This window comes from Elephas maximus, chromosome 9, assembly GCF_024166365.1.
Source record: "Elephas maximus indicus isolate mEleMax1 chromosome 9, mEleMax1 primary haplotype, whole genome shotgun sequence".
Taxonomy (NCBI): domain Eukaryota; kingdom Metazoa; phylum Chordata; class Mammalia; order Proboscidea; family Elephantidae; genus Elephas; species Elephas maximus.
In genome coordinates this window covers 118,269,795-118,341,883 of record NC_064827.1, presented here as the reverse complement: position 1 = coordinate 118,341,883, position 72,089 = coordinate 118,269,795, and the positions used below count along the sequence as shown (strand labels likewise).

At 43.5% G+C, this 72,089-nt stretch overlaps 1 long non-coding RNA gene across 2 annotated transcripts; it reads right to left on the bottom strand.

The window, feature by feature from the left end:
• Nucleotides 1-46,169: 46,169 nt before the first annotated feature.
• On the bottom strand, nucleotides 46,170-58,847 carry LOC126083131 (uncharacterized). 2 transcript variants are annotated; one of them, XR_007518724.1, is made up of 4 exons: nucleotides 58,153-58,847; nucleotides 54,314-55,728; nucleotides 52,049-52,241; nucleotides 46,170-47,011 (listed from the first exon to the last, which is right to left on the bottom strand). It is a non-coding gene; the product is annotated as an uncharacterized LOC126083131 (long non-coding RNA). The 2 variants fall into 2 exon arrangements; XR_007518725.1 differs by lacking the exon at nucleotides 46,170-47,011 and having other exon boundaries at nucleotides 51,551-52,241.
• Nucleotides 58,848-72,089: the final 13,242 nt, after the last annotated feature.

Genomic DNA, 72,089 nt, shown 5'->3' with positions numbered 1-72,089 from the left:
ACAGTCTTCAGTCATTCTTCCTGGCCCAAACTTGTTCTGTCCCAACTCAAAAGAAAAGAGGACCAGGCCTCTAAAAAGCTTCCAGAAGACATCAGTTGCTCAACTCATCCAACTTGAGAAGTTTTGGCAGCATCTAGGGGATGTCACAGCCCACCCTACTTCTCATAACACCCAGGAGTGCATATTCTCTGGTGATATATTTACCCAGGCCACAGCAAAGTACAAAATAATGATTTACACCTGCAGCACCTACCAGACACCAAACATGTATTAGACACTGAAGCACAAGTTTTTCCCTCCAACGGTGTCCAATCTATGAAGCTAAATGTCTAAGATGTTCTGATAAAGGGACAGTGGTGGTTCCGTGATATAATTCTCACCTTCCATGCAGAAGACCCAGGTTTAATTCCTGGCCAGTGCACCTCATATGCAACCACCCCCATCTGTATGTGGAGGCTCGTGTGTTGTTACAATGCTAAACAGGTTTCAGCAGAGCTTTCAGACTAAGACTAGGATGAAAAGTGATCTGCATCCTGCTACTTTTATTTAAAAGAAGACCAAACCCATTGCCATCGAGTCAATTCCTACTCATAGCGACCCAATGAAAACTGTATGGATCTCAACAGGATATTGTTCGATATAGTGCTGGAAGATGAGCCCCTAGGTTGGATGGCACTCAAAATATACAGTGGCCACAACACTGAGCTCAAACCTATCAACAGTCATAAAGATGATACAATGCTGGGCAATGATTCAGTTGTACATAAGGTCACCATGAATCAGAGCTGACTTGATAGCAACTCACAACAACCTGGAAGCAAGCTTTTGTTCTATTACACTGACTTTTTGAAGGATCTTGGTCAGTTGCCTAGAAGAATGTCCCATATTCTGGATGTTTGATTATTTTCTTAAGATGCCATTTGATTTGTTCCTTTCCTGTGTTCTTATTTTTATTGTGGTAAAAATATACTCATCAAAACATTCACCAATTCACCAATTTCTACACATAAAATTCAGTGTTCCCTGTATTTCTTGTACACTGACAGTTAATCTGGAGTCTCAATTAGACTTGGATTGAACATTTTTTCAAGACATCTTCACAGATGATGTATCCTTTCTGTGCACCTGCATTCTATGCACCACTTCAAGGGACATAGAATGCCAAGCTGCCCCACCGTTAGTGATGCTAAGCTTGATCATGTGGACAAGGTCATGACCCCAAGATCTCTTCCCCATGTAGGAGCGTCCCCTTTGTAAGTTATAAGCCATCGTATGATTCTTTGGCACCAAGAACCTATATGATCCCCTCACATTCACCAGATAGTTCTAGCACCCACAGATGACCCTAATCAGATTTATACTTAGAGCATTCTGTAGTGTGGGGAGGGCACCAAGACTGGAGAAAGGAGGTGAGCTTGGCAGCCACCACTGTCTTCTCCATGAGACATGACGTTGACCCAGGCTGGGGTGGGGATGGGGTGGGGGGTTGGGGCTGGATATCAAAGAGGTAGAAATGACAAAATCTGGCAAGTGGTCGGATGTGGAGGACTCAGTGGAGATAGAAGAACCTAGGTTTGGGTGTTGGTAATTTGATGATGCCAAGTTAGAGAACACAGGAGGAGAAACGGGATGGCAAGAACAACATGGGAACTCAGACTCAGGCGTGCAGTGTTTGAGTCCTCTGTGGGGAAACTATGAGTCCCTGGATGGTTGTCTTAGTTATCTAGTGCTGCTATAACAGAAATACCACAAATAGATGGCTTTAACAAAGAGAAACGTATTTTCTCACAGTCTAATTTTTTTTTTTTTTAGTAGGCTGGAAGTCCAAATTCAGGGTGTCAGCTCCAGGGGAAGGCTTTCTCTCTCTGTCGGCCTTCTTGTCAATCTTCCCTTGGACTAGGAGCTTCTCTTCAGAGGGACCCTGGGTCCAAAGAGAATGTGCTGTGCTCCTGGCACTGCTTTCTTGGTGGTATGAGGTCCCCCACTCTCTGCTTGCTCCTCTTTCCTTTTATCTCTTGTAAGATAAAAGGTGGTATAGGTCACACCCCAGGGAAACTCCCTTTACATTGGATCAGGGATGTAACCTGAGCAACAGCGTTGCATCCCACCCTAATCTTCTTTAACCACAGGCAAAGATTATGATTTATAACACATAAGAAAATCACAAAATGGTGGACAACCACACAATACTGGGAATCATGGCCTAACCAAGTTGACACATATTTTACGGGGACACAATTCAAGCCATGACGGTGGTGAAAATGGTTAACGTACTCAGTTGCTAACCAAAAGGTTGGAGATACAGGTCCACCCACAGGTACCTTGGAAGAAAGCCTTGGTGATCTACTTCAAAAATATTCCCCTTCAAAAATCCTGTGGAGCACAGTTCTACTCTGACACACATGGGGTTGCCATGAGTCAGAAACGACTCATCAGCAACTTTTTTTTTTAATCAGCATGTTGAAAAATACCGCTGTAATATGTAACCCATCCACGTCCCCAAATCTTTTACTTGAGGACTTTTTTCATGTGCAGATAAATCAGCAAAAACAGAGCTGGCTGGGTCAGAATGGGGCAAGAGGAGAGAGGGGAAGGAAGTGTGTCACCATGAGGGCCCACCATGGGGGTGGAAACAGCAACATGGGAACAGCAACCCCAAGGTGTCCGTCTAAGTCCAGATGTTATGGGTTGGATTGTGTCCCCCCCAAAGATACGTTGAATCCTAACTCCTGTTACTATAAATGTGACTTCGGAAATGGGGTCTTCATTTGAAGATGTTACCAGTTAGGTTCACGTGAGGTAATACCGTTGTAGGGTGAATTCTAATCCCATCTGAGTGATGTTTTATACTGGAGAACGTTCCATGTGCGTTGGAAAAGAATGTATACTTTGCACCTGTTGGCTGGGGTGTTCTATATATGTCTATGAGGTCCAGTTAGCTGACTGTGCTCTTTAGATCTACTGTATCTTTGTTGAATTTCTTTCTAGATGTTCTGTCCTTTACGGAGAGAGGTGTGTTGAAGTCCCCTACTATTATTATGGAACTGTCAATTATTCTTTTCAGTGCTGTTAGAGCTTTGAGTGATGTTTTATAAAGAGGAGAACAGGTAAAGAGAAACACAGTACAAAATGAGAAGACACCATGTAAAGATGCCAAGAAACAGCAATGGTTGCTGGGAGTTTCCAGGAGCTAGAAGAGGGGTATGGAACAATTGCTCTGCCAGAGCCCTTGAAAGAAATCAACATGGCTGAGACCCTGATTTGAACTTATCTCCTCCAGAACTGTGAGACAATAAATTTCTATGCTTATAAGCCACCCATTTTGTCTTATTTTGTTATGGCAGCCCTAGGAGACTATGACCAGGTGACCACTGAAACAACCAGGCTGCCTATTTCACACTCATGAGTGTCTGTGAAGTGTGCCTGAGCTCTCCATGGGAACGGCACACTTTCCTGCATCCCCAGACCCCCCCCCCACCCTGAAAGCCTGTCCTAACCCTAAATCCTGGGGAGCAAGGGCCCCACCCATCTGCAAGAACCCTCTTCCATCTACAGGTTGGTGGCCTCTCGCCCAGGCACCAGCTCAGAGCACAGAGAGGACAACAGTTTTGGTCAAATCTTATTATATCAAAAATAAATGCAAACAAAGTAAAAGAACACGTTTGCTACCCAACCCCAGGCAAAAGAGCCTTCTGGGCAGACATAATACAGTTACAAGAAACGTAACCGCTACGTTCAGGACAGAGAAGATCTGTGTTTCCAGATTTATTTCAAAAAGCTCAACAGTGATCTATAAGATGGTGCTGGTAAGGAGCAGCATGTAAACTTTGATGTCGGCATGGTCTTTAAGAGATCGTGTGCATTATACACACACATATATACACGCTGAGGGAAATGAGAACCAGCAATTTGGGAACCTACTTCAGAAATCTTTCTAGCAGGTATGTAATTGCTCATCAGGTAAGAGATGAATCATTAAGGATCAGAAACAATCACTTAAAATTTTCGTTTATACTTTCTCAGATTCTGCCGTGGTAAATGTGTTCTCACAGTTTGCATGTGAACGCATTCACGGAGCATCCGGGATACGTGCGTGTAAAATATGAAAGATCTGCTTATCTGCTTTCTTTTGTTTTCCTTTTTTAAATATTTAGGTTTGTTCAAGAGGGAGCAATTAATTCAACTAAGGGGAATTAGGGAGGGCTTTGGTCACGATTTTTTTTGGTCACGGGGGAGGGGGCATGTAAGTTGGGATGAGAAGACACATCTTCAGATGAGGGAAGTGTTAGAGGCTTCAAGTAAATATGAGAAAGTCGGAAGGTTCCAGGCACCTTTGGGGACATTGAAGAGTGCAGGGGGTGACAGAGTAGTATCCCAGGCAGTGCCTACTGGGAAGGGGGAAGGCAGGATAAGCCGGAATACCGAGGGACTGGAGCACCATTCTGAAATGATGTCTCAGTCTGTGGGCAGAAAAGAGCAGTCAGGGGGCTTTCCAGATGGGGGTAGCATGATCCAGTATGGTATAAGACAGTTCGATGGTGGCTCTAAGGTGGGAGGACAACTGAAGGTGGTGCTGAGGAGGCTTGTCGAACAGTCTAGGCCAGAGAGAAGGGTCCCCCTTGCCCCAGGGATTAGAGTTCCCATCACGTGGGACCACGTGGCGACCCCTGCTGGCTGCTACTGCTCACCCCAGTGGGAAGGCCTCAGCCCTCTAAAAACTACCCCTCATAGATCCCCCATACAACAGTATAGGGCACCTGATTAACAGAGAGGTGGATCAGGAAAAAGCAGAACACCCACCACAGTAAACGTGATGCCAGCATGGCCGGAATGGCTGCTACATCTGAGAGTAACAGTCACATAGTATTCCTATTTCCCGTATCCAAATATAAAAACCATTAAGGAAAGGAAGCAGGTGGAGAAGACAGGTGGTCTCTCCGCCAGATCATGTGAACTGAGATTATTCTCTCCATCCTGGAAGAATAGCACTTAAGAGAAAATAAGCCTTTGTATTTTGATTCTAGTTACTCATAGTAAGTGAAATCTATTGCATACCTATAAAACTTCGTTTTCAAAATAAATGGTGTTTCTTGGTTTACCAAAGTGTAACCCCATATCTTCCTCTCCCTCTGTGGGAGCAGGTCTCCAAAGATGGCCCCAATGAGCTCACCTCCTTGTTACCTTTTGCAGCCCCCCAAACTGTATCTAGGTGGAGCATGTGACCTGCCTGCTTTAACTCATAGAATGTAGTAGGGCAACGCTGTCCCCATTCCTGACCTAACTCTTAAGAAAATCTGGAAGTTCCCACCTTAGGGCTTTTGGATATCCTGAGTGACCATGTAAGACAGAGACTGGCAAACTATGGCCCTCAAGCCAAATCTGGCCCACTGCCTGTTTTTATAAATAAAGTTTTATTGGAACATGGCCATGCCCATTTATTTACACATTGCCCATGGCTGTTTTTACACTACAACAGCAGAATTGAGTAGTTTGAAAATGACCGTGTGGTCCACGGGTCCTAGAATATTTACTATCTGACCCTCTACAGAAAAGTTTGCCGACCCTGGTATAAGAGGACTTTCTCCTTGCTGGAGAGACACTGCAGAGGCCCTGAAACCACAAGGAAAAAGCAAGAGGCCTGCTGCCTTGGTTACTACCATGGCCCATCCTGCCACTCAACTGCCAACACATGAGCAATCCCAAGGAAAACAAGCAGAAGAACCATCCAGCTGATCCCAGGCAACACACTGCACTGGGATAATAAAATTGATGTAAGGCACTAAGTTTTGGGTGATTCATTACACGCCACTAAAAAACTGGAACCTAACCCCAACTCCCCCAAACAAAAAAGAGAAAATTCTCGGATTGTGACTGTGAGGATGGGACAAGAAGACAAAAAACCATGGCTGAATTAGTTCCCGAAGCTGTCCAATAGCAAGATATAACTGATTTCAGTTTTTCTGGAGAAATACCATAACTCATCACAAAACCAGCAATTAAACCACAAGACTTCTGCTTCCTACCCCTTGTACGTCACCTCCACTCTCTGCAAACTGTTTGACCACATTTTAGTTGGTGGGTTTTTACCTTTTAAATGAATCTATTCATTATGCATAAATAAGTACCAAAGGCTCCCACAGGACAGGAGCTTCTCATCCTTCTTAATACAAAATGTCTACCTACAGGTCGTTTACACGCAATGTCTTCTTGCACTGAATTCTAGAAAGGCTTTTTTTTTTTTGAAAAAACAAGGCTGTCATTTCAAAATATCTCAAGCTTTAAAGACACAAGGAGAGTTATGAATCCAACGCATGGAATTAATGGTTTTGCTCATCATAAATTCATCAGTTATATTTATTTTGCAGTGAAAGCAAAAATCAGAACACGTTCTGTTTGTCACTTTTTCTCGACCGCATCTGGAGAGAAAGTTCTTCTCTTCACAGTCAATATTGCTGCTTATGAAGACAAGTGGCAAAGTAATGGTGTACGGTGCAAGGACCTCTCTTGCAGATGTCAGAGTTGTTTGGGGCTGCCTGCCAATCAAGCAGGGGAAATTGGAGGTTCAGTGGTGGAAATCTCGCCTTCTGTGTGGGGACTCAGGCTTGATTCCAGGCCAATGCACCTCACGTTCAGCCACCACCTGCCTGTCGGTGGAGGTTTGTATGTTGCTGTGATGCTGAATAGGTTTCAGCAGAGCTTCCAGACTAAGACAGACCAGGAAGAAAGGTCTGGTGATCACTTCCAAAAATCAACCAATGAAAACCTATGGATCACAGTGGTCTCATCCACCAACTGATCATGGAATGACACGTGCCCGTTGTGCGTGGGGCACCATGAGTTGGGGGCCAACTCAATGACAACTAACAATGACAACAAACAATTGAGTAGGTCTCTTTCCCCAGAGTGGGTGTGATAGGCAGAATGGCTCCCAAGCATGTCCATGACCATGTCCTGGAACCTGTGAATATGTTATATTACATGGCAGAGGGACTTTGTAGAAGTAATTAAAATTAAAGATTTCAAAATAGATTATCCTGGATTATTGGATTTTTGGTTGGAGTGGGCCCAATCTAATCATATGAGCCCTTAAAAGCATAGAACTTTCTCCAGCTGAAGGCAAGGAGAGATACAGCAGAGGGGAAGGACTCAATCCACCTCGTTGGTTTGAAAGTGGAGCCAACATGATGAGAACACAGGTGCCGTAAGGAACAGAAAGAGGATCCTGGCCGAGAGCAGCAATAGGAGCCCCAATAGCAAGGGTTTGGGCTCGGAGGACTTCAGGAGCCCTTCCCAGCTGTGCTAACCAGAATTGCAAGGCTTGTTCAGCTCTGTTGCTGAGAAGTGAAGCCTCTCCACCCATCTCTCTACCTATCATCCAGCTAAAGAAAAGTTGCACTGTTTGTCTTAGTCACGCAATGTTGCTGTAACACAGACACCACAGATGGATAGCCTTAAAGAACAGAAATCTATTTTCTCATAGTTTTGGAGGCCAAAAGTCCAAATCATGGTGCTGGTCATGTTCAATCCTTCCTTTTCAGTAGCCCTAGGCATTCCTTGATTCTTTGGCCTAGAGACAATCCTCACATTGCATCTGTCTACCCCCCGTGTGCCTGTCTCTGTACCTAATCTGCTCTTTTAATAACTCAGAAGTGATTAGATTTAGAACCCACCATACTCAGATATGACCTAATTAACATAACAAAGAAAACCCTATTTCCAAACAGGATCACTTCCACAGGTAGAGGCGTTATAACACATATTTTGAGGGGAAGGGAGACACTCAATTTAGTCTACAACGTTTGTTCATAAACATTTTCCTGTCCTTCCAAGTCAATGCAACCTACTGTGATTCTGAAAGCACCGCTGCTTCTGGTTTTCACACATCTGTCTCTAAGGGATGAATTGGTTCCTTGGGGGAAAAAAAAAAAAAAACCATGCTAGCCCTCCCTTTCCCCACACACACAAAAAAAAACACACCCACCCATAAATCAGGCATGGGAGTGGTGCCCTGCCCAGGTTCACCTGCACCAAGGTTTCCCCAGTCTAAGAACTTTTCATCATACACTGAGTGTAAAACTCAGGAGATTCACTGCTTAGTCAGTGGGGTAGGGGCTGTGACATCATCAGAGGAAATCTGCGCGTTTGTATAGACTGGGCAGAAAGTGCAGGTCCACATGGTCCAGGGGTGCTGTTGCCTGGCAACCAACAGTGACTTCAAATAACTCAGGTTTTGTAAGGTGTTCTCCAGCCACACAAAGGGGCACCAAGTGCCCACCACGCTTCTTCACCTGATGTTTTTCATCTTCCACTCACTGCCTCCCCAAATACCACTACTGTCCCTTATTGCCCCCTTTCAGTCCTCCATCACACTGCTCCCATCCTTGGCAGCACTCCTAGTGTGTCTCCTCCCTCTCTGTCTCTCTCTCTCTTCTCCCCCTTTGAGTCCCAAGAGCCCTGGCACCAGTTAGACCAGTTTGCCTCTGTGGGAGACAAATCAAAAGAAGACATGTCATGACACAAGCAAGGAGTCCAGGAAGGCAAAAGACTGGGGAAACACACTGCTGAATAATGCTAACCCGTCTCAGGTTGGAAAACTCTTGACGGTGAGTTTTCTGTTCCTCTAACTTCCAAGCTCACCACCCATCTGTCAGTTTATTGTACTGTGGTGGCTTGTTTGTTGCTATGATGCTGGAAGCTATGCCACTAGTATTTTAAATACCAGCAGAGTTACCCATGATGGAGAAGTTTCAGCAGAGCTTCCAGGCTAAGGCAGGCTAGGAAGAAAGCCTGGTGATCTACTTCCAAAAATCAGCCAATGAAAAGCCTATGGATCACATACACTATTGTCCAGTAGAGTGCTGGAAGATGAGCCCATGGGGTTGGAAGGCACTCAAAATGCAGTGGCCACAACAATGGGCTCAAGCATATCAACAATCATGAAAATGTCATGGGACCAGGCAATATTTCATTCTGTTCTACATAGGATCACCGTGAGTTGGAGCCTACTCAATGGCAACTGACAGCTAAACAAACTTGCATGCACCAAGAGCTCCCCTTGGCAGTTCTGTTTCCTGAACTATGGAACGTCTATGAACGTTTACCTACGGCCTCTCCCATGCCTGCAACCGAGCTTCATACTTCAAGTACATTGTTTCTAATCCTTACAATGGCCTGGCAAGAAGTTCCTCGGTCTATCCACTTTTCAGAGGAGGAAACTTAGGTCGGGAAGGTTGGGGGTACCAAGTCAGTTATTTCCTGGAGGGCACACAGCTGATGCATGACGTTAATGATGTTAATGATGGATTTCATTGATTTGAAAATCTATTATTTAATACTTACCAACCAACAAGTTGCCATCCAGTAGATTCCAACTTATGGTGACTCCATGTGTGTCAAAGTTAGAACTGTGCTCCATACAGTTTTTTTTTTTCCTTATTGTGCTTTAAGTGAAAGTTTACAGTTCAAGCCAGTTTCTCATACAGAAACTTATAAACACATGGTTATGCGACCCTAGTTGCTCTCGCTTCAATGTGGCAACACACTCCTCCTCTCCACCCTGTATTTCCTGTGTCTATTCAACCAGTTCCTGTCCCCCTCTGCCTTCTCATCTCACCTCCAGACAGAAACTGCCCACGTAGTCTCATGTGTCTACTTGAGCTAAGAAGCACACTCCTCATTAGTATCATTTTATGTCTTATACTCCAGTCTAATATTTGTCTGAAGAGTTGGCTTCAAGAATGGTTTTAGTTTTGGGATATTAGAGACTCCAGAGGCCATGACCTCTGGGGTCCCTCCAGCCTCAGTCAGACCATCAAGTCTGGTCTTTTTACCAGAATTTGAGGTCTGCATCCCACTTTTCTCCTGCTCCATCAGGGATTCTCTGTTGTGTTCCCTGTCAGGGTGGTCATTGGTGGTAGCCAGGCACCATCTAGTTCTTCCAGTCTCTTCTCTTCTCTTGGGCTCATATTTCCCTTGTATCTTTGATATATGTTCTTAATTCTCCTTTGATCCAGGTGGGCTGAGACCCATTGATGCATCCTAGGGGCTGCTTGCTAGCTTTTAAGACCCCAGACGCCATTCACCAAAGTGAAATGCAGAGTGTTTTCTTAATATACTTTGTTATGGCAGTTGACCTAGATGTCCCCTGAAACTTTGGTGTCCAGAACCCCACCCCTGCTACTCTGTCCCTCAGAGTGTTTGGTTGTATTCAGGAAACTTCTTACCTTTTGGATTACTCCAGTTGTGTTGACTTCCCCTGTATTGTGTGTCGTTCTTCCTCTCACCTGAAATAATTCTTGTCTATATCTAATTAGTGAATACCTCTCTTCCTTCCCTCGCTCCCAACCCCCATAACCATTGAAGAATGTTTTCTTCTGTATTTAAACCTTTTCTTGAGTTCTTATAATAGTGGTCTCATACAATATTTGTCCTTTTGCAACTAATTTTGCTCAGCATAATGCCTTCCAGATTCTTCCATGTTATGAGATGTTTCACGGATTCCTTGTTGTTCTTTATCATTGAGTAGTATTCTATTACGTGACTATACAATAATTTGTTTATCCATTCATCTGTTGATGGGCACCTTGGTTGTTTTCATCTTTTTCCTGTTGTAAACAGTGCTGCAATGAACATGGGTGTGCATGTATGTATTCGTGTGAAGGCACTTATTTCTCTAGGACATATTTCAAAGAGTGGGATTGCTGGATCATATGGTTGGTCTATTTCTAGCTTTCTACAGAAGCCCCAAATTAATTTCCAAAGTGGTTGTAGTACCATTTTACATTCCCATCAGCAGTGTATAAGTGTTCCAGTCTCTCTGCAACCTCTCCAACATTTATTGTTTTGTGTTTTTTTTTTTAATTAATGCCAGCCTTGTTGGGGTGAGATGGAATCTCATTGTAGTTTTGGTTTGCATTTCTCTAATGACTGATAGATTGTGAGCATTTCCTCATGTATCTGTTAGCTGACTGAATGTCTTCTTTGGTGAAGTGTCTGTTCATATCCTTTGCCAATTTTTTAATTGGGTTATTTGTCTTCTTGTTGTTGAGGTTTTGCAGTATCTTGTAGATTTTAGAGATTAGACACTGACAGGATTTGTCGTAGCCAAAATATTTTCCCATTCTCTAGGTTGTCTTTTTACTCTTTTTGTGAAGTCTTTGGATGAGCATAAGTGTTTGATTCTTAGGAGCTCCCAGTTATCTAGTTTCTCTTTTGGTGTTTGTGCATTGTTAGTAACGTTTTGTATCCTGTTTATGCCATGTATTAGGGCTCCTAGCATTGTCCCTATTTTTTCTTCCATGATCTTTATTGTTTTAGACTTCATATTTTGAGTTAGCTTTTGTGCATGATGTGAGGTATGGGTCTCATTTCATTTTTTTGCAGATGGATATCCAGTTATGCCAGCACCATTTGTTAAAGAAACAGTCTTTTCCCCATTTAACAGACTTTGGGCGTTTATCAAATATCAGCTGCTCATAGGTGGATGAATTTACTTCTGGATTCTCATAGGTGGATGCATTCTGTTCCATTGGTCTATGTATCTGTTGTTGTACCAGAACCAGGCTGTTTTGACAACTGCAGCAGGTAGTGTGAGGACTCCCACTTTATTCCTCTTTTTCAGTAATGCTTTATTTATCCAGGGCCTCTTTCCCTTTCATACGAAGTTGGTGATTTGTTTCTCCAACTCATTAAAAAACGCCATTGGAATTTGGATTGGGATTGCATTGTACCTGTAGATCCCTTTGGGTAGAATAGACAGTTTCACAATGTCGAGTCTTCCTATCCATGAGCAATGTATGTTTTGTACTTATTTAGGTCTCTTTTGATTTCTTGCAGTAGTGTCTTACAGTTTTCTTTGTATAGGTCTTTTACATCTCTGGTTAGATTTATTCCCAATTATTTTATCTTCTTGGGGTCTATTGTAAATGGTATTGATTTGGTGACTTCCTCTACGAAGTTCTCTTTGTTGATGTATAGGAATCCAACTTATTTTTGTATAATTATCTCGTATTCTGGTACTTTGCTGAAATCTTCTGCTACTTTCAGTAGTTTTCTTGTGGATTCTTTAGGGTTTTCTGGGTATAAGATCATGTTACCTGCAAACAGAGACATTTTTACTTCTTTCTTACCAACCTGGGTGCCATTTATTTCTTTATGTAGCCTAATTGCTCTGGCTAGAACCTCCAACACAATGTGGAATAAGAGTGGTGATGAAGGGCATCCTTGTCTGGTTCCCGATCTCAAGGGGAATGCTTTCAGACTCTCCATTTAGGATGATGTTGGCTGTTGGCTTTGTATAAATGCCCTTTATTATGTTGAGGAATTTTCCCTCTATTCCTATTTTGCTGAGAGTTTTTATCATGAATGGGTGTTGAACTTTCTCAAATGCCTTTTCTGCATCAATTGATAAAATCATGTGGTTCTTGTCTTTTGTTTTATTTATGTGATAGATTACACCGATTGTTTTTCTCATGTCGAACCACCTGTGCATACCTGGTGCGAATCCCACTTGGTGATGGTGAATTGTTTTTTTGATATGTTGTTGAATTCTATTGGCTAGAGTTTTGTTGAGGATTTTGCATCTAAGTTCATGAGGGATATTGGTCTGTAATTTTCTTTTTTTGTGGTGTCCTTACCCAGTTTTGGTGTCAGGGTTATGCTGGCTTCATAGAATGAGTTTGGGAGTATTCCACCCTTTTCTATGCTCTGAAATACCTTTAGTAGTGGTGGTGTTAACTCTTCCCTGAAATTTATGTAGAATTCTCCAGTGAAGCCATCAGGGCCAGGGCTTTTTGTTGTTGTTGTTGCAAGTTTTTAAATTACCTTTTCAATATCTCCTTTTGTTACAAGTTTACTTAGTTGTTCTACCTCTGTTTGTGTTAGTTTAGGTAGGTAGTGTGTTTCTAGAAATTTGTGCGTTTTCTCTAGGTTTTCAAATTTGTTAGAGTACAATTTTTTCATTGTATTCTATTACAATTCTTTTAATTTCAGTTGGATCTGTTGTGATATTGCCCATATCATTTCTTATTTGGGTTATTTGCTTCCTCTCCTGTTTTTCTTTTGTCAGTTTGGCCAGTGGTTTATTGATTTTATTGATCTTTTCAAAGAACCAGCTGTTGGTCTTGTTAAGTCTTTCAATTGTTCTTCTGTTCTCTATTTCCTTTAATTCTGCTCTAATTTTATTCTAGTGCCTGAGGGTTTCATTTGCTGTTCTCTTTCTATTTGTTCGAGTTCTCAGGTCAATTCTTTGATTTTGTCCCTTTCTTCTTTGTGGATGTATGCATTTATTGCTATAGATTGACCTCTGAGCACTGTTTTTGCTCCATCCCAAAGGTTCTGGTATGATATGTTTTCATTCTCATTTGATTCTATGAATTTCTTTATTCTGTGCTTCATTTCTTCTATAACCCAGTAGTTTTTGAGCAAGGTGTTGTTCAGTTTCCATATATTTGATTTTTTTTTCTTTGTTTTTCTGTTATTGATTTCTACTCTTTTGGCTTTATGGTCAGAAAAGATGCTTTGTAATATTTCTGAGTTTCAGATTCTTTTAAGGCTTGTTTTATGGCCTAATATGTGGTCTATTCTGCAGAATATTCCATGTGCACTAGAAAAGAAAGTATACTTGGATCCTGCTGGGTGGAGTGTTCTGTATATGTCTATGAGGTTAAGTTGATCAGTTGTGGCATTTAGATCTTCTGTGTCTTTATTGAGTTTCTTTCTCGATGTTCTGTGCTTCAGTAAAAGTGGTGAGTTGAAGTCTCCTATTATTGTGGAACTGTCTATCTCTCTTTTCAATGCTGTTAGAGTTTGTCTTATGTATTTTGGAGCCCTGTTGTTAGGTGTGTAAATATTTATTATGTTCATGTCTTCCTGGTGTATTGACCCTTTAGTTGTTATATAGTGTCCTTCCTTATTCTTTGTGGTAAATTTTAAAGTGAACAAATTAATATTGCCACTCCTGCTCTTTATTCATTGTTGTTTGCTGATATATTTTTTTCCATCCTTTGAGTTTTAGTTTCTTCATGTCTTTAGATCTAAAGTGTTTATCTTGTAGGCAGCATATAGATGGATCATGTTTTTTAATCCATTCTGCCACTCTTTGTCTCTTCATTGGTGCATTTAGTCCGTTTGCATTCAGCGTAATTATTGATAAGTATGAGTTTAGTGCTCTCATTTTGATGCCTTTTTGTATGTGTGTATTGTTGACAGTTTCTTTCTACCACTTAATTTTCTGTGCTGAGTCGTTTTTCTTTATGTATTTTCTTTTCCTCTTTTTCATTGCTGTTGATTTTGTATTTGCTAAGTCTTTGCGCTTTTCATGATTTTTATTACGATGTGTAGGATTGTTAGTTTTCTCTGTGGTTACCTTAATATTTACCCCTGTATTTCTAAGTTTAAACCAATCTTTTATTTCTTTATATCACCTTGACTTCCTTTCCATATGAAAGATCTATGACTACATTTTTTAATCCCTCTTTTTTGTTTTAATGTTGTCATCTTTTACATAACGATGTCTCTGTTTCCCTATTTGGAGCATGTTACCTTTGATTTATTTTTGTGATTTCCCTCTGTGGGTTGATACCTGGTTGCTCTGTCCTGTGTTCTAGTTTTGGTTTGTTATCTGATGTTATTGACTTTCTAACTGTAATTTTAGTTTGGTTTTTGCCAATTCCCTAAACTTCTTTTTGTCCAGAAATGTCCTAATTTCACCATAATATTTAAGAGACAGTTTTCCTACACATATAATTCTTGGCTGGCAATTTTTTTCCTTCAAGGCTTTATATATGTCATCCCATTGCCTTCTTGCCTGCATGTTTTCTGCTGAGTAGTCCAACCTTAGTCTTATTGACTCTCTTTTGTAGGTGACTTTTTGTTTATCCCTAGCTGCCCTTAAAATTCTCTCTTTATCTTTGGTTTTGGCAAGTTTGATTATAATATATCTTGGTGACTTTCTTTTTGGACCTACCTTGTGTGGGTTTTGATAAGCATCTTGGACAGATATCTTCTCATGTTTCACAATATCAGGGAAGATTTCTGCCAACAAATCTTCAGCAATTCTGTCTGTATTTTCTGTTATCCTCCCTGTTCTGGCACTCCAATCACTTGAATGTTATTCCTCTTGATAGAGTCCCACATAATTCTTAAGGTTTCTTCAATTTTTTGAATTCTTTTATCTGATTTTTCCTCAATATATTGGTGCCAAGTGCTTTATCTTCAATCTCACTAATTCTCACTTCCATTGCCTCAATTCTGCTCTTACGACTTTCTATTGAATTGTCTAATTCTGAAATTTTATTGTTAATCTTCTGAGTTTCTGTTTGTTGTCTTTTTATGGATTCTTGAAGCCTATTAAATTTGTCATTATGCTCTTGTCTAATCTGCTTAAGTTCCTCTAATGCTTTGTCTGTGCATTCCTTGGCTTTTTCTGTATTTTGCCTGATCTCCTTCTTGATCTCTTGAAGAGTTCTATGTATCAATCTTTTGTAATTCCAGGAAGTTGCCTTCATCCAGAAGATTTCTTGGTTCTTTGTTTTGGGAGCTTGCTGAAGCCATTGTGGTCAGCCTCTTTATGTAATTTGATATTGACTGTTGTCTCAGAGCCATCAATAAGTTATTGTATTTATTTGTTTAATGTTTGCTCACTGTGTCCTAGCTTGTTTTGTTTTGTTTCGATATGCCCAAATAGGCTGCTCGAGTGTGCTAGTTTGATTATTGGTGCCTTTGAAGCTCTAAGGCCCTGTCACCAGGTGGTTAGAGCTGATACTAGATATGTGAACCCAGAAATCCATTCACTTTTCTGGTATGAATTCAGCTCAGGTGTCCAGATATTCAACAAGTGTGACTAGACGAGCAGGGGTGATTGGTTTAGGCACAGGTATCTGGGTGCAGTAGGGGGTCAAGTGCTGAGCAAAGCAGGGGGCTGAGAACCACCCCTGAGGGTCTGTGATGAAAGCATGTCCTTGTTCCCTACAATGCATAGGAGAGTGGGTTTTGCATCCAGACTATGGGCGCCCGATGCTGTTGGCTGTAAGGACTGGGAGGCACCATTTATTCTTGGACACCTGTCGTGGGTGGCTAGGTATCATGGGTGGAGCCACCAGTCCTCAGACCCGTGATGTGGGTAGGTAATGACCCTACTTAATAATCAGAGCAGTGTCAAGTGACACAAACTTGCCTCTCCACCATGTAGCTGAATCAGTTGAAGTTAGACTTTAGGTTTATACCCTGTTGTACTGTGCTAATGAGGGCCTACATTGTTGAAATGGGCCCACACAGGTCTATCCGGGAGTGAAAGATATTCAAAGTTCGTGGGCTCTTTGTGCCTGTGCCTAGGCAAAGGAGCTGTTTCTGCCCTGAATTCTCAGCTTAGGGGAGCCAGCAGATTATTTTTCCCTGTTTGTTCATTTATTCCTTCTTAAAGGCTGGGAGAATGGCTCAGAGAAAGTGCAGGGTCCTTCTACCTGCCCATGGGATGCAGCTGGCTGGGACCTAGTGCAGACTGGAAAGGGAGTAGGTAAGTGGGTAAGAGGTTTTTTCTGAAGGGGTGTTTTTAATCGCGGTAGGTTAAATGCAGGTACTTATCATTTGCCTCTGATTGTGGGTTGCTTCTTGCTTATTATGGAGGGTTGAGCAGGCTCTCCACCGTTCAGCCTCCCCAATGCAGAAAACGTGTCCCGAATGCCTCTGCTTGCCTCACCATGCTCGCAGCAGTGGTGCAATTGGCCTGCAGGGTGCGGGTTCCTGCTGGGTCAGTTCTGGCAAGTTCTCGCTGTTTCTGAACCATTTCTCCCTCCCTCTGCTGCTAAGTCCAATTCCTCAACTTTGCCTTTGATGTTCAGAGGTCCAAGTTTATCATATATAATCGATCAACTTGTTTTTTCATGTCTTTGTTGTAAGAAGGACCACCGGAAGTGTCTGACTACTCCGTTATCTTGGCCCCGCCCTCCCTAGTGTTTTCAATGGCTGGTTTTTTGGAAGTAAATCACAAGGCCTTTCTTCTAAAGTGTGACTGGGTGAACTTGAACCTCCAACCTTTGGGTTAGCATCTGAGCACATTAACTGTTTGCGCCAGTCAGAGTCTCCTTATTTAAAGTTGCTGCTTAAGCTGCTTATGTACAACAAAAAACCTCATGGGATTTTATTTCTTGGCTTGGAGTTTTAGGACCATGATTTCATGAGACATCCCAGTTAATTGGCATAATAATGTGTTTAGTGCCTCTGTTCTACCACCTAGTTCACTGCATAGAGCCTGGGGTCATAAAAACTTGCAAGCAGCCATTAGTCTCTATTCACTTGGAACAACAAAGGAATAAGGAGAGTCAGGAATAAGAGAAGGATATGAAATGTGTGGCTAACTGCCTCCATGAACAACTACCTCCTTTGCCATGAGACCAGAAGAACTGGATGGTACCTGGCTACCTTTACTGAATATTTTGATCAAAGATTCCATAGAAGAATCTTGACCAAAAGAGAGAAAATATGGAACAATTTCAAATTCTCATGGACTCCAGATTTTCTGGAGCCATGGAGACTGGATGAACCCCTGAAACTATTGCCATGAGATAATCTTTAAACCTTAAACCAAAAATATCCCCTAAAGCCTTCTTAAAACCAAACAATAGTCTAGCTTAACTAGTAAAAAAAAAAAAAAGTTTGCCTTGAGCATTATGTTTTTTTAAGAACTATCTATATGGTTGGTGGTTATCTATATGGTATCAAAGAGACAATAGCAACTCAAAAGATTAGATAGAAACCTCAGGTGGCAGTGAGTTTATATTAGTGGAGAAGGAACAACTCAGAAAACGAGGGTGAGAATGGTTGCACAACTTGAAGTATGTAATCAATTCCTCTGAATTGTACATGTAGAAATGGTTGAATTGGTGGGTGTTCTGCTATGTATATTCTCAATAACAACATAAATTTAAAAAATCAATCCATGCAATAAAGTACCAAGAAGAAAGAAAATAAATCACCTATAATGATATTACCTCAAAAGACATCCAGTCCTCGTTTAAGACTGTCTTGGCCGGCTCAAATTAGTTGGACTGTTATTTGTGTCTGTAATGTTTACCTAGAATACTTAGGTCAACACTCCACTATAGCACAGTGCTGATATGTATATGTTGCCCACACTCTGTGGGCCACCAGACATCCTTAGCCAAAGAAAGCCTGGGGGAAGAGTGGGGCAGGAGTTCACCTCCTAAGAGGCTCTCGCCCATGATTCACTTCTGCACTGCGGATGTCCACAATGGGTGGTGTTCACCCCCAACATCCTCTCCTTCATGTACTTTGAGCTCTGGAGAACAGTTCCGACTGTCTGCTGACAGATGCCCTGCAGAGTAGCTCACCAGGGAGTAGCCCTGGTGCTCTCTCCAGTGCCCCAAAGCCAAGCACCAGGACAGTCCCAGCTCCAGTTCTCGAGCCACCATACACACACAGCGAATAGATGGCCACACTTGGCCAGCCACAAAGGAGCCCAGGAAGGATGCCCACGAGATGGCCTAGCATAACTGAACAGCAGTTCAAGGAAATGGCTGGAAGGGGACACCCAGTAGATGTTAGTGGATCTAGGAAAGTTTGATACCATGAAGAGCCTCAGACCCAGGGCTTCAAACTGATTTGTTCTGATAAGAAACCCTGCTGAGAATTTCCATTTCCACCCAAGATATACTGAATCAGAATCTACATTTTAACAAGATCCCCAGGTGATTCTTATATATAATACATTTTTGAGAACCGCTGCTCTACTAGTGGTTCTCAGAAACTGTCCCTAACCAGCAGCATTACCATTGTCTGGGAACTTAGAAATGCAAATTCTCAGCAAGGGCTCAAATGGCCCTGCTCAGACCCTCCCTGATGGACAATAAAGGGTTGTATGAACAGGAGCTGGGAGAAAATTATATCTGTGGTCTCCTGGTCTCCTGGACTAGACAACTACTGCTGCCCTGTGTGCCAAGAATGCAATGCCACAGGGCTTCTGTCAGATACCTAGAACAGCCCTGGTTACATCAGGGCATCAATTCCCCCTACTGCACACACTTCCCCCTCATGCTAAGCAAGGGCATCAGTCAGGGTAGACAAGGCATCTGCCAAGGAAACAGGCAGCCCGATCTCAGTGGCCAGGTACTTGCTGCAGGTCAGCAGCCAGCCCAGCAAGGCCCCGCTCCCTGTGGTCACTCAAGGACTGAGGCTGACTAAGGTTTCATCTTAGCACGAGTTTCCAGTGTCCTGCAGCAGTGGACAGGGATGACAAAATCACACGCTGCCTCTTGAAGTTTTGCCTGGAAGTGACACATGATTTCTGTCGTTGGCTTGAGGGCTTATCTCCCCAGGTTGAGTGTTCACCAGGTGAGTGGGATCAGATGCAGCTCCACAAGCCACAGGCACTTTATATCTTGAGCTGTGCCCCCGATACCCATCACAGCCACCACTGCCCTGCTTTACCTCCCCCAGGCTGGGAGGCCAAGTTCTAGAGTGGTTGTGTTGTCGTTAGCTGCCATTGAGTTGGCCCTCGACTCACGGTGACCCCACGCACAACACGGTCGGACTATTGCGAACCACAGGATTTTCACTGGCTAACTTTCAGAAGTAGAGCACCAGGTTTTTCCTCCTACCCATCTTAGTCCGGAAGATCCACTGAAACTGGTTCAGCACCATAGCAACATACGAACCTCCACTGACGGGTGGTGGCTGCAAATGAGATGCATTGGTTGGGAATTGAATCCAGGCCTCCCGCATGGAAGGGAAGAATTCTGCCAATGAACCACCAGTGTCCCCAAGTCCCACACAAGGGGTTGCTAACTCAGGGCCCCACATGTGTTTTGCTAGGCCTGCACAGAGTTTTAAAAGAAGTTGAAAAAGAGTCTAAAAATCAGATGATTTCACATAAAACTATGAATTTCTGGGTCGTCGTGAAAATCAGGTGACTGGCAACTCTGAGCATGCATTTGGGCAGAACGGCATTTCACTGGCTCTCTCCCATGATGGGGTGTGTGCTCTTCGGTGACACCATGCCCACCACTTGCTCTGTCCCACCTGGGTCCAGCCATGTGTCTGCTTGCCTCCTCGGGCATCTGAATTGGCCACATTTTCACACCCTCTCAATGTTCTGGCAGCAAGGAGGGCCCATCCACTGCCCCAGGCTGGCATCAGGATGTGAATCCCTGGAAACACCCTTAAGGGCGTCTGCATCTCGCTTGAGGTCAGAGTTGTGGGAGGTCCCTGGGTTGGTCCAGAGTTTACAGAATTTAACAGGCAGGCATTACAGTTTGTGGTTGGCAGAGTAGCCACCGTCTTATTCACTGAAGGTGATGTCCTTTCTGATTTCCTTTTTTTTTGGTCCTTTTTGGTACATTTTTGAGGGAACACAGTGGGGACAAAAGTGCCTCTGCCTGCCGTCTTTGATCTGAAGACTCCAGAAACAAGCATGGAACATGTCTATCTGACTCCAGGAGCCCATCTGACTCCTACCCTTGCCTGTCCCCAATCTCCGTGACCAAACCTGCTCACAGGGACATACATTCTAAGAGTGATCTAACCAGAGAACAGCACCAGCACCATCCAATCACCCCACCAGCCCCTTCCACAAACTAGGAGCTCCACTTCCTTCTCCACTCAGCACTTTCAGTTATTGTTTCCAAAAGGCTGTCTCTCCTTTCCGCTCACCCAAGAACCCCAGTACATGAGCATTCTCCTCTTATCTAGTCCTTCAATGGTTACCAAGGGCGGTCTAAGTTCCAGGTTCTAAATGTAGGGAAGATAAAGTGAGCAGAGAAAGATGGGGTGTTGGCCTGTGTTTTCTTACATCTACTGAAGGGTATGAGCCTGCAAGGAGACAAGAAGGTGATCAGGGAAACAAGAAGAGGCTTGTGCTGCAGAAGCCAAAGAGACGGCATGTCGAGTAGGCAGAGGCTGTCACAGTGCCACCCAGTGTGGCCAAGGCATCAAATGGCGTGAAACGGCAGAATGCTTTTAGCAACCAGGCATCCCTGGGACCCGGAGCCACTGTGATGCATGATGGGCCAGGAGCCAGATGGGAGCAGGTTAAGGTTGAGCAAGAAGTAAGAGGCTAAGAAGAAACAGTGAGAATGAGCAGTTCCTTTGAGAGATCTGGCTGTGAAGAGGAGGAAGGAGAAAGGCATAGTGGCTGGTAGGGAGTGGGGGATTTGTTTTGGGGAGGAGGGCTGATAATGCAAGGTAGATTTGGACATTTAAATGATGATATCCACGACCTGCCTGTCAGTTTGTCACACTGTGGTAGCTTGCATGCGGCTATTATGCTGGAAGCTAACCACTGGTATTTCAAATGCCAGCAGGGTCACCCATGGTGGACAGGTTTCGGCAGATGTTCTAGACTAAGACAGACTAGGAAGAAAGGCCTGGTGATATACTTCTGAAAATTTGCCAGTGAAAACCTTATGGATCACAACAGAACATTGTTTCACTCACCTGCTTTGGATACATCATACAGAGGGATCAGTCACTGGAGGAGAAAGTCCTGTTTGGTGAAGTGGAAAGCCAGCAAGGGCAAGGGAGACCCTTGTTGAGATGGGTTGGCACGATAGCTGCAACCATGGACTAGAACTTGCTGGCAATCATGAGGACGATGCAGGACCTGGCAACATTTTGTTCTGTTGTACATAAGGTCACCAGTAACTCAATGACAGCTATCTATCATCAATCATCTACCTACCTACCTACGTATCTACCTATCTACCTGTCTCTCTCTCTACCTAACCATCTACCTATCTTTCTATCTACCTACCTACCTATCTATCTAAATGCTGCCATGAGAGATTCCGCCAACTACAGGAGGGGATGAGGATGGTGGGGAGGCATCTGAGCCCAGTGGAGGGACATGCTAGGGAGAAGGGACAGATACCAGCTGTCCACACAGAGGTGGACAGATGCGTGTGTTTGGTGGCAGGGCAAGGAGGGAGTTCTGAGGGTTTCTAAATTTTCTCTCAGACCGAAAGTCATCTGCTGAGAATGGGGGAGGGAATATTTGAGGGGTGCAAGGAGGCTCTGAAATCATTACTGAGGACAGTATAGGGTGGGCTAATCAGAAAAACACAGGGCCATCACACGGAGCTGGGCACTTCTGGGCATGGGGATCAGGAACGGAGTGTGGGCCAGCCCTCACTATGGGGCGACTTCCCAGCAGCCGTGGCTCCACTGTGGGTGTGACAGCCCCTTTCTCCTTATCCACCTGCCCATGTGCATGCCTCAGGGCAACTGGCAGGGGAAATGCAGCTGCTGGCATTGACCATGGCCACCTGAGCTGTGCCTGGCCCTGCTGTCTCCCCCCGACCCCACCCCCTAGGAAAACTCTCCTGCGGTAATCCATGCCCCCTTGGGGATCTGTTCTAGATATTTTGATCCCATTCCCATCTGGGTAATGCCTTGCTCTGTAAAGCTCTGATGCCAGAGCAGACAAGATGCATGGAAGCAAAACTCATGATGCCTCTGACTGTGGTTAAACAAAAGTGAGTGTAGGTGGATTAAAAGAAGAAGCTGATGAGCAGTGAATGGTGTGGAGCCAGACTGCCTGCATTTGGATTCTGGATTCATCACTTTGGGCAGGTTCCTTAACCTCTCTGTGCCTCAGTTTCTTCATCTGTAAAATGGAGATAATAATGGTGCCCTCATGTTCCAGTTTAAAAAAAAAAACAGTTGCCATTCAGTTGATTCCGACTCGTGGTGACTTCATGCATCTCAGAGTAGAACTGTGCTCCATTAGGTTTTCAATGGCTGATTTTTTGGAAGTAAACCACCAGGTTTCTTTCAAGGTACCTCTGGGTAAACTCGAACTTCTAACATTTGAGCTAGCAGCCCAGCACATTAACCATTTGCAGCACCCAGGGACTCCCCAGTTAAATTACTGCATAACAAATCACCTCCAAACTTATTATCTCTCATGGCTTCTGTGAGTCACAAACTTGAGAAGGGCTTGGTCTGGTGGTTTGGGCTCAGGGTCTCCATGCCATGTTTGGAGCTGGAACACCAGGGGGTAGAAGCAGCTGGTGGCTGGACAGGCATCTCTCCCTTTATGTCATCTCGGTGCTTCTCCACATGCGGGCTAGCTGGGCTTCTTTGAAATATGATTCTCCCCCACCTCCTCACTGCTTACATGGAGGCACAATGGTATTCAGAGAGCTGGGAGGAAGCTGCCTCCCCTTTTATGACCTAGCCTTGAAAGTTACCTAGTATCATTCACTGTGTTCTTTTGGTCAACCAGTCACTAAAATGGGCTCAGAATCAAGGGGACAAACTTCGACTCCACCTCCCTGTGGGCAGAGTCCTGAAGCCCCACCACTCTACCTCATGGGATTGTTATGAGGATTTTATGAGCAGTGCCTCATAATAGTAAACTACATTTAAACACACACACACACACACACACACAAAGAAAAAAGCCCCAAACCCAGTGCCATGGAGTTGATTCTGCTCCATGGTGACCCCGTGTATTTCCGGGTAGAACAGCTCCGTAAGACCTTCAATGGCTGTGATCTTATGAGAGTAGATTGCCAGGCCTCTCTCCCATGGTGCCCCTGGGTGGATTTGAGCCACCAACCATTTGGTTAGTAGGCAAGCACAGTCTGTTTGCACCACCCAGGGACCTAAACCACATAAAAAAAAAAAAAAAAAATTTTTTTTTTTTTTTTAAGTATCTGTTAAATAAAGCGTGCTGCTTGTAGATTTGAAAAAGCAAATTCCAAAAAAACAACAATAACAAAAAACACTAAACTCATTGCTGTTGAGTTGATTCCAACTCCTGGCAACCCGTGAGTTACAGAGTAGAATTGCTTCATAAAGTTTTCCTGGCTAAAATCTTTACGGAAGCAGATACCAGGCCTTTATTCCACAGCACCTCTGGGTATATTCGAACCTCCAACGTTTGGGTTGGTAGCCAAGCACAAACTGTGCCACCCAGAGACAATTCCAATAAACTTACTTCCTGTTTAATCTCCAGAACATTCCCTGAATCTTTCTCAGGGTGAAGAACTTCATCCTAGTGCTCTTTCCCTACCATAAACATTCCTGGCTGTGGGACCCCGATCAGAGCCTCATCACACCCCTCCAGGGGCTCCATGGGAGGTTCAGAGAATCCAGAGAGAACCGGATCTCCACTCTCCTGGGCAGGAAGAACAAACTGTGTTCCTTTAAGCAACATGATGCAAGAGAAATTCCTTGAAATGACTCCACCTGGGTTGTACAATACAGGGGTTCTTGATTGTGATACTGGGCACAAAGGGGGTCCATACAGTCTGGCTGACACCCTGAATGCACACTGGAGCCCTCACGATTCTCCAGCCCAGTGATGTCAGAAGTTCTGGAAGGGGGAAGGTGGGCAAGGGAATTTTCAAAACCTTCCCAGGTGACAGAGGCATAATAAGGTATGGTGAGGGCCCTGGGCAGGTGTGTGTGGAGGGGGAGGGGTTGCATGTGCCAGTGAGCTGTTTCTATTGGCCACCTCAGTTTCCTCCACCAGCTGTGAGAGATCATTCAGCAATTTAAAACTAATTGCCGTAGGTGCTATTTTCCGTAGATAGGCTGGGCTTTTCGGGACTTACCAAACTTAAGCACAAATGAAGAGTAATGAATTTCACACATCACTGGATACAAGATCTACCTGGGGACCCTGGTGGTGTAGTGGTTATTGCTATGGTTGCTAACCAAAAGGTCAGCAGTTCAATCCACCAGGCACTCCTTGGAAACTCTATGGGGCAGTTCTACTCTGTCCTATAGTGTCGCTCTGAGTCAGAATCAACTCCATAGCAAGGGGTTTTGGTTTAGGGATCTTGCTGACTTGAAGACCCTGAGTCAGCAGGTCTGGGGTGGGGCTGAGATTCTGCATTCTAATAGGCTACCAGGTGATGCTGTGCTGCTGGTCCCTGGACCACACTCAGAAAAAGAGAGTGAAGATTCACAGGCCTTTTTCTCTAACGCTAGGCCTCCCTCTGAGAGATGTAAAAATCATAAAAATCATCTGTCTTTTTTTGATGTTATTGGAAAACTTCACAGTAAATTAAATATTATGACTTAAAAACAAGTGGACGTACAATACGCAGAAGCTCTGCTTTGTCTTCACATCATTTCTGTGTTCCCCAGCCCCTGACTTGGCTCCCACAATCTGGGAAAACAGCCTGGGGCTGTAAAAAACCACCAGCCGAGGAGTCCAGCTCGGCAGTGGTGTGGCCAACCAGCTGCTTGGACACACACAGCTCAGGCCGCCTCTTTGGGCCTCAGGTCCCTCATCATAACAAGTGTGCAACAGCTGATCTCAAAGGGTCTTTCTAATGTGACTCGGGCTTTTGATCCTAAATCATCTTTTAGTCTTTTCCGTCACTTGGCAAATGGACCTTTGGCCTCCCTTGTGACTTCCAGGAAAGAGGCATGCCTCCAAAGGTACTTTGTTCCTGGGGCACCCATCCCAGGGAACAGGGACAAGGGCACAGACAGGAAATAGCACTGTCACGGTGGTGCAGGCTGTGGAATATGGAAGCAACAACGGCCTAGGCCAGGGGTCTGCAAACACCAGGTGATCAGTGCCTTAGGCTTTGTGGGCCATAACCTCTGTCATGACTCAGCTCCACCACTGTAGCGTGAAAGGAGCAATGGACAATATGTAAACAAATGGGCATGGCTGTGTTCCAATAAAATTTTATTCACAAAAACAGGTGGTAGACTAGATTTGGGCCAGAGGTTGTAGTTGGCCAACACCCAGCCTAGAGCAGCACTTCTCGAATTTTATGAGCACACAGATAACCCAGAGGTCTTGCTAAAACACAGATTCTGATTCAGTCAGTCTAGGGATAGCTCTGTTCCATAGAAATATAATGCAAATCCCCTATTTATTTTGAATTTTTTCTGGTAGCTACATTAAAAAAAAATTAAAAGAAATAGGTGAAATTAAAATTAATAGGATATTTTATTTAGCATAATAGACCCAGAAAATTGTCATTTCTTTCTGTGACAATTGTCCCACATGGCCTGTGGCTGCAGTCACACAGAGCCAGGTTCAGTGTAAGGCAGATACTCAGCAATTCTGATGCACTCCCAGATGATGCCGGGTGCTGCTATTTCAAGGACCATACATAGCGTGTAGCGAAGGCCTCGAAAATGCTATCTTCTACCTAGGCAGATGCAGGCATCGGTGGTTTACTGGTAGAATCTTTGCCTTCCATGTAGGAGACTCAGGTTTGATTCCCAGCCAATGAACCTCATGCCCAGCCACTTCCCTTCTATCAGTGGAAGCTTGAATGCTGCTATGATGCTGAATAACCTTGACTATATCCTGCCTGAATTTAGAGACAATCTCAAGAATAGATTTGACACTGTCAAATACTAATAACTAAAGACAAGAAGAGTTGTGGGATAACATCAAGGACATCAAACATGAAAAAAACAAAAGATCATTAAAAAGACAGAGAAAGAAAGAAAAGGCGAAAATGGATGTCAGAAGAGACTCTGAAACTTGCTCTTGAATGTAGAGTAGCTAAAGCAAACAGAAGAAAAGGGATAAATGGATCATTTCAAAGGGTGGTTCAAGAAGACAAAGTATTACAATGACATGTGCAAAGACCTGGAATTAGAAAACCAAAAGGGATTTTTTCAAGCCAAAAGAACTGAAGAAAAAAATTCAAGCCTCGAGTTGTAACATTGAAGGATCCTGTGGACAAAAAGTTGAATGACGCAAAAGCGTCAAAAGAAGATAGAAGGAATACATAGAGCCACTGTACCGAGAAGAATTGATCAATGTTCAACCATTTCAGAAGGTAGCATATGATCAAAAACCAACGGCACTGAAGGTAGAAGTCCACGCTGTACTGAAGGCATTGACGAAAACCAAGGCTACAGGAATTAACGGAATACCAATGGAGCTGCTTCCACAAATGGATACAATGCTGGAAGCGCTTACTCATCTATGTTAAGAAGTTTAGAAGACAGCTACCTGGCCAACCTACTGAAAGAGATCCATATTTGTATCCATTCCAGAGAAAGGTGATCTAATGGAATGCAGAAATTATCAAACAATATCATTAATATCACATGCAAGCAAAATTTTGCTGAAGATAATTAAAAAATGGCGACAGCCATTTACCTTGACAGAGAGCTACCAGAAATTTGAACTGGATTCAAAAGAAGACGTGAAACGAGGGATATCATTGCTGATATTGGATGGATACTGTTTGAAAGCAGAGAATACCAGAAAAATGTTTACCTGTGTTTTATTGACTAAGCAAAGGCATTCACCTGTATGGATCGTAACAAATTATGGATAAATTTTGAAGAATGGAAATTCCAGAACACTTATTTGTGCTCATGTGGAACGTGTACATAGATCAAAAGGCAGTCATTGGATCAGAGCAAGAGCATATTGTATGGTTTAAAATTGGAAAGGGGTGTGTTAGGGTTGTGTTCTTTTTACCATATTTATTTGATCTGTATGCTGAGCAAATAATCTGAGAAACTGAACTACATGAAGAACTCAACATCAGAATTAGAGGAAGACTCATTAACAAACTGTGATGTGCAGATGACACAATCTAGCTTGCTGAAAGTGAAGAGGACTTGAAGCACTTACTGATGAAAATCAAGGACCACAGCCTTCAGTATGGATTACACCTCAACATGAAGAAGACAAAAATCCTCACAACTGGACCAATAAACAACATAATGATAAACAGAAAATATTGAAGTTGTAAAGGATTTTATTTTACTTGGATCCACAATCAACACCCATGGAAGCACCAGTCAAGAAATCAAATGCCTTAGGAAGTCTGCTGCAAAACACATCTATAAGGTGTTCAAAAGCAAAGATGTCACATTGATGACTAATGTGCGTCTGACTCAAGCTATGGTATCACCTCATAAGCATGCAAAAACTGGGCTATGAAAATGGAAGTTCAAAGAAGAATTGATACATATGAGTTATGCTGTTGGCAAAGAATATTGAATATACCATGGACTACCAGAAGTACAACCATATGGAGAGACTACATCTCACATACTTTGGATATGTTATCAGAAGGGATCAGTCCCTGGAGAAAGAGGTCATGGTTAGTAACGTAGAAAACAAAACCAAACCCATTGCCGTCAAGTCGATTCTGACTTATAGCAACCCTAAAGAACAGAGTAGAATCGCCCCATAAAGTAGAGGGTCAGCAAAAAAGAGGAAGACGCTCAAGGACATAGATTGACACAGTGGGTACGACAACGGGTTCAAACATAGCAACGATTGTGAAGAAGACACAGGACCTGGCAATATTTTATTCTGTTATACATGGCGTCACTGTGAGTGGCACTGACTTGACAGCACCTAACAACAACACCAATGATGCTCAGCGGTTTCAGCAAAGCTTCCAGGCTAAGGAGGAAAGGCCTGGTGATTTACTTCTGAAAAATCAGCCCATGAAAACCCTGTGGGTGACAATTGTCCGATCACCAACCCATCGTGGTTCTGTTGAGCATGGGGTCACCAGGAGTCATGGACAACTCAGAGGCAGCTAACAACAGTAATAACCGTACAACCAGCAAAGCAAACTTGTGCTATTTCACAGATCAAATTGCTTAGGATAAGCTGAGATATAAGAGTCTGTTTAAAAGTTATTTTTAAATGAAATGCAAAATAATATAACCCTGTGGCAAAAATTGTAAGAATGATACTGAGAAGACTGAGAAATATCCACTAAAAGAGACGGATACTCCTGAAAGAATTGGACTCTCACGTCCCTTCTTTATAATATCATTATGGCAATCATGTGTCTCCCAGTCCTCTTTTTTTTTTTTTGAGTTCCAGAGTCACACAGCCAATTTTCACTCAAGCAACCCAAATTTGACCCATTCCAAGTAAATTCTAGGAGCTCCCATGTCCCTACCTGTTCCTTTTCCTCCTGTTCTCCTGGTTTTAAGGAATGGCCCCACCACCCGTCTCAGTTCTCAAGCCAGAAACCTGGTGGTCCTCCTCCATCTTGGCCCTTCTTCCCTCCACATCCATCCCCAAGCCTGTTCTTTCTGCTTCCAAAATGTAGCTCAAATCAATTCATCCCTCCTCCACATCCCTGGCCACCCCCTGGTCTAGGCCACCCTCGTCACTCCCTAGGTGACAACAGAAGCCTCCTATTGGGCTGTCTGCCTATTTTCTTAGCAGGAGCCAAGGAGTTTTTCATACCTGTAATTTAAACCAGGCACTGCCACATATGAGGCATTGATGATTCAGTAGAATTCTCTGTCAGTGTACCCTTGTGTGTTGCAATGATGCTGAACTTCCAGCGGAGCTTCCAGACTAAGATGGATTAGGAAGAAAGGTCTGGCAATCTACACTGGAAAATCAGCCAGTGAAAACCCTATGGATGACAACAGTCTGATCCACAACACATCCATTGCGCGTGGGGTCACCATGATTGGTGCCAACTCAACAGCAGTTAACAACAACAGCCACATCTGCCATCATTAGTTGCCTACCTATTGCACTTAGAATATGATGCAAGTTTCTTGCCTCCAGCCTCCCTCTCTGATGTCATCTAGCCATGCGCTCAGCCCCACATCACTGTCTCCCTGTCATTTTCCCAGATTCGGCTCTTGCACAACCAGTCTATTCTCTGCGCTAGCTTGTACTCAGTGTTTTTGTCTCTGCTTAAATTTCACTTCTGCAGAGAGGCCTTCCCTCTACTCCCAGCCACCCCCCTTGTTCTCATTCATTGCCTTTTGTTCCTTCCTTTCATGATACTTCCCACAATTTGCAATTACATATTTGCTTACCTACGTCACTTTTCTGTGTCTTCAACCAGGATGTTGGTTTCATGTGTCCACAGGCTGTCCTATGAGCACAGCATCTTGCCCAGGGCCAGAAATGTGTAAGCCCTCAACAACTATCAGTGTAGGTGTGAATGAATGAAAAGCCCCAAACAGGAAGCAGCACTACAGGATGGATTCAATCTCCTTCCCAACCAATCCCTCAAAGACAAGGAGTTCTGCTTTCAGAATATAGCCAAGTGTTTGGCAAGGTTTTACTTATACTGCTTCTGACATAAAGAAAAAAATCCGACTTTCTTGGAGCACCAGCTAAAGGTCTTGCTTGGAGCAAGGGGCATAGGGAAATGTCTGTGGTGGGCACCTGGGTATTCCCATCCTGCTTGCCCAGGGACCTCTCCCATAACCCCATCTGGGTTTGTCTGCCCAGGGCCAAGGCACCCTCCTTCTCTTCTGGGTCCTCTCATCATACCTCCACCTGAACTCAGTCCATGCCTCCCACTGCAGCTGCAGGACACCTGGGCACATTCCCACCTCAGTGCCTTTTTGCATCCATCATTCCCTCTCCCTTGACCTGCCCTTCCCTGTGCTTTCTGCCCAGCCAAACCATCTTGCAGGTTCTGCTCAGGCTTCCCTTCATTGAAGGTAAGAGCTGTCTTAGGTTAGCTGTATCAGAAGTAGATCCCAAGATGAAGCTTTATAAAGGAAGGGCTCCCACGAGAAATCTTTAAGGGAGTAGGCAAAGCAAGACAGAGAAGAGGAAGAACCAAGCAAGGGGACAATGTGGCAGATTCCCATGGGGTGGCTTTTAGCCTGGTCCCTCAGGGGAACTGGGGGTGAAAATTGCACCTTAGGGTTTCTCTGAACTAGGTCTTTCCTTGAGGGCACTGTTGGTTTGGTGATAGAATTCTCACCTTCCATGTGGGAGACCCAGGTTCGATTTCTGGTCAGTGCACCTCATCTGTCAATGTACCTCCACCACGCCTGTCAGTGGAGGCTTGTGTGTTGCCATGATGCTGAGAAGGTTTCACCTGAGCTTCTAGACTAACATGGACTAGGAAGAAAGGACTGGCACTCTACTTCTGAAAAATCAGCCATTAAAAACCCTGTGGAAAAGAAAATATTCTACATTCTACTTTGGTGAGTAGCATCTAGAGTCTTAAAAGCCTGTGAGTGGCCATCTAGGATACTCAACTGGTCTCACTCCTTTGGGAGCAGGGAACAATGAAGAAAACTAAAGATACAAGGGAAAGATTAGTCCAGAGGACTAATGGACCACAACTACCAAGGCCTCCACCAGGCTGAGTCCAGTACAACTAGGAGGTGCCTGGCTACCACCACTGATGGCTCTGACAGGGATCGCAGTAGAGGATCCGGGACAGAGCTGGAGAAAAATGTAGAACAGAATTCTAACTCACAAAGAAAGACCAGAATAACTGGTCTGACAAAGATTGGAGAAACCCTGAGAGTATGGCCCCCAGACACTCTTTTAGCTCAGTAATGCATTCACTTCTGAGGTTCACACTTCAGCCAAAGATTAGACGGACCCATAAAACAAAATGAGACCAAAGGGGCACACCAGCTCAGGGGCAAGGACTTGAAGGCAGGAGGTGACAAGAAATCTGGTAATAGGGAACCCAAGATTGAAAAGGAGAGTGTTGACATGTTGTAGGGTTGTTAACCAATGTCATAAAACAACATGTGTTTAATGAGAAACCAGTTTGTTCTGTAAAGCTTCATCTAAAGTACAATTTAAAAAAAAAAAAAAAACCCTATGGAGCACAGTTCTACCCTGACACATGTGGGGTTGCGGTGAGTCAGAGTCATCTCAACAACATTTGGCTTGGTTTTGGTCCTCCAGACCCTCAGCACAGTGCCCTGTATGTGACTACCCCAATTTCTCAGTAGTCCAGGGATCAACTGTTTGAGAGAATCAGACACAACTTACATGTGCTTCACAATGTCAGCCACCCGCACTTTAAACACCAGCATCCAACCTCCTGCACATCGTTGCCAGATCACAAGCAGCTGCTCTGTCATGAAGCACCCCCCAACTCCAAGAACACTAGCATCAAAGCCAGGCCATGCCCCTAACTCTGTCATCCCTCCGGATGGCACGTGCAGAGTCACCTCAGCTTCTTATCTTCAAACATCTCTTGATCTCAGTGGAGGGATCAAAAGCTCTCTTCTTGGCAATACGGTCCATAGGAAGATGTCAGAGCCATTCTGTAGATGTCACACGGTTAGGGGAAAAATGTGAAGATGCAAGAAGAGCTGGCAGGTGGCAGCTGCCTTGCATGGCCTTCCTTCTGTGAGGGGTCCTTCCCCTTCGCCAGGGTTTGGAGGGTAACCTCCCCTGCAGTCACCTGTCTGCCTCCGGCAGCCTCAGTTTGAGTTCATGTATTTGATTTTTCTGCACTTGAGGTCTCCTTCTCTATCTGTAGCTGAACCATGGGTCTCAGATGGCCAGGGAGCCTACCTGTGAACTGGGCATAACAAGAACAGTGCAGAGGGGGCTTCCAGGCAAATGTAAAGGGTTCTAGGCAGGTATGAAACCCATTCCTCCCATCTCAGGTGTGTATCCCCTGCCCCTTGCCCAAGATCCTCTCTCCTTACTCAGAATTGGTCCCAACAGGAGTCACTGTGGATTCCTTGTGCCCACCCCAGTCTGACTCTCTCTGCTGTGGAACACACTCCTGCTACCTGCAGTCATCCCAGGAACTCCTCAGTGCTCTGTGATTCAAGGAAGGTCCTGGGCCGCTCAGCAGGCACAGACGGGAACTCTGAGTCCTCAGAGACCCTGATCCTGCCCCTGCCAGGAGCTCCATGTGGCTGTGCTTCTGTCACTCCAAAGGCCTGAGGGGCAGTGGGCAGCCAGGTGATGCCATCAAATGCTCTCCCAAAACAGCCATGCATCTGGATAGTCAGCTCTTTGGACACCACAGCCACAGATGTCTGGTGAGTGGGACATGCTCTGCTCCTCACCTGGCCCCAACGCATCCCTGGGCAAATGCCGCCTGGACTGCCCCAGATCTCCAGCATATTGATCTGTGCTAAGTCTATGCTCTTGCTCCCTAGCTCGGATTGTACTCCTCACTACCTGAGATTCCTCTAGGGAGCAGATCCTTAGCCAAAAGGAAGGGATCCTGAGACTACTAATGGCTCAGAGCCTTCAGAATGAAGGTCTGGGTCACCCCATCAAGGAACGAACCACAACCAGCTGAGCTGCTCCCTGAGGGCAAAGGGAATAAGGAATGGGTAGCAGAAGAAAGTAGTTCTAAACACCAGCTAGGACCTCATGACCAGTTGCAAAAATTAGGAGGCAATTTTTATGAGTATTTCTTCCTTGTTTTGTTATACATTCATACATATGTATAGTATCTGTTTTCTTCCTTCTCTTATCCCATTTCTTATTATAAAATAGAAGCTGTAAACAGGGATAGTACATTTTCAGTTGTAGGCACGTTAGTTGTATCATGTTAGGTGCTAGCATGAATTTATAATTGTCTTTATTTAGAGATTATTTATGGTTAAAGGTGTGTATCGGCGCCAAGTTGAAAAGGGGTGGACTGTGATGATTAATGTTATGTGTTGACTTGGCTAGGCTATGATTCTCAGTGGTTTGGCAAACACTATGTAACCACCTTCTATTTTGTGATCTGATGTGAGCAGCCTGTCAGTTGAAAGGGGAGTGTCCTTGGGAGTGTGGCCTGCCTCTTGTATATGAATGGATGTTCTAGCAAAGCTCACTCTCTTTTCTTGACCCCACACTCTTCTCTTCACCTGGTCTCCGGTTCTTGGGCTGTAATCCTGCAGAAGTCTCTGGCCTACCACCTGACCTGCAGATTTTGGACTCACGAACCCCCGCCATCCTGTGAGCCACCAGAGACCTCTAGCCTGCCACCTGAACTGAAGGTTTTGGGCTCGTCAGCCCTCACAACCATGTGAGCCAGCAGAGGTCTTCAGCCTGTCACCAGACCCACAGATTTGGGACTTGCCAAAGCCCACAATTGTGTGAGCCATTTCTCACAATTGTGTGAGCCATTTTCTTGAAGTAAATTTCTGTACATATATACTTACATATGTTTCACAGATTTTGCTCCTCTAGAGAACCCTGTGGCACTCCTGGAGTCAGCCTTCATGATAAATGTCAATCTGACCTATGGTCTCCCTTAACACCAGCATTCCGTGAATGTTGTAACACCCCAGTTACTTCTCTGTGTGTTGCAAAGAGTTGGGAAGGAGCAAAAACTGGTTGAGGGGAGCACTCTGCTCCTCAGGATACAGGGGCAGCCAGCATCAGAAGCCCTATGGTGGACAGGAAAGCCAGACAGAGAGCAAGGGCTGCAGAGGCTTCCTGCCACCTGCCCCTACTATTCTTCTGCCCCTGGTCCTGCCCTGACCATTCTCCAGCTTCTGCCTCTACTCATGGTTCTCCTCCTCCTTCTCCTGCTTCTTCTCCTGCCCCTACTCCTCCTTCTGCTCCTGTTCCTGCTCCTCCTCCTGCTCCTGCTCCTTCACCTACTCCTGCTCCTCCTCCAGCTTCTGCTCCTTCTCCTGCTCCTGTTCCTCCTCCTTCTCCTCCTCCTACTCCTCCTCCTGCTCCTCCTCCTGCTCCTGCTCCTCCTCCTCCTCCCTCCTCTCCTGCTCCTGTTCCTCCTCCTCCTCCTGTTTATACTCCTCCTCCTGATCCTCATCCTGCTTCTACTCCTCCTCCTCCTGCTCCTCCTTCTACTCCTACTCCTCCTCCAGCCTCTCCTCTGTTCTTGCTCCTCTCCCTCATCCTCATTCTGCTTTTCCTCCTGGTCCTTATCCTTCTCTACTGCTCCGCCTCCTCCTCCTCATCCTGCTCTTCCTCTTGCTCCTCCTGCTCCTGCCCCTGCTCCTGCCTCTACCTGTGGTTCTCCTCCTCCTGCTTCTGCTCCTCCTCCTGCTCCTGCCCCTTCCTGTGGTGTTCCTCCTCCTCCGGCTCTTCCTTCAGCTCCTACTCCTCCTTCTCCTCCTGCTTCTGCCCCTGCTGCTCCACCTGCTCCTCCTCCTCCTGCTGCTGCTCCTTCTCCTCCTCCTTCCACTCTCACACCTGGTTCTGCCCCTCAGGTCAGTATCCCAATCTGAAGTTTGTGGGACTCAGGATTCTCAGGGAGCCATGTCACTTTTTCTTTTAGAAAAGCTAAGTGTTACCTTAGGTGTGGCCTCAGTCACATCAGGACAGTATTGTAGCCCTGCACCAGGTTTTCTGCAGGAAGGCCTGCGGGTCTAAGAAGCTGCCCTTCACTCTCTGCTGCTTCCCAATGCAGCCTGCTTGCAGAGGGTGGATGTGACAGAGACTCAGTAAACACCGTGGGTGGGTCAGCTGAACACACGGTTATGCATGAGAACAGGGAAGAGAAGGTGGCAAAGGGAGAGTGCCCTCTCTAATGTGACTCTTCTGGGTTAGTAAGGCAAATGGAAGTCGCAGCCACTACACTCAGTCAGTCACGTGGCATGCCTCCTGCCTAAGAGTGGAAGAAGCGGTCTCAGGAAGAAGTGGGAATTCACCTGTCTTAGTTACCTAGTGTTGCTATTAAAGAAATGCCGGAAGTGTGTGGGTTCAATGAACAGAAATTCATTGTCTCACAGTTTAGGAGGCTGAAAGTCCAAATTCAGGGTGCTAGCTCTAGAGGAAGGCATCTTCTCTCTGAGGAATCTGGGAGAAAGTCCTTATCTCTTTCCAGCTTTGATTCCTTGGAGATCATGGTGATCTTCATGTGGCATGGCATCTGTCTTCCCTCAGCTCAGCTTGCTTGCTTCCATGTTTAATAAAAAAAAATTTTTATATCTTTAAAAAGATTGACATAAGACACATCCTACATTAACACTGCCTCATTAACATAACAAAGAAAACCTACTCCCAAATGGGATTTTAACAATAGGTATAGGGATTAGGATTTACAACACATTTTTGGGGGGGGGGCGGGGGGACACAATCCAATCCATAACAGCACCAAAAGCAACATTTTTAATATTTATTTTATTTTTGCTGAAAATGTACAGAGCAATACATGTATCCATTCTACAATTCCTAAATGTGCTGTTCTCTGACGCTAGTTACGTTCTTCATTTTATGTCAACGATCTTGTTATTTCTAATCAAATGTTTCATGACCTTTTTTTTTTTTGATTGTTCCATAACGACAAGGTAATTTTTTTAATTTTATTGTGCTTTAAGTGAAAGTTTACAAATCAAGTCAGTCTCTCATACAATAATTCATATATACCCTGCTATATACTCCTAATTACTCTCCCCCTAATGAGACAGCACACTTCTTCCCTCCACTCTCTCTTTTCATATTCATTAAGTCAGTTTCTGACCCCCTCTGTCCTCTCTCCTCCCCTCCAGATAGGAGATGCCAACACAGTCTCATGTGTCTACTTGATCCAAGAAGCTCATTCTTCACCAGCATCGTTTTCTATCCCATTGTCCAGTAGAATCCCTGTCTGAAGAGTTGGCTTTGGGAATGGTTTCTGTCTTGGGCTAACAGAAGGTCTGGGGACTATGACCCCAGGTCCTTCTAGTCTCAGTCAGACCATTAAGTCTGGTCTTTTTATGGGAATTTGGGGTCTGCATCCCACTGCTCTCCTGCTCCCTTAGGGTTTCTCTGTCATATTCCCTGTCAGGGCAGTTGTAGCCGGGCACCATCTAGTTCTTGTGGTCTCAGGCTGATGTAGTCTCTGGTTTTTGTGGCCCTTTCTGTCTCTTGGGCTCATAATTACATTGTGTCTTTGGTGTTCTTCATTCTCCTTTGGTCCAGGTGGGTTGAGACCAATTGATGCATCTAAGACTTAGATGTCCCCTGGAACCATGGTCCCCAACCCCCCACCTCTGCTACACTGGCCTTTGAAACATTCAGTTTATTCAGGAAACTTCTTTGCTTTTGATTATTCCAGTTGTGCTGACCTCTCCTGTATTCTATGTTGTCTTTCCCTTCACCTAAAATAGTTCTTACCTACTATCTAATACTTTCTAATTAGTGAATACCCCTCTCGGACCATCAGTCCGTCCCTGCCCCCTCTCGTAACCATCAAAAAATATATTCTTCTCTGTTTAAATTATTTCTCAAGTTCTTATAATAGTGGTCTTATACAATATTTGTTCTTTTGCAACTAATTTCACTCAACATAATGCTTCAGATTCCTCCATGTTATGAAATATTTCACAGATTCATCACTGTTTTTTATAGATGTGTAGTATTCCATTGTGTGAATATACCATAATTTATTTATCCATTCATCCATTGATGGGCACCCTGGTTGCTTCCGTCTTTTTGCTATGGTAAACAGTGCTGCCATGAACATGGGTGTGCATATATCTGTTCATGTAAAGGCTCTTATTTTTCCAGGATATATTCTGAGGAGTGGGATTGCTGGATCCTATGGTAGTTCTATTTCTAGCTTTTTAAGGAAGCGCCAATTCAATTTCCAAAGTGGTTGTACCATTTTACATTCCCACCAGCAGTGTATAAGTGTTCCAGCCTCTCCACAACCTCTCCAATATTTATTTTTTGTGTATTTTGGATTAATGCCAGCCTTGTCGGAGTGAGATGGAATCTCATTGTAGTTTTGATTTGCATTTCTCTAATGGCTAATGATTGTGAGCATTTCCTCATGTATCTCTTAGCTACCTGAATACCTTCTTTAGAGAAGTGCCTGTTCTTATCTTTTGCCCATTTTTAATTGGGTTATTTGTCTTTTTATAGTTGAGTTTTTGCAGTATCATGTACAGTTTAGAGATCAGACACAGATCAGAAATGCCATAGCTAAAAACTTTTTCCCAATCTGTAGGTAATCTTTTTATTCTTTTGGTGAAGTCTTTGGATGAACACAGGTATTTGATTTTTAGGAGCTCCCAGTTATCTAGTTTCTCTTCTGCGTTGTTAGTAATGTTTTATATACCGTTTATGACATGTGTTAGGGCTCCTAACATTGTCCCTATTTTTTCTTCCATGATCTTTATCGTTTTAGATTTGATATTTAGCTCTTTGATCCATTTTGAGTTAGTTTTTGTGCATGGTGTGAGGTACAGGTCTTATTTCATTTTTTTGCAGATGGATATCTAGTTATGCCAGCACCATTTGTTAAAAAGACTGTCTTTTCCCGCTTAACTGATTTGGGGCCTTTGTCAAATATCAACTGCTCATTTGTGAATGGATTTCTCTCTGGATTCTCAGTTCTGTTCAATTGGTCTGTATATCTGTTGGTGTACCAGTAGCAGGCTGTTTTGACTGCTGTGGCAGTATAATATCTCCTAAAACCAGGTAGAGTGAGGCCTTCTACTTTGTTCTTCTTTTTCAGTGATGCTTTACTTATCCAGGGCCTCTTTCCCTTCTATATGAAGTTGGTGATTTGTTTCTCCATCTCATTAAAAAATGTCGTTGGAATTTGGATAGACATTGCATTGTATCTATAGACCAATTTTGGTAGAATAGACATTTTCACAATGTTAAGACTTCCTGTACGTGAGCAAGGTATGTTTTTCCACTTACATAGGTCTCTTTTGGTTCCTTGCAGTAGTGTTTTGTAGTTATCTTTGTATGAGTCTTTTACATCTCTGGTAAGATTTATTCCTAAGTGTTTTTTCTTCTTGGGAGCTACTGTAAATGGCATTGATTCGGTGATTTCCTCTTCAACCTTCTTTTTGTTGGTGTAGAGGAATCTGATTTTTTTGTATGGTTATCCTGTATCCTGATAGTCTGCTGAACTCTTCTATTAGTTTCAGTAGTTTTCCTGAGGATTCCTTAGGGTTTTCTGTGTATAAGATCATGTCATCTGCAGATAGAGATACTCTTACTTCTTACTTGCCAATCTGGGTACCCTTTATTTCTTTGTCTAGCCTAATTGCTCTGGCTAGGACTCCAGCACAATTTTTGTTGCGAGTGGTGAGAAAGGGCATCCTTGTCTGGTTCCCGATCTCAAGGGGAATGCTTTCAGGCTCTCCCCATTTAGGATGATGTTGGCTATTGGATTTGTATAAATGCCCTCTATTATGTTGAGGAATTTTCCTTCTATTCCTATTTTGCTGAGAGTTTTTATCATGAATGGGTGTTGAACTTTGTCAAATGCCTTTTCTGCATCAATTGATAAAATCATGTGATTCTTGTCTTTTGTTTAATTTATATGATGGATTACATGAATTGTTTTCTAATGTTGAACCATCCCTGCATACCTGGTATGAATCCCACTTGGTCATGGTGAATTATTTTTTTGGTATGTTGTTGAATTCTATTGGCTAGAATTTTGTTGAGGATTTTTGCATCTAAGTTCATGAGGGATATAGCTCTATCATTTTCTTTTTTTCTGGTGCCTTTACCTGATTTTGGTATAGGGGATATGCTGGCTTCATAGAATGAGTTTGGGAGTATTCTGTCCTTTTCTATGCTCTGAAATACCTGTAGGAGTACTGGTGTTAACTCTTCTCTGAAAGTTTGGAGGAATGCTGCAGTGAAGCCGTCTGGGCCAGGACTTTTTTTTTTGTTTGGAGTTTTTTGATTACCTTTAAAATCTCTTCTTTTGTTATGGGTCTATTTAGCTGTGTTTGTGTTAGTTTAGGTAGGTCGTGTGTTTCTAGGAATTTCTCAATTTCTTCTGGGTGTTCAAATTTGTTAGAGTACAATTTTTCATAGTAATCTGATATGATTCTTTTAATTTCAGTTGGGTCTCTTGTAATCATCACCCATCCCATTTCTTACTTGGGTTATTTGCTTCCTCTCCTGTGTTTCTTTTGTCAGTCTGGCCAATGGTTTATCAGTTTTGTTACTTTTTTCAAAGAACCAGCTTTTGGTCTTGTTAATTCTTTCAATTGTTTTTCCGTTTTCTATTTCATTTTTTTTTTCCTTTAATTGTGCTCTAATTTTTATTAAATGCTTTCTTCTCGTGCCTGAGTATTTCTTCTGTTGCTCTCTTTCTATTTGTTCAAATTGAAGGGGCAATTCTTTGATTCTGGCCCTTTCTTCTTTTTGTATGTGTGCATTTATTGATAGAAATTGACCTGTGAACACTCTTTGCTGTGTCCCAAAGGTTCTAATAGGAAGTGTTTTCATTCTTATTGGATTCTATGAATTTCTTTATTCCGTCCTTAATGTCTTCTATAATCCAGTCTTTTTTGAGCAGGGTATGGTCCAGTTTCCAAGTGTTTGCTTTCTTTTCCCTGCTTTTTCTGTTACTGATTTCCACTTTTATGGCATTGTGGTCAGAGAAGATGCTTTGTAATATTTCAATGTTTTGGATTCTGCCGAGGCTTGCTTTATGACCTAATATGTGGTCTATTCTAGAGAATGTTCCATGTGCACTAGAAAAGAAGGTATACTTGGCTGCTGTTGGTTGGAGTGTTCTGTATATGTCTGTGAGGTCAGTTTGGTTGATTATGGCATTTAGATATCCTGTGTCTTTATTGAGTTTCTTTCTGGATGTCCTGTCCTTCATGAGAGTGGTGTGTTGAAGTCTCCTACTATTATTGTGGAGCTATCTATCTCACTTTTCAATGTTATTAGAGTTTGTTTTATGTATCCTGCAGCCCTGTCATTGGATGCATAAATATTTAATATGGTTATATCCTCCTGGTATATTGTCCCTTTAATCATTATATAGTGTCCTTCCTTATCCTTTGTGGTGGATTTAACTTTGAAGTCTATTTTGTCAGAAATTAATATTGCCACTCTTGCTCTTTTTTGATTGTTGTGTGCTTGATGTATTTTTTTCCATCCTTTGAGTTTTAGTTTATTTGCGTCTCTAAGTCTAAGGCGTGTCTTCTGTAGGCAGCATATAGACTTATCATGTTTTTTAATCCATTCTGCCACTCTCTGTCTCTTTATTGGTGCATTTAGTCCATTTACATTCAGTGTAAATGGATAGGTATGAATTTAGTGCTATCATTTTGATGTCTCTTTTTGTGTGTTGTTGACAGTTTCTTTTTCCCATTTAATTTTGTGTGTGTGTGTTGAGTAGTTTATATACTGTCTTTTCCTCATATTCGTTGTTGTTGATTTTGTTTCTGCTGAGTCTCTATTTTTTTCTTGTATTTTATTTTGATGTGTAGGATAGTTTTTCTCCTGTGTGGTTACCTTATTATTTACTCATATTTTCTAAATTTAAACCTAACTTTTATTTCTTTGTATCGCCTTGTCTTCCACTCCATATGAAAGATCTATGACTACATTTCTTAGTCCCTCTTTATTGTTTTAATATTGTTTTACATAATAACGTCACTGTTTCCCTGTTTTGAGCTTTTTTTATCTTGATTTATTTTCGTGATTTCCCTATCTGATTTGATACCTGATTGCTCTGTCCAGTGTTCTAGCCTTGGGTTGATACCTGACATTATTGATTTTCTAACCAAAGAACTCTCTTTAGTATTTCTTGCAGTTTTGGTTTGGTTTTTAGAAATTCCCTAAACTTCTGTTTATCTGCAAATGTCCTCATTTCGCCTTTGTATTTGAGAGACAGTTTTGCTGGATATGTGATTCTTGGCTGGCAATTTTTTTCCTCCAATACTTAATATAATCATCCCATTACTTTCTTGCCGGCATGGTTTCTGCCATGTAGTCCAAGCTTATTCTCATTGGCTCTCCTTTGTAGGTGACTTTTCTTTTATCACTAGCTGCTCTTAGAAGTCTCTCTTTATCTTTGGTTTTGGCAAGTTTGATTATAATACGTCTTCACCACTTTCTTTTTTGAAAGCTACCTTATGTGGAGTTCAGTGAGAATCTTGGATAGACATCTCATCTTTTTTTTTTCACCACTTTCTTTTTTGAAAGCTACCTTATGTGGAGTTCAGTGAGAATCTTGGATAGACATCTCATCTTTCATGATATCCAGGAAGTGTGCTGCCAACAAATCTTCAACAATTCTGTCTGTAATTTCTGTTATCCCTCCCTGTTCTGGCACTCCAATCACTCATAGGTGATTTCTCTTGATAGAGTCCCACATGATTCTTAAGTTTTCTTCACTTTTTTAAAATTCTTTTATCTGATTTTTCTTCAGATATATCTTCAGTCTTACCAATTCTGCATTCCACTTGCTCAAATCTGTTCCTCTGGCTTTCTATTGAGTTGTGTAATTCTGTAATTTTATTGTTAGTCTTCCAAATTTCTGATTACCCTCTCTCTGTGGGTTCTTGCGGCTTATTAAATTTTTCGTTACGTTCTTGAATAACCTTTTTAATTTCTTCGACTGCTTTATCTGTGTATTCCTTGGCTTGTTCTGTGTATTGTCTTATCTCCTTCCTAATTTTGTTCCTGATGTCTTGAAGAGTTCTGTATATTAATCTTTTGAATTCTGCATCTGATAATTCCAGTAAGGCACCTTCATCAAGAAGATTTGCTGATTCTTTGTTTTGAGAGCTTATTGAGGCTATCATGATCTCTATTTTTATGTGACTTGATATTGACTGTTGTCTCTAAGCCATCTATAAGTTATTGTATTAGTTTCTTTTATGTTTGCTTACTGTAGCCTAGCTTCTTGCTTTGCTTTGTTTTGATGTGCCCTAATGGGTTGCTTGAGTGAGCTGGATTGTTTATTTTTGCCTTTGGAACTCTGGGAAACTTTGGTGGCGTAGTGGCTAAGTGCTATGGCTGCTAACCAAGAGGTCAGCGGTTTGAATCTGCCAGGTGCTCCTTGGAAACTCTATGGGGCAGTTCTACTCTGTCTTGTAGGGTCACTATGAGTTGGAATCACCTCTACTGCAGTAGGTTTGATTTGGTTTTTGGTTGGAGCTCTAACATCCTGTCTTCAGATGGCTAGAGCTGTTATCAGGTATATCAGTCTAGGAGTCCATTCACTTTTCTGGTCTGAATTCAGCTCAGGTGTCCAGGTAGCTGATCATCAAGTGTGTGGTACAGGCTCTGTCCTACAGTCTTTGAGGGGCAGGGGTGATTGGTGTAAGTACCAGTATCTGGTTGCAGCAGGGGGCCATGCTCTGAACAAGATAGAAGGCTGACAACTGTCCTGCATGTGTCTCTGAGGAAAGTGTGTCCCTCTTCTCTAGAGCATACAGGTGGGTGTGTTCTGCAGATGGACCATGAGCACACAATGTTTTTGATTGTAAGGACTGGGAGGTACCAGTTATCCTTGGACCCCTGTCACCAGTGGCTGGGTGACCTGAGTGGAGCCACCAGTCCTTAGGCCCCTAGTGTGGGCAGGTGAGGAACCTGTTTAATAAGCAAAGTGGTGTCAAACATCAAACACCCACCTATCCACTGCATAGCTGAAACATTTGTAGTCTGCCAACAAGGGCCTATTCTCCTGAAATAGGCCCACACAGGTCCATGCAGTGGGGAAAGGTATTGAAAGTCCACGGACTGTTTATGCCTGGACAGGAGCTGCTTTTGTCCTGAGCTCCCCAGGTTAGTGAAACTGGCAAACTATCTCTTGCCCCAATTGCGGATTTATTCATTCTCCAAGGCTGGGAGGATGGCTCCAGGAGCTCAACAGGGCCTGTCTCAGGCCCAGGGAAATTAACAGCCACTGAAGCCAGCTTGGGGGCGGGGAGCACAGTAAAATATATGCAAGTACTTAGCTTTGCCGAAAGTGCTGTTCTTCTCTGGTTCTGGAGGTGTGAGAAGGCTGTGTGGCTGGCTGCTTCTCCCTGAGGAAACTGCAGCGGAACACTACTACCAGCCCGCCACAGCTGCTCCTGGGAATGGTGCACGAGGGATCCCGGTGATTCAGGTCCAGCAGTTCCTCTCTGCTTTTGAACCACATCTCCCTCACCCTGCCGCTCAGTGCATTTTCTAACTTTGCCTTTGACGTTTGGGGCTCCTAGGCTGTCATAAATGTAATCATTTCACTTGTTTTTTTGGTTCTTTGGTGTAAGAGGGATCACCAGAAGCATCTGGCTATTCCGCCATCTTGGCCCCACCTCGCTTCACCACCTTTAACCTGGACTCACTGCTCCCCTAGTCTTTTCATCTATACTACAGATTTGCTGCTGTCAGTGTGGTCTTATATGTGTAATCTTTGAAGAGAGCACAATACTCAAAGTATGCGTTTCTTACCAACTGAGCTAAACAGGTGTTTAGTCTAAAGATGATTTCTTCAGGGGATAGCTTTGGTTAAAGGTTGAAAGAATATCTCAGAGCAATAACCTCATGGGTTTCCTCCAGTCTCCAGTAAGTCTGGGATCTTTAAGAATTTGAAGTTCCATTCCACATTTTTCTCCCTTTTGATCAGGATCTATCTCTCATGGCCATGATCAAAATATTCAGTAATGGTAGCCAGTCACCATTCAGTGCTTCTGGTCTCATGACAGAGGAGGCAGCAGCTCGTAGATGCAATTAGTTCTGTAGTTCATCTCCTTCTCTGATTCCCAGGAGTCCTTCTTTTTCTGTTGATTCCAATGAATAGAGACAAATTGTTGTATCTTAGATGGTCACTTCAAGCTTATAAGCCCCAGACACTGCTCACTGAATCAGGAGGTAGAACAGAAACTCTTAAAACAGTATTATGCAAATTGATTGGGTTGTCCCTCAAAACCATGGCACTACACCTTTGAACCAAGAAAACTAATCCCATGAGGTGTTTGGTTATATCTAAGTAGCTGTACCCCCCCTTTTTTTTTCTTTGATGCAGTTGTTATTGTAAGATTATAAATAACGTAACATTTTCCAATTCATTGTGTTTCATCTTAGTGATATCATTTACATTAGTCTAGTTATATAACCTTTATCCCTATTCAGTGTCAGTTTTCCCATCACCATAAACAAAAAGTCACTATTACCTAGAAAGTATACACATCAAAACATACACTAATTGAAAGTATACACAGCCTCTAGTACATTGCATAAACAGTATACAAACCATTACTAACAGTGCACAAACACCAGAAGAGAAGCTAGATAACTGGGAGCTCCTAAAAATCAAACACCTATGCTCATCTGAAGACTTCACCAAGAGTAAAAAGATTACCTACAGACTGGGAAAAAGCTTTTAGCTAGGACCTTTCTGATCAGCGTTTGATCTCTAAAATCTACATGATACTGCAAAAACTCAACTACAAAAAGACAACTCAATTAAAAAATGGGCAAAGGATATGAACAGACACTTCACTAAAGAAGACAGTCAGATAGTCAACAGATACATGAGGAAATGCTCATGGTCATTAGCCATTGGACAAATGTAAATCAAAACTACAATGAGATTCCATCTCACTCCAACAAGACTGGCATTAATCCAAAAAACACAAAATAATAAATGTCGGAGAGGTTATGGAGAGACTGGAACACTTATACACTGCTGGTGGGAATGTAAAATGGTACAACCACTTTGGAAATCGATTTGGCACTTCCTTAAAAAGCTAGAAATAGAACTACCATATGATCCAGCAATCCCACTCCTTGCACTATATCCTAGAGAAATAAGACCCTTTACATGAACAGGTATATGCATACCCATGTTCATGGCAGCGCTATTTACAATAGCAAAAAGATGGAAGCAACCAAGGTGCCCATCCAGACGAATGAATGGATAAATCAATTATGGTATGTTCATACAATGGAATACTAAGCATCGATAAAGAACAATGATGAATCCGTGAAACATTTCAAAACATGGAGGAATCTGGAAGGCACAGTATTTGTCACAAAAGGACAAATATTGTATAGGACCACTATTATAAGAACTCGAGAAATAGTTTAAACAGAGAAGAAAATATTCTTTGATGGTTACGAGAGGAGGGAGGGAGGGAGAAGAGGGAGGTAGGGACAGGGGTATTCACTAATTAGATAGTAGACAAGAACTATTTTAGGTGAAAGGAAAGACAACACACAATACAGGAGAGGTCAGCACAACCGGACTAAACCAAAAGTAAAGAAGGTTCCTGAATAAACTGAATGCTTCAAAGGCCAGCATAGCAGGGTTGGGGGTTTGGGGACCATGGTTTCAGGAGACGTCTAGGTCAACTGGCATAATAAAGTCTATTAACATTCTGCATTCCACTTTGGAGAGTGCCATCCTGGGTCTTAAATGCTAGCAAGCAGCCATCTAAGGTGCATCAATTTGCCTCAACCCACCTGGACCAAAGAAGAGTGAAGAACACCAAAGACACAAGGTAATTATGAATCCAAGAGACAGAAAGGGCCACATGAACCGGAGACTACATCAGCCTAAGACCAGAAGAACTAGATGGAGCCTGGCTACAACTAATGACTGCCCTGACAGGAAACACAACAGAGAAGCCCTGAGGGAGCAGGAGAGCAGTGGGATGCAGACCTCAAATTCTCATAAAAAGACCAGACTTAATGGTCTGACTGAGACTAGAAGGACCCTGGAGGCCATGGTCCCCAGGCCTTCTGTTAGCCCAAGACAGGAGCCATTCCCAAAGCCAACTCTTCAAACAGGGATTGGACTTGACTACAAGATAGAATATGATGCCAGTGAAGAGTGAGATTCTTGAATCAGGTAGACACATGAGACTATGTGGGCAGTTCCTGTATTGGGGGGGGGGGAGATGAGAGGGCAGAGGGGGACAGGAGCTGGCTGAATGGACACGAGGAATAAAGGGTTGAGAGACGGAGTGCACTGTCTCATTGGGGGAGAAGAACTAGGAGTATACAGCAAGATGTGTATAAATTTTTGTGTGAGAGATTGACTAGATTTTTAAACTTCCACTTAAATAACAATAAAAATTTAAAAAAAAGCATAGAGGGCAAAACATTCAACAATTTCTAGATGTACAATTCAGTGACATTGATCACATTCTTCAAGTTGTACAACCATTTTCACCCTCATTCTCCTAATTGTTCTTGATCATAAGCTCACTTCCCCCTAAGCTTCCTATCAGTTCTTTCGAGTTACTATTCTTAATTTTGATCCCATAAAAATATTTTTTCAAAAGAGCACAATGTTCAAGGCAAACATTCTTAACTAAATAAGTCAAACTATTTGGTTTAAATAAGACTTCAGGGGATATTTCTGATTTAAGGTTTAAGGTTTAAAGATTTTCTCAGAGCAACAGTTTCAAAAAGTTCATCCAGCCTCAGTGGCTCCAGAAAGCCTGAATTCTATGATACTCTGCAGTTCAGTTCCAAATTTTTCCCCCTTTTGATCTGAATTCTTCTATAAAATCTCTAATCAAAATGTTTAGTAATTGTAGCTGGGCACCATTCAGTTCTTCTGGTTTCATGGCAAAAGAGGTATTTGTTCATGGAAGCAATTGGGTACACATTCCGTTTCTTCCGCGTATCCCTGACTCTTCCTCTTCCTTTGCTCTCCAGGCAAACAGAGGCCAACTGTTGTACAAAAAAAAAAATTTTTTTTTAATTGGGTTTATTGACAGTTCTTAATTGTACCAAAAAATGGCTCTCTGCAAAAAGAAAAAGGGGCGGGGGGTGGGGGGAGCTCTGGTTTGTAGTGTTTGCTGGTTTCCTGAGGGTAAATATCCCACTCTGGCTTATTTCAGGCTACCCAGCTACCAAAATTCCCAAATATCTATTCATTGGCTCTCAGGAGTGCAAAGACAACAGTTCTGTGTGTGAGGAAAGATTTGTGTGGTCTGTGTACTGACTCATTCTATCTCAGTCATGAGAATTCGTCCTTTACAAAAATTTACTGGATGTTAAATAACTCTTTGGGTTTGTCTTTCTCAAATACAGGAAACTGAGTTTCTCAAAAGTGAACTTCACTTACAAATACATGTGATGAAATCATCTTGGTGACTAAGGAAGTAATGGCCACCCAGCATCCCACACTGCCTATGACTCACTCCTCTTAGGCAAAGATGGGTTCTCTTCTCTCTCACACATTTCTTCTTTCTTCTCTCACTCCCTTCCTTTTTTTTTTTATCTCTCTTTCATACTCTCTTTCTTATTGTTATTGTTAGTTGCCGTCAAGTCAGCTATGACTCACAGCAACCCCACGTACAACAGAACAGAACAATGTCCGGTCCTGCACATCTTCATGATCGTTGGTATGCGTAAGTCCGTTGTTGCAGCCACTGTATATTTTGAGTGTCTTCCAGACTAGGGGGCTCATTTTCCAGCACTATATTGAACAATATTTTATTGTGATCCATATAGCTCTCATTGGCTAATTCTCAGAAGTTGATCGCAAGGCCTTTCTTCCCAGTCTTAGTCTGAAAGCTCTGTTGAATCCTGTCCACCATGGGTGACCCTGCTTGTATTTGAAATACAGGTAGCATAGCTTCCAGCATTATAGCCGCATACAAGCCACCAGAGTACAACTAACTGATAGACGGGCATTGGTCTCCCTCATTAATTTGCCATAAATGATCATTTGACACCCCTGGCCATAGCGGATTCAGAGTGACAAAAAAAAAAAGATGTTACAGAAAGTGTAATTCTGGAAGGAATCCACATGGCCTCAATGCTTCTGAAAATACAGGCATCGTGTCTACGGAACTTGAAGACCAGAAAGCAGAGATGGGGGGGTTGGCTGCACGGCTCTGCACATTACTCCCCTCTCTGCCCCTCAACGTCCTTCTGTAAGACAACAGTCATACTATCTCCACCTCTGGAGTCCTTGTTATGAGTAAATAAGCTAACACAAGAAAAGGCCATGTTGAGCTTAGCAATAAAGCACTACACTAGTGTTAGCTCTTATTTTTCTATGTCAGGTAGAAACAGAAGTAGATTCAGAACTACTTGTTAATGCTGTTACAAAAACCACAGAATAAAAAACATTAACTGCTATTTGTGGAATATTTACCATATTCCAGGCCCTGTACTAATGGTTTTATATATAACCTTACATTTAACTGTCATAAAACCCTACTCTGTGGGATTGCCATGAGTCAGAGGCAACTGGATGGCAACTGATGATGGATAGATAACCAGGTCAGAAGACACTGGCCTTCAAATCAGGAGAATGCTCTCCCTGAATCCTCAAAGGGCTGTGTCAGAGTCCCTGTTTTACCTATGAAACAAGGGCTCTAAGAGATCGAATATCTCCCACAAGGAAACCCATTGAGTTTTGGACCAAAAATGCCTGCTGCCACCCAGCTGTTCTCCACCTCCTGCAAGGCTCCAAGCCTCTCACAGACAGAGGGTTCAGAGAGGGCGTTCTGCTGATTTGAAGGCCAATGTCTTCTGCCCTGGGTACCTATCCGTGACCAGTTGTCATCGAGTTGACTCTGACCCGTGGCAACCCCACAGAGTAGAACTGTGCTCCATAAGGTTTTCAATGGTTGATTTTTCAGAAGTAAATCACCAGGCCTTTCTTCTGAGAGGCCTCTGGGTGGACTCAGCTACTAGCTGAGCACTTAACCCTTGAGCACTTGACCCTTTGTGCCATGAGAGGACCGTTTATCTTACCCCCACACACACACACACACAAAAGTAAAATCACTTTTACTTCAAGATTCCTGGAATTTAGCTTCTGGGCTGGCCCAGGCTCACCAGAGGATGATGAGTTATTTGTTCTTGTTTCTTCATTACTTCCTCCCCCTCCTTCTTTTTTATTGTGTAAGGAGAAACAAACTTGCAATTTAATTTCTTCCCCTTTCCCTCATTTGCCCATCTTGCTCTTCTGCCTGGGCCTGTGTCTCTCTTTACCTTTTGTAAAAGAGGATGACAGAGAGTGGTAGCTTTCTGGAGCCCAGGCTCTTACCCCCAGAGCCTGGGGCCTGTTTCTGGAAGCTGTGGGAGTTGGGGGAACACGGGGAGGACTTAGACCTTTCCCTTCTAATTTAAGTACTGCTAAGTACGTCCTCTGGAGTCTCTGGGTGGTGTAGTTAACTTACCCAGCTGCTAACCAAAAGGTTGGTGGTTTGAGTCTGCCCAGAGGTGCCTTGGAAGAAAAGCTTGGTGATCTACTTCTGAAAAATCTGCCACCGAAAACCCTATGGAGCGCAGTCCTCCTCTGACACACATGGGGTTACCATGAGTCAGAATCAACTCTGTGGGAACTGGTAAGTCCTTCCTCACCTCATAGACACCTGACAGTGCAGGTATATCTTAGTTGACTCCATAAACCCTGTCAGACTGTCAAGGGGAAGAGACTCAAAAAAGAGCTGCACCCTGCAGCGCGTAGTGGGCACCAGACGTCTTGCAGGTCCTGGGTCATACTCAGAAACCTGGTTCACCAAGGTCTGTTTAGCTGCAGTGTGTGTCCTGAGATGCCTGTGTTACCAGAGAACCAAGGCTGAGTTCCACATAGCCTCCCATTATGTACCTTGACCACAGAAGAGAGAACAGGACACAAAATGTGAGCATTCAGAAGGGAGGGCAAAACCCACACTCGAAAACCACAAGCCCTGTTCTAGGAGCAGAGAGATAAATTTAGTAAAGCAGGATGTTTGTGGGTAAATCAACATTTTGCTGTAAAGTAAAATTCTGCAAACTAGGGAGTTTAAACTGAGGATTGCAGAAACGTATTTCGCCTACGTGCTAGCAAGAGAACTATATTCCTAAAACAGGCTCAGTGTGACCCTTGCTTCAAGGATGCCTTCGATGCTGAGGCCTTGGGTGCTGTTTTGGTAAGGGGTATTGTCATGAGCTTGACCTAGAGTCTGAGGACTGTGTAGACCAGAAAGCAGAAACTGTTCCTCCACATGTCAGTGTGACATAATGCATGCCCCATTGGTCCACCTGGAACCTGGCATCCTAGCTAAAGTTTTTTGGACAGGCCTTCATTCCAAACAGTTCCTTTAATAAGGGCAGTTGTCATTTCTGTTGTTAGTTGCTGTCTAGTAGGTGCAGACTCATAACAGCCACATGCACAACGGAACAAAATTTTGCTCAAGTCCTGTGCCATCTTCATGATCATTGGCACGTTTGAATCCCTTGTTGTGGCTATCGTGTATGTTTGCTGCTGTTCCTTCTCATTGTGAATCGTGCCACATCAGCAAATGAATATCTCAAAGGCTTTACTCTATCCATATCACTATCATCAACTCTGCTTTGAGAAGGCTGTCCTGACTCAGTAGTATTTTGAGTGCCTCCTAACGTACTACATCAGACAACATCCTGTTGTGATCCATATGGCTTTCAATGGCTAATTATTGGAAGTAGATCAGTAGGCCATTCTTTCTAATCTGTCTTAGTCTGGAACTTCTGCTGAAACCTGTCCACCATGGGTGACCCTACCGGTGTTTGAAATATCGGCAGCATAGCTTCCAGCATCACAGCACCACATAAGTCACCACAATATGACAAACTGACAGATGGGTAGTGGAATAAGGGCTAAAGTTTTCTTTAATCCAGAGCTCATAAAAACAGCTGAACACATACTCTTGGAGTGACTCGGAATGATCAACTTCAAGCCTATTTATGCACACAACAAACACATCACACAAAGTGTGCTTCTGGACATTTCCAATATTGCCTGTCTCCTGCACTTTTGCTGAACAGTGTTTTGACTCATTCAATCAGTCAACAAACGTCTGTGAACAGGTTTCAGGCATAGTGTTGGGTCCTGGGAAAGTTGCAGGATGGGAGACAGCCCTGGAGGAAGGACGGCATTGCCTGCTGGAGGGAACCCTGGTGGAGAGGCTACCATGATGGGGAGGGCATGTTGCCTTGTGTAAAGGAAAGATGGCCACATATTATTTGCTGCTCCTTATAGGATCGCTGTGAGTCGGAATCGACTCAACAGCACTGGGATACTGAGAAATGGGATATAAGACACTTCCCCTTGAATCTGGGCTGGCTTCAGTGACCTGTTTGAGCAACAGATACACAGCATATCTGACTTATGGGCACTCTGAGGCCATATATAACTTTTAAGTTATAAAAACCTTTGAAGTTTCTGCCTAGCTCTCTTGGAACACTTGTTCTCAAGACACTTCCTCTTGGAACCTAGGCTCCATGTTGTGAGGAAGCCCCAGCCATAGACAGAGGCCACATGTAGGCACTCCAGCCAACCTGAGTTCCCAGCCAACAGTCAGCACCAACTGCCAGCCTTGTGAATGTGCCATCTTGGATGTCCAGCCCAGTCGACCCTTCAGATGACTCCAGCCCCAGTTAACAGCTCACTGTATCTACACAGGAGATCTTTGAACTTGAGCAATGGTTTAGAAAATTGAGACCTTGCCCACAATTAAAAAAAAGAATCACATTAATTATTCCAGGCAACAGCAATAAAACTGGAAACAAACAAAAGAGTTTATTATGGTGGTTGACCTGTTGTATTATATTATAGCTGTGTATTAATTTTCTATTGTTGCATAATAACTACAAACTTAGTGGCTTAAGACAACACCCATTTTTTGCTCAGCTCTGTAGGTCAGAAGCCCAAGTGGGATCAGCTGGTGCCTCTGTTCCGGACTTCACAAAATCAACGTCAAGATGTCTGCTGGGTTGGGCTCTTACCTGGAAACTCTGGGGAGGAATCAATTTCCAAGCTCATTCAGGTTATTGGTAAATTCAGTTCCTTGTATCTTTAGGACAGAAGTCCCATTTCTTGCTGGTTGTCAGCTGGGAATTCCTCTCAGTTCCCAGAGGCCTCTCTCAGATCCTTGTCTTATGCTCCCCTCCATGTCAGAGCCAGCAACAGAGAGCGTTCCTGAATGTAGAGTATGATGTTATTGTTTGTTGTAAAGAATATGTATTCTTCTGTTTCCAGACCGAGGAAACTCTCTGCTTGTAAAAGATTCATGTGATTGGGTTAGGCCCCCAGATAATCTCTATATCTTAAATTCAACTGATTAGTAACCTTAGTTACACTTGCAAAATCCTTTTTGTCATGAAAGGTGTCTTAGTTATCTAGTGCTGCCGTAACAGAAATATCAAAAGCGGGTGGTTTTAAAGAACAGAAATTTGTCTTCTTACACTTTAGGAGGCAAGAAGTCTAAATTCAGGACACCAGCTCTTGGGGATATCTCTCTCTTTGTGCACTCTGGGGGAAAATCCTTGTCGCATTTTTTCTAGCCTCAGTGTTCCCTGGTCGCTTGGTGATCTCCATGTGGCATCAACTTTTCCCCATTTATGATTGCTTGTCTGTGTCTCTGCTGTTCCATATCACGCAGAAGTAATTAGGTTAAGGACACACCCTACACTGATGTGGCCTCATTAACATAACAAAGAAAATCCTATTCCCAGATGGGATTACATCCACAGGCATAAAAAGTTTAGGATTCCAAAACATTCTTGGGGGACACAATTCAATCTGTAACATAAGGTACCATAATAATGGGAGTAACACCCAGGAGCTGAGGTCATGGGAGCCATCTTAGAATTTTGCCTACGGCAAGCAGGAAATGAATACCTTGGGGAAAAATGTCCAACATGAATGAAAAACAATTAGGTAGGCAATCTTTAATCACATAATCAGAAAAGAACTTCTAACCCACCAGAATTTGTGGAGACAGACTATCAAAAGTCTGTCCTCTTAATTTAGCAAGCCAAACTCAAAGCCCAAGATTAACTTTCATTATGTCTAAAAAAGTACTGGGCTGTGCAAAAAAATTCTAGAAATATTTATTTCCTGTTTCCTAAAAACACTTAGCAGCAACATCAAAAATTATTCATAAACATTTCACACTTCCAAAGTAAAATCTAGTAAACCCACAGGTGGCATTTCCTAGAAATTAAATGCTCATATTTATCATTATTTCCTTTCTTTGGCACAATTTTCCTAGTGAACAAAGTTTGCCTGCAAAGCTAGGAGTGACTTAGTTCCCTGAGACACCACTTAAAACTTCAAAGAGATGTTTCATGCCCTTATTTATTGGTTGTGCTATTTTTAGTAAATCTAATATATAAAACCCTAATTCAAGAGAAAACTAAGTTTTCACTTTACTGTCCTTGCCTTACACTTTTAGAAATTATCCTCAGCCTAAAACATCAGATTGCTTCTCCTATCTGACAACTACCTAAACCCAAAACCAAACCAAACCCACTACTGTCTAGTTGATTCTGATTCATAGCAACTCCATTGAGTTTCCAAGGCTGTAAATCTCCACAGAAGCAGACTACCACGTCTTCCTCCTCCCATGGAACTCGTGATTTTGAACTGCCGAACTTTTGATTAGCAGTCAATCATTGCTTTAACCACTGTGACACGAGGGCTTCTCATTGACAACTACCTAAAACCTAAAAACCGATTGCGTTGAGCTGATTCCAACTCATAGCAACCCTATATGACAGAGTAGAACTGTCCATAGGGTTTCCAAGCAGCAGCTGGTGGATTTGAACTGCCAACCTTTTGGTTAGCAGAGGTAGCTCTTAACCACTGTGCCAGCAGGGCTCCAGCAACTACCTAGGACTTCTTAATCTTTTCTACTGAGTCATGAAATACATTTATATGTGTATATATTTATGTGCATACTCACATTCATGTCTCTCACTAGTCTCCAGGGTACAGGTCAGTGAATTTGCACGTATGTGTATACCCATGTGGTTTTGATTGCATTTCCTAGACAGTCAATGAGATGCTGAGCATATTTTTGTGTGTTTGTTAACTATTCATATTTCTTCTTTGGTGAAGTGTCTGTTCAGATTTTTTGCCCATTTATAAACTGTGCTGTTTGTCTTTTTAGTACATTTAGTACCAAATTCTATCTTAGTTATCTAGTGCTGCTATAAGAAGAATACCACAAGTAGATGGCTTTAACAAAGAGAAATTTGTTCTCTCACAGTCTAGGAGGTTAGAAGACCAAATTCAGAGTGTCATCTCCAGGCTATGGCTTTCTCTATCTGTTGGTTCTGAAGAAGGTTGTTGTCATCAATCTTCCGAGGGGCCCTGGGTCTAAATGACAGGCTCTTCTCCTGGCACTACTTCCTTGGTGGTTTGAGGTAGTCTTCCTATGTTATAAATACAAGCCATTTTTCAGATATATATGTATTGCTAATATTTTCTCCTATTATGTGACAAGCTTTTTCATTTTTTTCATGGTATCTTGCAAAGAGTAAAAATTTCAAACTTTGCTGAAGTTCAGTTTATCAGTTTTTGTATGGTCTGTGTTTCTTGTACACTATATAAAATATATTTGCTTACCTCAAGGTCACAGAGATTTTCTCCTATATTTTCTTTGAGGAGCTTTGGCACTGACATTCATACCTATGACTCATTTCAAGTTAATTGTGTGTATTGAGCAAGGTGAGGTTTGGTGTTCATTTCTTCCCATACAGATATCCAGTTGTTGAAAACACTTTCCTTTCTCTATTGAATTGACTTGGCATCTTTGTTGACAAATCAATTGACCATCTATGTATGGGTCCCTATTCTGTTCCAATGATATATATATGTTGATCCTTTCATCAGTACTTCACTGTATTGATCACTGTAGCTTTATATTATGTCCTGAAATCAGAAAGTGTTAATCCTCCGAGATGATTCTACTTTTTATAATGGCTTTGACTATTCTAGGTCCTTTGCATTTTCATGTTCATTTAAGAATCAGATCCTCTATTTCTATGCAAAAGTCCTGCTGAAAGTTTCATTGGAATTGCATTGAATCTATAACTCAATTTGAGAACTAGTATTTTAACAATATTGAGCTTTCCAACCCAAGAACATGATTCATCTTTGTATTTATTTAGGTCACTTAAATGTCTCTCTCAGCAATGTTCTGTAGTTTCCCGCAAAGAAAACTTGTCTGCCCTTTGTTAAATGTATTTCTAAGTGTTTTAAAAATTCCATTTTCCGATTGCTTGCCATTAGTATATAAATGCACAATTGATGTTTTATATATAAACCTTATATCTTTCAGCTTGTAAGAGTAGCTGTTTTATAGATTTTGTAGATTCCTTGTGATTTTCTGTGTAAACAATCATACTGTGTTCAAATAAAGACAGTTTTACTTTTTCATTGCCAGTATTTATGCCTTTTATATCTTTTTCTTGCTTTACTGCCGTGGCTAGGTTCTCAGTACAATGTTGACTAGAAGTGGTGACAGAAAGAATAATACTTATCTTGTTCCTGATCAAGAAGGAAAGTATTCAATACTTCAACTTTCAGTCTTGCGTTAGCTCTAGATTTCTCCTGGATGCCTTTTATCAGGCAGGAGAAGTCCGTTTCTCTGCTTAGTTTGCTGGAGAAGGAAATAATTCTAGAATCACAGGAAGAGATTTTAGCACTATTCTCTCAGCAATTTATTGAACAATTAGAAAAGTATCGGAAGACACAGAGAGAATCTGAGTACCATCAATTACCTTAACCTAATTGCTGTTTATATATCGTCACACATTCTTTTCAAGTACACATAAAAAATTTACCAAGCCAAACCATATGCTGGGCCATAAGACAAACCTCAAAAAATTTAAAAGATCTGAAATCACACAGAGTAAGTTCTCTGGCCACAACAGAATTAAATTAGAAATCAATAACAATAAGATATCTAGGGAAACCCCCAATATATGGGAATTTAACTACACACTTCCAAATAATCCATGTTTCCAAAAAGAAATCACAAACAAGTTAGAAAATACTTTAAACTGAATGATCGTAAAAATCCAGCATATCAAAATGTATAGCTTTAAATGCTTACATTACAAAAGATAAAATGTCTGAGATAAATGACCCAAAATTCCACCTCGAGAAGCTAAAAAAAAAGAAGAGCAAAGTAAACACAAAATAAGCAGAAGGGGAAAAATAAATAAATAAAGAGCAGAAGTCAACAAAATAGAAAACTCACATTAGGAAAAACTTACAAAGCTAAACCCTAGTACCTTAAAAAGAACAAAAATAGATAAAATCATAACAAGACTAATCAAGAAAAAAAATAGCAACAGAAACAAATCACGAATATTAGGAACAAAAGACTGTTTATCACCTCAAATACTATAAATATTAAAAGAAAGATAAAACAATTCAATGAGTAACATTATGCTAGTCAATTCGGCAACTTAATGAAATGGACAAATTCCTTGAAAAATACAACTTACCATAATTTACACAAAATACTACAAAAATCTGGATAGCTCTATAGTCATTAAAGAAATTGAATTTTTTGTCCTAAACCTTTCCACCAAGAAAATTTGAGGCCCAGTTTCACAAGCGAATTCTATAAAAAATTCAAAGAAGTAATAATAACAATTGTACACAAACTCTTCCAGGAAATAGAGGAGGAGGTAACAGATCCCAACATGTTTTATAAGACCAACATAATGTCAAAACAAAAATGTAACAAAAACATTACAAAAAAAAAGGGCTGTCTTGTAAAGCACTGAAATTAACAAGTTAACACTCTCACAAGCATCTCTAACTATGCTAGCTCTATTGTAATAAAAATGACTAATTTAAACCAATGAGAACTAACTTCAACTCCCACTTAGTAATACTAGACTTCATTCCATGATGTGTTTTAAAAGCTTGCTATACTTGATGGTAAATGTTTTTTTAAAAAAGAAAAAAATTAAAATGCTAACTCTGAACAAAGAAACACAGAAAACCAAATTATTGGCTTAGCAGGAATCCAAATATAGTCACTAAACAAACCAAAAAAAAAAAAGTCAAGTCCATTGCTGTCAAGTCAATTCCAACTCATAGCAACCCTATAGGACAGGGTCGAACTGCCCCATAGGATTTTCAAGGAGCCACTGGTGGATTCAAACAGCCAACCGTTTGGTTAGAAAACAAGCTCTTAACCACTGTGCCACCATAGCTCCTAGGACTCTGGAAAAATTATTTGTGTTGGGAAAGGTTTTGTAGAAGAATGCTATAGAAAAATTCAAGGAGGAAAATGGACTCACACTTATTCCAACTGATGTGTAGTACAGTATTTTATAAATATGTAAATGTGAATTATTGGAAGAAGGGTATATAGATGGCTTTTATATGGCCTTTCTTGCCATGATCTTGTAATCCCCACCAAATGAGTGGGTGGGACTAGGCGAATGAGGTGCTCATGGCCCACCAAGGGGATTGCACAGCTTGCTCATAATGCAAGTAAGATGCACGGCACCCCTGTGGGGTGTGGGACCACACAAATAAGGTATATGGAATCCTAACGAGGGGATTGGTCAGTTTTGCCATTCTGTTAGGTTTAAAATGAGCTGCCCCAGAGGTGGACTTGTGGGGACCTGACTACCACCAAGAAGAAGAGCTAGGAGTGGACCCAGGAGCCATGAGCTGAGAACCTCGTAGGCACAGGAGATAAAAAGCAGTAACACCACAGACAGCGGAAGATGACGAGAAGCAGCAGAGAAATGGTGGCAGCAGAGGGAGCAGAACCAGGAAACTGGCAGGAGATGGTGCAGTGGGCTTCCTGGCCCACAGAGCAAGGTGGTTACAGTGGGTGTGCTGATCTACACACAGAGAGAGCTGAGCGCCTTCGGGTCGAGGCTTACTGGCGGAGCGGAGTGCCTTCAGGCACTTATTGGCAGATCTAAAAGAGCTTTGAAACACTTGCCCAAGAAGGGCAGAAGCCAGGTCAGCCCAAGAGGCTGAGGGATCGAGAGGTCAAGGGATGGAGGGCCAGAGAGAGGCCTGACTGCAGGCACAGTTGAGAAGTGTCCAGACTGAAGAACTGTACCTTGAGTTATTTCTGATCCTGAGTGGTAACCTGTTACTTCCTTAATAAACCCCATAATCGTCAGTATTGTCTGTGAGTTCTGTGTGGTCATTGCAGCAAATTATGGAACTCAGCGGAGAGCGCCGTCGGGGGCACAGAGGAGGCATGTCTGACCTCGGCCTTACAGGAGTCAGCCTCGGGCTGTTGATCTTGATTCTCCCTCTGCCTGATGAAGTTAGACGAGGAGGTCTGACGTCACAGCCACACCATTCTTACAAAGGGATCGCAGTTTCTATTTTGGCAGAAGTGTTTGTTGTGGTTTCCACTGAGTAGCTGGGTGACCTTTCTGCTCAAAATAGCTGTGATAGTGAAAAATGAGAACTTCTTTAGGTAGTTATGAAGAATCATACAGCTTGTCACCTGGAGAATAAAACTCAGTTCAACAAACGATTCCAACCATCAAGTGATAACCTGGGTCAGGGGCCATGTGACACCGAAGAGTGGGCACCACGGAGTCTCCCCGCAAAACACTTCATTAGGAGTTCGTAGGAAGTAGACACCAGGTGCTGTGCACTCAACTCTGGGTCCTTGCGGCCCCACGTGTGTCAGAGTGGAACCCTTTGTAGAACTGTGCTCCGTAAGGTTTTCAGTGGCTAAGGTATTGCAGCTGGATGACCAGTCCCATCTTCTGAAGCGCCTCGAGGTGAACTCAGCCTCTCACATTTCAGTCAGCAACTGAACGCACTGTTTGCATCACCCAGCTTTTTATGCTGAGAATAGAGGCCTTCATTTCAGCTGAAATCTTATTCTAGTGCTTTAAACTTTTTTTTGTGCGTGTGAGTCAGCCCCAAGCTTTACTTAAATGTGGTTACTTACAGACTCAAACTGGAAATGGTGTGGCTCTTTTCTTCTTTTGCAATCTCTGCCATGAGTTTGTGCAAGCCTCAGAGTGTCCTGGGCATCACACTCGCACTGTGATCTGTTTAATTCTCTCTCTCCCAGAAGGTCGTAGTTAACAGACAGCAACTGCTTACAATGCTCTTCAACATGCCAACACCATTTACCCTCACATTTTCAAGGAAAATCAAAAACCTAATTAACTTCAGTGTAATATTTGAGTTTCTGTAATACTCAGCGTAGTATTTGATTTTCTGGTTTAAAAAATTATGGTCTGTCAAGTCTGGCTCTGGAATGGTGTGTTTTCCAGGAAATGAGCCCTGTCCTGTTTCCCTAGCTTGGTGGGGAAAATTTCCAAGCTGGATGGGCTTGCGAAAGGGGAAAATATAGTTGGATGAGGCAAAACAGCTGAATGTGGAAGGGTACAGAGGAGGAGACCTGGGCCAAGCACAGCTTCTGGGCTCAGAGAGACCAAGTGCAAGGGTGGGGGACTCAATAGTCAGCAATGTATGGGCAGCCACTGGATTTGAATGGAAGATTCTGAACACTGCCCAGCTCTGCAGTGTGGCTCTGCCCACAGCGCCCTCATCCCCTTCAGCTCTGAGCTAAAAACACCCAAAGATGGGGAGGTTGGGCTGTCTGGAACCTAGGGAGAGTCTGACCTTCAGTGAGTGAGGTAAGCAGGGGAGGCCCTGAGGCCAGCCTACAGACAGTTGTGTATGGGGAGCCCACACCCACAAAGTGCCCCACCTAATGCTGGAGACTTGCATTTTATCCCTCCCTCTTCGCCAATGGGCCTCTCACACTCTTAGGTATTCTCAGGTCAGTCAGGTTATTGCTGCTCCCCGCGGACGGAGCAGCACGGTCCAGTCTATAGGATGACCTCCTTTGGGACAAAGCAGGAATTGTTTGGGCACAGTTGTCCCAGAGCAATTTGGGATTATGCCAGAAGAGGACATGGAACCAGGGATATCATTGCTGATGTCAGATGGAACCTGGCTGAAAACAGAGACTACCAGAAAGATGTTCACCTGTGTTTTATTGACTATGCAAAGACATTTGACTGTGTGGGTCATAGCAAATTATGGATGTTATTGCTAAGAATGAGAATTCCAGAACACTTAAACTGTGTTCTTGAGGAAACTGTACATAGATCAAGAGGCAGTTGTTCGAACCGAACAAGGGGATAGTGCTGGGTTTAAAGTCAGGAAAGGTGCGCATCAGGGTTGTATACTTTCACCATGCTTATTCAGTCTGTATGCTGAGCACATAATTCAAGAAGCTGGACTATGTGAAGAAGAACAGGGCATCAGGATAGGAGGAAGACTCATTAACAACCTGCATTCAGAAGACACAACCTTTCTTCCTGAAAGTGAAGAGGACTTGAAGTACTTACTAATGAAGATCAAAGTCCACAGCCTTCAGTATGGATTGCACCTCAACATAAAGAAAACAAAAATCCTCACAACTGGACCAATGAGCAGCATCATGAGAAACGGAGAAAAGATTGAAGTTGTCAAGGATTTAATTTTCCTTGGATCCACAATCAACAGCCATGGAAGCAGCAGTCAAGAAATCAAAAGACACTTTGCACTGGGCAAATCTGCTACAAAAGACGTCTCTTTAAAGTACTGAAAAGCAAAGATGTCACCTTGAAGACTAAGGTGAGCCTGACCCAAGCCATGATATTTTCAATTGCCTCATATGCATGCAAAAGCTGGATGATGAATAAGGAAGACCAAAAAAAAAAATTGATGCCTTCGAATTGTTGTGTTGGAGGAGAATATTGACTGCACCATGGACTGCCAGAAGAAAGAACAAATCTGTCTTGGAAGAAGCACAGCCAGAATGCTCCTTAGAAGCAAGGATGGAGAGATTTCATCTCACATACTTTGAACATGTTATCAGTAAGGATCAGTTCCTGGAGAAGGACATCATGCTTGGTAGAGTAGAGGGTCAGCAAAAAAGAGGAAGATCCTAAATGAGATGGATTGACACCGTGGCTATAACAGCAGACTCAAGCGTAACAATTATGAGGATGGCGCAGCATCACTCAGTGTTTCGTTCTGCTGTACATAGGGTCGGTATGAGTCGGAACCGCCTCGATGGCACCTAACAACAACAACAACACTAGAGGTTGCCCTGAAAATAACATTAATGATGTAAAGTTACCCAGATGTGGCAGGCATGAACAAGTGCCAAACGAGCCACCGAGTAGAAGATGAGAAGTTACTAGGTGCATCTCTGGGCCATCTGAGGCCTCCCCAATGCCTTTGGAAGACAATTGCCCTGTGCATCTATCTGTAACCAGGGGAGACCCTGTCCCTCATCCTGACACATAAGCAGATTGCACAGTCAACCACCTTGAGGTGGAAGGGGTTGCAGGGCCAGGGGAAGGTGGTGAGGAGGACAAAGAGATAAGTTGGTTTGAATGCGGGCCTCAAGGAGCTTAAAAAAAAAAAAAAGTTGCCATCAAGTGGATTCCGACTCATGGCAACCCTATAGGACAGAATAGAAGTGCCGCCCTAGGGTTTCCAAGGACCACTTGGTGGAGTTGAACTGCTAACCTTTTGGTCAGCAGCCATAGCTCTTAACCACTATGCCACCAGAGTTTCCTCAAGGAGCTTAAAAGTAGAAATAAGCCATTATAGATGACCATCAAATGACATGTGTAGTAAGAAGGGTCAAAACAGAGGACACGGGCTGTGCCCCTTTAGCTGGCTGAGGAGTTAGCACAGACCAGGTTCTAGCTGATCCGGAGTTGTTCTTGTTAGTTGCTGTCCAGTCAGCTCTGACTCATGGCAACCCCACATACAACAGAACAAAAAGTTGCCTGGTCCTTCTTCATCTTTATGGTCATGAGTCTGCTCAAGTCCATTGTGGCGGCCACTATGCATTTTGAATGCCTTCTGACCTAGGGGACTGATCTCGCAGCACTCTATCAGATAATACTCCGTTGTGATACATAGGGTTTTCATTGGCTGATTTTTGGTAGGCCACCTGGCCTTTCTTCCTAGCCTGTCTTAGTCTGGAAACTCCATTAAAACCTGTCCACCATGGGTGACCCTGTTCGTATTTGAAATACTGGTGACATAGCTTCCAGCATAATAGCAATACAAACTGACAGGTGGTGGGATCAAGGGTTAGGCGGAGCATTTTTCTTCTCCCAATGTCAGCTCCATGCAATCTCTTTTTTTCATTCATGCTGCCACTGCCTGAGCTCATGTTCACTCCCACAAGGTGTCCCCTACCAGTCCCCTGTGCGCCTCGTCTCCCCACAGCACCCCAGCCAGGCTGTATGCCATCAAAGTCTTTAGCGGCTGTCCCTCCCTGCACAGCCAGGTAGGAACTGCTCACTGCAACATTCGAGGTCATGTTCCCGCCCTCTCCCAGTGCTACCTGTCCTGTGTCCACACTCCTGCCAGTGTGGCTAGTCATAGCTCCCCAGGAGAACCCAAAGTGTCTGAAGAGAACGCCGGGCCAGGCAGCAGCACTGTGGCACAGCCATCCTCTTCAGGGACTAGCCAGGCGAGATGTGTGAGGGGTCAGCAGCTCAGCTCAGGGCCCGAATGCTGCTCTCTCTTTACCTGGATCCCTGTCTTAGTCAGTGTTCTCTAGAGAAACAAAATTAGCGTGCGTGCGTGTGTGTGTGTGTGTGTGTGTATAAAGGAGAGAGAGAAAGAGATTTACTTCAAGAATTGGCTCACATGATCGGGGGGCTGGCAATTTCTAAATCTGTAGGTAAGGGGACAGGCTGGAGACTCCTGCAGGCTTTTGTAACAAAATCCGAGGCCCAAGTGATGGGAAGAGTGCAGCATAAAGCTCTGCTAAAATATTTATTTATAGCCTGGAGGTAGAACGTACAGTAGGGAAATCCCCTCTTCAACTGATTGACTGATTGACTGATTACATTACATTACGTTACATAGCATTATAGAAAGTGATTACATTACAATTTACATGGTTGTTGTTAGCTGCCTTTGAGTCAGCCCCTGACTCATCGCAACTTCATACCTGACAGAACAAAATGCTGCCCAATCCTGTACCATCCGCATGTTCAATTACAGATTGGACTGTTGTGATCTATATGGTTTTCACTGGCTAATTTCCAGAAGTAGATCGCCAAGCCTTTCTTCCTAGTCTATCTTAGTCTGGAAGCCTGCTGAAACCCATGCAGCCTCATAGCAACATGAAAACCTCCACTGACAGATGGCTGGTGGCTGCACATGAGGTACACTGGATGGAAATTGAACCCTGGTCTCCTAAATGGAGGGCAAGAATTCTACCACTAAATCACCACTGCCCCACAATTTACATTATATTACATTATGGAAGGTAATTACATTACAGTTTACACTAGATTACATTACGGAACAGCAGCTAGACTAGTGTTTGGCCAAACCACTGGGAACCACAGCCTAGCCGAGTTGATACATAAAATTAACCACCACAGGCTTCCTCCTACCCCCCCTGCTCAGAGAAACAGTGTGTTCTTTTGAGCATTTCTTACCTGTGGTAGGCGAATAGTGGACCCCAAACATATCCACATCTTAATTTTCAAAACCTCTGAATGCTACCTTTTATGGCAAAAGGAACTTCTAGTTGTGATTAAATTAACTGTTTTGAGATTGGGAGGTGATCCTGGATTATTTGGTGGGCTCGATGTAATCATACGTGTCCTTATAAGAGGGAGGTAAGAGGGAGATTTGACCACCGAGGAAGAGAAGGCCATGTGATGATGGAAGCAGAGGTCGAAGTGATGCCCTTCGAGAATGGAAGAAGAGGCCATGAGCAAGGAATGCAGGTGGCCGCCAGCAGCTAGAAAAGGCAAGGAGGAGATCTTCTCCTTTAAAACTTCCAGAAGAAATCAGCCCTAACAGCCCATGATTTTAGCCCAGTGAAATGGATTTTAGGCTTCTGACCTCCAAACTGTAAGAGAATAAATGTGGGTTATTTTAAGCCATGAAGTTTGTAGTAATTTGTTACAGTAGCCCGAGGAAGTTAATACACCACCATTCACAACACGGTTCTCCAGACAGAAATTCAACACTGGGCCCTGGGGACCAGCTCATGGTCATACCAGTGTTGGCCACATTCCTCAAGTTCCCTGGTCCCTGCTCAATGGTTAAACTGATCTACCACACATGGCGGACACGTATGATTGTGTGCGTTTTCAGGGAAAAGCCTCTGAGGATTTTGAGAATTTTTTCCCTTCCCCCAAGTGCACTGTTCAGTGAGTGCTGCTATGTGTTGACATTGTTCCCCAGATGACCAGTCCAGGTGTGAACCCAAGCCAGGCTGTCCCAGTGACAACCTTCCCCCTTGCCTTGGCCACATTGGCTGGCTCAGAGATAGTGTCTCCGCCGAGGCAGACCAGTCAAAGGCCTTTCCTGGTATATTTCAAATAGGAATTGAGAAGGGAAAGAAAAGGACAGTCTCTCTCTGTGTTAGAAGTTGGTAGGTGCAACACTCAAGAAGCAGACACAGGAGACGAGGGCACAGCAAGCCCTGGTGCAGGCCTGGGGGTTGGCTATAGTTGGTCCTGCGTCTCAGCTGCCTCCAGCTCTTCCTTCTTCTAGGTCTCAAGGCTCAGTTGCTTGCCTTTTCCGGAGCTCAGTAAGCCGTAAGTTCCATGTGTGTGTATGCACGCATGTGCGCGTGTACATCAAGCACACATGCAATGAGCATGGGAAGGCTGAGGGAATGCAAGGCAGAGGCTATCCCAGCCTGGCACTGCCCACACCAGGACTGACCATTCACTAGGACTCACATTACAGGAGAAGGAGCGTTAAGACCGGGCCTCACATGATGCCTCAGAGCTTCCCAGGGAGGCCGGTAGGCAGGAGGCTGAGGCTGTGGGTCTGATTTTGCCACCAACTCTCTATGCATTCTTGGGCTGGATGGGCTCCCTTTGAGCTTCATTTTCCCACCTGGATAACGAAGATCTCAGGGGCCTGAAGGTGCCATCCGCTTGTCTTTTCCTGTGCCCCTAGGTAGATCGGGTGGGAAGGAGTCCCGTGTCCTCTTGGCCATGTCAGCCTGCCAGCCTTGAGTCGCCTCTGGCACAGCCAGCAGACTTGGAGATGAGAGGGTCCATGGCTCCACAGCCAAGCCACCCTCTGCCATGAGACCTTAATCTCACCCCTTCACAGACTTGAGTTATAATAGATGTACATAGGCTTGTGATTGTTGTTTGTCGTTGCTGAGTCAGCTCTGACTCATGGTAATCTTATGTACAACAAAATGCAGCATCGCCTGGTCCTGTGCCATCTTCATTAGAGTTGGCATGTTTGAGTCCATCGTTGAGACTATGGTGTCAATCCATCTCATTGAGGGTGTCCCTTGTTCTCGCTGACCCTCCACTTTACCAAACATGATGTCTGTTTCTACTTATTGGTCTTTCCCGATGACATGTCCAAAGTAAGCAAGACAAAATTTCATCATCCTTGGTTCTAAGTAACATTCTGGTTGTGTATCTTCTAAGACTGACTTGTTTATTCTTCTGGCAATCCATGATATATTCAATACTCTTCGCCAACACCACAATTCAAATGCACCAATCCTTTTTCCATCTTCCTGTTTCATTGTCGAGCTGTCCCATGCATACGAGGCGATTGAAAAGGCCATGGCTAGGGTCAGGTGCACCTTAGTCATTAAAGTGACATCTTCGCTTTTTAAAACTTTAAAGAGGCCGTTTGCGTAAGGTTTGCCCATATAATTTGTATAAATTCCATGAGGGCAAGGATTTTTAGAACGTTTTGTTTACTGATTTGACCCAAAAGCCTAAAACATTCTGAACTTCACACAGATCAAATAGGCACTCAGTGAATGTTTTTTAGTCAATGATTTAATGCTTAATTATTTGGTTTGCTGGATGAGCACTTCAAAGAGAAAACAATTTGAAACAATATTAAAATTCCAAATTTAGAACTGTCATTTATCCACTTTGGCAAATTACAGTTTGGGTAAGTTTTGGACTGTCACGTAAGCTGTGAACTGTCTGTACACTGTTATTTTTGTTTGAAAAAAAGAGGTTCAACTATAAAACAAACTGTAGAGACCAAGGAACACATTGACACTGTTAACAACAATGCTTACACACTGCAGAAGGCCAATTAGAAGCTGTTCCAGACACAGCCGTTACAGAATGCAAGCTGCAACACTGAGGGAGTGCTTCTCGATGACCAGATCAGCAGGCTGGAGCAGCTGCATGCTTTCCTGGTGAGGATGGGAGAACGGCCCTCACCCACTGTCAGTGGAAATGCAATTGGCATGGAATTTGGAGAGCAATTTGGCAGCAGCTGTGGAATTAAAACTGGGTGACACTGAGTAAGCCCTACAGTAGACTGTGTGTGACAGCAAAGCCTCAGAAGAACCCGAATGTCCATCAAGAGGAACAGCTGGTAAAAACAGTAATCCAGTGGGGAGGCGTATATTTACTGACTTGGGAAAACATTCTGCTTCTGCCTTCACAGGGCGGTCTTCCCCATCTCCCTCTCTCTCTCTCTCTCTGAGTCTCCTTCTCTTTTGTAAAACACCAGTCACACTGGATTAGGGACCACCCTGCTCCTGCATGACCTCGTGTTAACTTATCATATCTGCAAAGACCCTGTTTCCAAGCATCCTTAGGCACAGAGGTTAGGACTTGAATGTCTTTTGGGGGGATACAGTTGAACCCACATGTTCATTACATACTGTAAAATGGGAAAAAAAAGCAAGTTGCCAACCTGTTTATAGAGCATGATGTTATTGTTTGTTGGGAAAAAAAGTATGTGTGTGTTCACATGCATGTGTGTGACTGTGCATGTGTGTCCAGGCACCTGTGTGCACACGTTTTATGCATGTGTGTGAATACGCATATGTGCAAATGTGCATGCACGGACACACTTTTCAAAGTGTGTGCCCATGTATGTCTCTGTGTGTGTGCATATGGGTGCATGTGTCTGTTTTTATGAACATAGGAAGAAGTCGGGCACGATCACACTGTGGTAATAGTTGACAATATGAGTTCTGTCCTTCACCAGGCACTGTCCTAAGCATGTAACATACACTGGCTCATTTAATCCTCACAACAACCCAGTGAAGTGGGCAACTACTATTATGTCCATTTCACAGGTCAGAAAATCAAGGCAGGGAGAGGTGAATTGGCCTCTCTAAGGCCCCACGTCTAGCAGGCAGCAAAGCCGACTTCTGCACCTAGACGACCTGGTTTCCAGAATTCGCGATCATAACCACTCTGGTCTCCTGCCTTACTCAAAATATTTTCTGTTCTAAATTTTAAATAGTGGGGCCATGGATTTTTTTTAAAAACCTTTTTTTGTATTTTTATATTTAAACTTATTACTTTGAAAAAACGAAAGAAGCTGCAGCTTTTCCTTAAGGGAAAGACAGCTCTGTGGGATTTCTCCTCCTCCTTATGAAACGATGTAAACCAGCTCGCTGGAGAAGCACGGCGTAACGCTGTGGAGTTAGGCAATTGTTGGCGTACGTTTTTCACATAAATCACAAGGCACCTGGAGACACTGATGAAATCTCGGGTGCCTGGAGCTGTCAAACACGGCTTAAAAAATAAAAGGCGTACATACACCGAGCCCACACCCTGACTTTACAACCTATAATTAGTTAGGGGGAAGAAAGAGATCTGCCTGGTTTCATGACTTCAGCCTTCCACATGGAATATAAAGTTCTAAGTATGCGGTTCACCGTCTTGTCGCCCCTCCCTTCTCATTTCGCTTTCTCTAACTTTCAGGCTTTTTTTGTTGTCTGTTTTCAGTTTTGCTGCTAGAATGGGGATGCTAATATCCTTTGTAAAATTCACCTGCTGCCCTCCGGTGTGGAAGTACACACTCAGAGTTCATCAGGAGCGGCCCGGCTCGCTGCTCCGATGCCAGCTCGGAAGTCCCAAGTAAATTCCGCAGCACCCTCCTGCCCCGCCTTTAGTCTGGGATTGCATGTTTATTTAATTAATTAGAGAGGTCTCAGGTGTTTTTCTACTATGTGAATAAATGTACCTTTCCTAGGGAGCCTGGGTTCTTTCCTAGGGAAAGACACCTGAGTCTCAGGCTCCTACAGGCTGGCCCTGCATCCTGACACCTTCCCATTCTGGGCACGCAGCACCTTTCTCGCCTACAGTGAGGTTTTGAAAAAATATTAGTTGATTGAAATTCAAACACACTTTCATTCACCAAATGGGAGTTTTTTTTGTTTTTTTTTTTTAATACCCGGTTGCCTGGGCCTCCACCCCAAAACAAGCAAAAAAACCCAAACCCTTTGCCATCGAGATGAGTCCAACTCACAGCATGCCCATGTGTTACACCGTAGGACTGCTTGCTACATAGGGTTTTCTTGGCTGTAACCTTTACAGAAGGAGATCACCAGGCCTTTCTTCCCTGGCACAGCTAGGTGGGTTCAAACCACCAACCACCAACCCAGGAGCCTGCCCCCATACCAGAGATTCTGATTTAATTGGTTTGGGTGAGGCCTGGGCAGGAGTAGTTTAAAAACCCTCCCCACGTGACCGCAATTGCCGTCAGGGTCGAGACCTTTAGTACAAGGAGCTGGTCAAGGCCATTCTCCTGGAATAAACTCCTGGTCTCTCGGTTGCGTCCTTCTCATGGGCTGGCTCGAGGGCTCCAACAGCCCTTCCTGCCCTCTTCCTCCTCAGCCCAAGGAGACCCACTTCCTCTGGACAGCCTCCTGCCTCTCTGGCCTGGGGGGCCTTGCCCTGTGGATGCCCACCCATGGTACCTGGTTCCAGGTGGAACAATGGATTTTGTTACCAGTAGGATCCAGAGTCGCTGAGAGGGAGGAGCTGTCTTGATTCAAGGTGTTACCTGGAGAGCTGGACGGAGGTGGAGTCCCTGGATAGTGGAAGTCAGGGGGATGGGGAGGTGGGTACCACCTTAAGTAATAAAAGAGAAAGAGAAACCACTTTTCCCAGAAGATGAGAGGACTTGGAGGGGGGCAAAAGGAACTGGGAGGCCCGGAGGTCCAGGAGGGGGTGTGAGGCTCAGGTCCCACATAGGGGAAGTAGCCACTGAAGAAGCCCTGGTGGCAGCATGGCCAAAGGACCTTTAATAACCAGGGCACACAAAGGTCCATGTGGACTTTTTATGGTTCTATGATATAAGCCCACCACCCTTTCTGTCACTTTGCCCTACTGTGATGGCTTGTGTGTTGCCCTGATACTGGAAGCTACACTGCCAGTATTTCAAATACCAGCAGAGCCATCCATGGTGGACAAGTTTCAGCTGAGTTTTCAGACTAAGGCAGACTAGGAAAAAAGGCCTGGGGATATACTTCCAAAATTACCAGTGAAAACCCTGGGGGATCACAACAGCATATTGTTATATAGTGCTGGATGATAAGCCCCACCTACACAATAGCCACAAGAAAGGACTCAAGCATACCCACGATCGTGAGGACAGCAGGACTGGGCACCATTTTATTCTGTTGTACATGTGGTCACCAGGAGTCAGAGCCCACCTGATGGCAGATGGCATTATACAAGCGCAGTTCCAGCCAGTACTGGCAGCGATTGCACAACTCTGGGGACCTTGCATTCTCTGTGAAGGGCACCCCCAACTTCAGGGTGGGCCAGAGAACGCAGTGGGGATGGTAGCCCCTGCTTGGAGCAATGAGGCAGTGCTGCTTTACCTCGGGGCAACAACTTGAGCACAATCGCCTGAACACACCTGCCTTGGGAGAGCCTGGCTGAGTGTCCCATTGGCTGTTGGTACAGGACAGAGATGGAAAAGTGACATTCAGACTGAGGGAAACGCAAAGGAATCTTGACCCTAAGCTACACAGTGTCGAGACATCGCCAACCATTTGGGGGGATTTTCAGAACTTTTGGGCAGGAGCTGGCCTTCTTTAGGGTCTGGGTGGTGGCGCTGGAGGCCATTGCTTGTAGATTTCAAGTGGCCAGGAGGTGTGCTGATGTCTGGCCATGCGCACACGCTGCCTTGCCTCTGCCCTTGTCAGCAGCCCCAGCGGGCAAGCTCCATACGGATGAACTCCTGCTCCCCAGGACACAGCCGACACGAGGCGAGTACATCGTGTACGTTAGTGAGTGGAGGAAGAGGGTTAGAGCAGTGAGACACCTGCAATGTGTAGAATATGTACTAAGTACCAAGCCTCCGACATACATTAGCTCATTGGTTCCCTCCCGCACCTCATATTATATATAAGAAAACTGAGGCGCAGGGTCTCAGGCCAGACTGCTTACAAGTGACAGAGCTTGGACTCAAACCCACATCTAATTGGCTCTACCATCTTTGCCCTTACCCACTTGTAGTGGATTCGAGATGCCCACAAATTCTTTGCCATTCTTCCATCAAGAGGTAGAGTCTACTTCCTTTCCGCCTTGAAACTGGGCAGGTCTCGTGACTTGCTTTGACCAACAGAACATTGGAGAAGTGATCTGGGATTTTTAAGCCCAGTCCTTAAGAGGCTCTGAGCTTCTACTTTCCCTTGATGAGAGCCCAGGAGCCAGGCTGTAGGGAAGTCCAGGCTAGACACCTGAACAATTAGAATTAGAGGTCACGTGGAGAGAGGCCCTAGGGGATGGAGGCCCTGGGAGGTTGAATTGTGTCCCCACCACACACAAAAAATAAGTGTTGAATTCTTGGCCCCAGTACCTGTGGCTGTGACCCTGTTTGGAAACAGGAGTTTTTCTTTTGCTATGTTAACGAGGTCATGACAATGTGGGGTGGGTCCTAAACCTCAACACTTCTGAGTTATACAAAGAACAGAATTCACTCACAGACACACACTGGGGAAGAAGACAGACAATGGAGACAGATGCATCTGTAACAGTTGCTGGCAGATACTAGAAGCTGGAATAGTAAAGGAAGGAACTCTTCCTAGAGCCATGCTTTGAATCAGACTTCTGGCCTCCTGAACTGTGGGAAAATAAATGCTTGTGGTATCTGTGTTACAGCAGCACTGAGACTAAGGCAGAGGCCGTCTTAGATACCCCAGACCCAGTCAAGCTCCCAGCTGAATGCAGCCACATGAGCGACTCCAGCTGATAGAGCAAAAGAACCGCCCAGCTGAGCCCTGTCCAAGTTCCTAATCTAAAAAATTCCAAGAAATAAAAAATAAAAAAATGTTGCTGTAAGGACCAAATTTTGAAATGGGTTGTTACACAGAACTACTGAAGCACCACTCATGTTTCTCTGTCCCAGCAGAAGCTCTGCTGAGCCCCAAAGCCCAAGGAAACAGACACACCCATTCCTCGATGGAGTCTGAAAGAGCAAGTCCCACCCAGACACTGATGGTGCACTGTACCACCAAGAAGATGTTGCCAGTGATGCCCTGGGACCCTAGCAGGCTGTCACTAAGAAGACAGTGCAGGGATGGCTTCCAGAGGAACCACTTACCTCGCCTTCAAGATTAAATCATAAGAAACAGATGTTGACATTTAATATGACTAGTGGAAGCTCTAGAAAAATACTACTAAACTGTCGAAACTCTAGGGTGGAAAGAAAAAAAGCCAGAGTGATTTATTTTAGATATGCCATTAGCAAAAAAAAAGAAACCCATAACAAAAAGGAAACCTCACAAAAAGTGATTTATAAAGTCATTTTAAACATGGAATTATCTGCTGTCTTAAATGTTTTATACAATGGCCTTCATTTTATGAAATCCACCTGTTCTACCGACAGATGACTTGCCCCATGATCTCGGCAGAAAATGCTGCTTGTCAATACCCACAGTGCCACACTGTTCTATCTGTCCTCGAAGCATCATGAGTACTCTTGCTGTTATTGTTAGCTGCCGTTGAATTCGCCCTGACTTCTGGTGACCCCATCCATGGATAACAAAATGCATCATTGGCCAGCCCTGTACCATCTTCTTGATTGTTGGTATGCTCAAGCCCATCGTGTATTTTGAATGCCTTCTAACCAACGGGGTTCCTTTTCTGGCACTATATTGAACAATATTCTGTTGTGATCCATAAGGTTTTCACTGGTTATTTTTCAAAAGTAGATCACCGGACCTTCCTGCCTAGTCTGTCTTACTCTGGGAGCTTCACTGAAATCTGTCCTCCATACCCT